At 44.4% G+C, this 72,089-nt stretch overlaps 2 protein-coding genes across 8 annotated transcripts in view; both read right to left on the reverse strand.

Moving 5' to 3' along the window:
• Nucleotides 1-322: 322 nt before the first annotated feature.
• On the reverse strand, nt 323-31,842 carry LOC137436436 (cytoplasmic polyadenylation element-binding protein 1-like). 2 transcript variants are annotated; one of them, XM_078786422.1, is made up of 13 exons: nt 31,733-31,842; nt 28,085-28,274; nt 27,001-27,152; nt 25,002-25,107; nt 20,636-20,790; nt 20,292-20,409; nt 17,138-17,248; nt 15,091-15,180; nt 11,610-11,743; nt 7,587-7,785; nt 6,452-6,546; nt 3,589-3,669; nt 323-699 (listed from the first exon to the last, which is right to left on the reverse strand). In XM_078786422.1, the coding sequence occupies exons 1-13, from the start codon at nt 31,829-31,831 to the stop codon at nt 589-591; spliced, it is 1,641 nt and encodes a 546-aa protein (XP_078642548.1). In that variant the 5' UTR covers nt 31,832-31,842; the 3' UTR covers nt 323-588. The 2 variants fall into 2 exon arrangements, with proteins under 2 accessions (XP_078642548.1, XP_078642547.1); XM_078786421.1 differs by having other exon boundaries at nt 451-699; nt 17,138-17,251.
• A 9,142-nt stretch (nt 31,843-40,984) lies between these two features.
• Nucleotides 40,985-72,089, reverse strand: part of LOC137436438 (arylsulfatase B) — a 128,596-nt gene continuing 97,491 nt past the window's right edge. For all 6 annotated transcript variants that reach the window (XM_078786424.1, XM_078786423.1, XM_078786427.1 and 3 more), the window contains 4 exons: nt 49,568-49,811; nt 49,171-49,238; nt 47,982-48,104; nt 40,985-43,214 (listed from right to left, as the gene is read on the reverse strand). In XM_078786424.1, the coding sequence (XP_078642550.1) occupies nt 42,940-43,214; nt 47,982-48,104; nt 49,171-49,238; nt 49,568-49,811 (710 nt within the window). In that variant the 3' untranslated portion in view covers nt 40,985-42,939. The remainder of the gene's footprint in view (nt 43,215-47,981; nt 48,105-49,170; nt 49,239-49,567; nt 49,812-72,089) is intronic.

Genomic DNA, 72,089 nt, shown 5'->3' on the forward strand with positions numbered 1-72,089 from the left:
TGAGCACATGAAGGTCAACATGATTTATGGAGTACAGTTGGGTTTCAAACTCACGAGTTGCTGAAAAGTCTATTTCTGCTTCCTTATGAGGATCCAAGTAAATTATGGATGTAAATATTCTCTGTCGGGGAACAGTTACTCTCATTTAATCAAAGGTTCTTACGAACAGTTGTGTGCTCCGCAATCTGCAGAGTTTAAAATGTGTGGATTGTCGTCCCTTTAAAATAAATAAACGGATGCAAGTCGATCGATAAGAAAATCCATATTTGGAGTAAACGATCTGTAATTTCGATATATCGATGCAAATCTTCCTGGAAGTAAATTCAAAATTGTAGCAAAACTTTTATTTCATAAATCGTTACAAAAAAGCAGCATTAACTGCAAGGAGCAAACATTTTTCACAACATTTTATATACAACAACAACATAACATGATTTATTTTAATGTGAGCTCAAATTTTTATTTAAATACAAATTCAAAATTTAATTTTTAAATATATAAAGTTTGGTTTAACCATATGAACTAGAAACTTGAACCATCAAAAACCTTCACATTTCCACAGACAAGCCACTTCCTGGTTATGCCATTTCATCTTCCAGTATTGCTGCGTGGTGTCCGTTCCAGAGGTTGGTGGCAACTAGCTTCAATTTTACAATGGTACAGCGTCCAGCACGTCTTGCAGAAATACCTAAAGCACACCTACAGGTGGAAGGATACAGGTACTGAAACAAAATGGTTGGAGGGCAAGAGTCCATACTTTACATAGAGAATCAGATGTTTTTTAGCTTGAATGAATGAATATGAATGAATGAATGAATGAATGAATGCTCGTTTTAAGGCCATTTTTCCCCGCTCGAGAAGGGTTCGCTTGAGAAACAAAATGATTGGAAGGCAAGAGTGCATACTTTACATAGAGCATCATAGATGTTTTTTTAGCTTGAATGAATGAATATGAATGAATGAATGAATGAATGAATGATCGTTTTAAGGCCATTTTTCCCCGCTCGAGCAGGGGTTCGCTTGAGAAACAAAATGATTGGAGGGCAAGAGTGCATACTTTACATGGAGCATCATAGATGTTTTTTTTAGCTTGAATGAATGAATATGAATGAATGAATGAATGATCGTTTTAAGGCCATTTTTCCCCGCTCGAGCAGGGGTTCGCTTGAGAAACAAAATGATTGGAGGGCAAGAGTGCATACTTTACATGGAGCATCATAGATGTTTTTTTTAGCTTGAATGAATGAATATGAATGAATGAATGAATGATCGTTTTAAGGCCATTTTTCCCCGCTCGAGCAGGGGTTCGCTTGAGAAACAAAATGATTGGAGGGCAAGAGTGCATACTTTACATAGAGCATCATAGATGTTTTTTTTTTTAGCTTGAATGAACGAATATGAATGAATGAATGATCGTTTTAAGGCCATTTTTCCCCGCTCGAGCAGGGGTTCGCTTGAGAAACAAAATGATTGGAGGGCAAGAGTGCATACTTTACATGGAGCATCATAGATGTTTTTTTTTTTAGCTTGAATGAACGAATATGAATGAATGAATGAATGATCGTTTTAAGGCCATTTTTCCCCGCTCGAGCAGGGGTTCGCTTGAGAAACAAAATGATTGGAGGGCAAGAGTGCATACTTTACATAGAGCATCATAGATGTTTTTTTTTAGCTTGAATGAATGAATATGAATGAATGAATGAATGAATGATCGTTTTAAGGCCATTTTTCCCCGCTCGAGCAGGGGTTCGCTTGAGAAACAAAATGGTTGGAAGGCAAGAGTGCATACTTTACATGGAGCATCATAGATGTTTTTTAGCTTGAATGAATGAATATGAATGAATGAATGAATGATCGTTTTAAGGCCATTTTTCCCCGCTCGAGCAGGAGTTCGCTTGAGAAACAAAATGGTTGGAAGGCAAGAGTGCATACTTTACATGGAGCATCATAGATGTTTTTTTAGCTTGAATGAATGAATATGAATGAATGAATGAATGATCGTTTTAAGGCCATTTTTCCCCGCTCGAGCAGGGGTTCGCTTGAGAAACAAAATGGTTGGAAGGCAAGAGTGCATACTTTACATGGAGCATCATAGATGTTTTTTTTAGCTTGAATGAATGAATATGAATGAATGAATGAATGATCGTTTTAAGGCCATTTTTCCCCGCTCGAGCAGGGGTTCGCTTGAGAAACAAAATGATTGGAGGGCAAGAGTGCATACTTTACATAGAGCATCATAGATGTTTTTTTTTTTTTAGCTTGAATGAATGAATATGAATGAATGAATGAATGATCGTTTTAAGGCCATTTTTCCCCGCTCGAGCAGGGGTTCGCTTGAGAAACAAAATGGTTGGAAGGCAAGAGTGCATACTTTACATGGAGCATCATAGATGTTTTTTTAGCTTGAATGAATGAATATGAATGAATGAATGAATGATCGTTTTAAGGCCATTTTTCCCCGCTCGAGCAGGGGTTCGCTTGAGAAACAAAATGGTTGGAAGGCAAGAGTGCATACTTTACATGGAGCATCATAGATGTTTTTTTTAGCTTGAATGAATGAATATGAATGAATGATCGTTTTAAGGCCATTTTTCCCCGCTCGAGCAGGGGTTCGCTTGAGAAACAAAATGATTGGAGGGCAAGAGTGCATACTTTACATAGAGCATCATAGAAGTTTTTTTTTAGCTTGAATGAATGAATATGAATGAATGAATGAATGATCGTTTTAAGGCCATTTTTCCCCGCTCGAGCAGGGGTTCGCTTGAGAAACAAAATGGTTGGAAGGCAAGAGTGCATACTTTACATGGAGCATCATAGATGTTTTTTTAGCTTGAATGAATGAATATGAATGAATGAATGAATGAATGATCGTTTTAAGGCCATTTTTCCCCGCTCGAGCAGGAGTTCGCTTGAGAAACAAAATGGTTGGAAGGCAAGAGTGCATACTTTACATGGAGCATCATATATGTTTTTTTAGCTTGAATGAATGAATATGAATGAATGAATGAATGATCGTTTTAAGGCCATTTTTCCCCGCTTGAGAAGGGTTCGCTTGAGAAACAAAATGATTGGAGGGCAAGAGTGCATACTTTACATAGAGCATCATAGATGTTTTTTTAGCTTGAATGAATGAATATGAATGAATGAATGAATGAATGATCGTTTTAAGGCCATTTTTCCCCGCTCGAGAAGGGTTCGCTTGAGAAACAAAATGATTGGAGGGCAAGAGTGCATACTTTACATGGAGCATCATAGATGTTTTTTTAGCTTGAATGAATGAATATGAATGAATGATCGTTTTAAGGCCATTTTTCCCCGCTCGAGAAACAAAAAACAAATTCCTTGTAATATATTATTTATTACAGAATGAATGAATGAATGAATGCAAATGAATACAAATAAAAGGAAATAGACGACTGGTGACACAAACAGGTTGTACACGATATTTTGCGTCTAACCACGCGCAATACTACAACGACCCGTGGCTGCCACCTCATTAGTATTTGGTGTTGATTGTTTTTTGTATTTGTATTTTGGATCCACCTCTGCAAGTGGTAGGTTGTGTTTTGGCAAAGTGTAGAGCATTACCATCTCACGACAAAATAAAGCACCAGGATTGGTGCTGCACATCGAGCAAAGCGCATCTTCCAAGTACGGGTCAATCTGGACCTGCATTCGAGGCACGGCAAGACAGGAGTTTTAAACACCGAGGTAGAGAGATCCAGGTTTAGTTTATAAATGATCACAAATTACTTGGTTTGCATTTTTCATCCATAATTACACCATTTCACCCCTAAAGTTTCACCCCAACACTAAAATAAAATAAATAAATATTTTAGTTTGTACATTGGGCATCAGGTCTACAACCTTGTAAAAATTCTGTACACCGGTATTCCTGCATTTTCTCAACAGATCAAATACAACCTGTTAATGATCTTTACAGTAAAACCATCCAAATGTCAAAAAGGGATTACTACGTCTGATTACCTTTTTACTTTACCTGTGAAATGTGACAATGTTGGCTTTGAGGAAGAAGGGAAATTTATGAATTACGTTTGAGAAAACACGTAGAGCTACCGATACCAAAAAGGAAGGATGAATGTCAACGGTTACGGTGAGATAGCTCGATATCTTTAGAGTCTTTGGCGATTATGTAATTTTACCTTTTGCTAGGTGGTCCGGAATTTCCCCATTGCCAGGAAATCACATAATTAACCACTACATGGTAACCACAGGTAACCACTACATGCTAGATTTAGCACTTAGAGACTGTGAAAGTCTTCCCGAGAGATACTGTGATGACATGAGACTTGTCTGGCCTCAGACATGCACCATGACATCAACAAAACCAACATTCAGTTGCAACCTTTTTCACTTAAGACGATAGAATTATTTATTTTTTTTGGTATTTTTAACTAGATTAAACTTTCCAACCTTAAATTTATTTCGTAAAAGTCATTTCAGATGACTCTTTTTATTGCTTCATTTTTAACCTCATGTCACCCAAGGTTGCCCTAAGAGCATGAAGAGTCAGTCAAACTGTCGACCATCACAAGTTGTACGTACACTAGACAAGGCAGAACACCCACTCATGCAATTGTCAATTGTTTTAGCCATTAAATGAACAATCTGACAACACGTCGATTCTCCTTACACAAGGTCAGTTTATAGAATCTGACAACTCAAATATATTCTGCTGCCAATTTGAGCCAATAGAACCTTTGGGGTACAAGGTCCACCACCATATACAGTCGTGGCCAAAAATATTGGCACCCTTGCACCTTTTTCAAATAATGCACCATTTCTTCCAGAAAATTGTTGGAATTGAAAAATATTTTGGTATCCACATTTGTATTTCTTTGTTTTGCAGTGAAACAAAACAAAAAAAAAGCTGAAAAAATTCCTAAATCTTAGCTTATTCCACACAGAAATCCTAAAATGGCCCAGACGTTATAATTGGCACCTTTTAGAAGTTGTTAGAAATAATTAGATTTCAAGCAGGTGATTCTCCTTTACTTTGGAATTGAACTCACCTGTGGTGAGTTGCAGGTCCCTGCAATATAAAAATCACTCATTCAACCTGTTTCAATAGAGAAAAGGAGTCATTCTGCTGTTTTGTGTCACTGTGTGCACCAGAATGAGCATGGAGAAAAGAAAGAAAGCCAGAGAATTGTCTGAGGTCAGACACAAGATTGTAGCTGAGCATGGACAATCTCAAGGCTGCAGATCCATCTCCAGAGACCTCGATGTTCCTGTGTCCACCGTATGCAATGTTATCAGGAAGTTTCAGGCCCATTGCACTGTAGCCAACCTACCTGGATGTGGCCGCAAGAGAAAACTTGATCAAAGATTGCAACGAAGGATTGTTCAAATGGTGGAGAATGCACCTCAATCAACTGCCAAACAGATTCAAGCTGACCTTCAGACAAAAGGTATGACAGTTTCAACTCACACCATCCGTCGCCAACTCCATGAAAGGGGGTTATATGGTCGGAGACCCAGGAGGACCCCACTGCTAAGAGAAAGGCATAACAAAGCCCGACTGAAGTTTGCCAAAACACACCTGAACAAGCCAAAATCCTTGTGGACAGATGACCAAATTAGAGCTTTTCAGTGAAGCACATCATCTCTATGTTTACAGAAAACAAAATGAAGCCTTCAAAGAAAAGAACACCTTCCCTACAGTCAAACATGGAGGTGGTTCAGTGATGTTTTGGAGTTGCTGTGCTGCCTCTGGCACTAGGTGCCTTGAATGTGTGCATCACATCATGAAATCAGGAGATTACCAACGAATTCTGGAGCGCAATGTTCAACCTAGTGTCAGAAAGCTGGGTCTCCGTCGAAGGTCAGGGTCTTGCAGCAGGACAATGACCCCAAAAACACTTCAAAAAGCACCCAGGAATGGTTCAAGACAAAACGCTGGACTGTTCTGAAGTCGCCAGCAAAGAGTCCAGATCTAAATCCCATTGATCACTTGTGGGTAGATCTGAAAACAGCAGTTGGGAGAAGACACCCTTCAAATCTGGGAGAACTGGAGCAGTTTGCACAAGAAGAGTGGGTCAAACTACCAGTAGAGAGGTGTAGGAAGCTCATTCAAGGCTATAGGAAGTGCTTGACTGCAGTTATTTTGTCCAAAGTCTGTGCTACCAAATATTTAGTGTCGTATTTGTCATTATTTATTTAATATTTGATTTGTCATCCATCATTATTAATATTTGTCAATAATTTTGTCAATGCCATGTATTTTTATTTTATGATTGTATAGGATATATTAAGTTCTGACTCAAAAACAAAGGTTTTGTGATGTTAACGGTGAAATAAAGAATTGTGGAGACAAAATACTTTCGTCAATTTCAACTTTGATAAAATCGTGAGTTATTTGAAAAAAGTGCAAGGGTGCCATTATTTTTGGCCACGACTAGCTGCACAACAACCTTTTGGATTTGCATACCTTCTTAGAAAACCTCTTGGTCTTTATTTCAACAAAGGCTGCAGTTACAGCCTCCATGTAACTCTCACGGTTGCCGAATGTCACACGTCCCGAGCCTGACCAAGCAAGAAACAGATCAATGGTACATTTTGCAAAAGGTTAATCGACATGAATGGGCGTTTTGATTTTCTAATCATGTGATGCATCCACAACCTCATCTCGTCATTTATCAAGATTGCACTCTGATCAGGTTTCGTGGTTAATACTTCAAGTCTGATACTAAAAGTTAAAAGCAATAAATACAACAAGAAGACGTCATGCAGAGCACGACACGTGCAAAATCCACACCTCTTCCCCAAAAAAAACGTTGCCATTGATTCATCAAATTGACCATTTCATCAAGATTAAAACTGACGATCTTAATCAAACCTCAGGTTAATCGGATTAAAATCGATTATTTTTCAGATGAAAATTGATATTAGAATTTTGACCTCGAGTTGACCATTTGACCTCAAAAATAGTTGGTTTCCCAATTCAGTGACTAAATATGCAAATGCTGTTCAATTTAAGTCAATCAGATGAAAATACAATTTTAGAAATATGACCTCAAGATGACCTTTGACCTCAATCAATAGGCTTCTTCCTTCTGACCAACTCAACCATCTGTTGAAGTTTCGTGAAGATCGGTTTAAAATTTTAACCTGTCGGCGATTGAAAAAGAAACACAGAAAGACAAACAAACAAACAGACAGACAAAAAAAACAAAAATCAAAGACCGACAAACAAAGACCGACAAATAACGGACAGACAAACAAACAGACAAACAAGACAAACAGACAAGCAAACAGACAGACAGACAAACAAACAAAGACAAAAAAAACAAAAATCAAAGACCGACAAACAAAGACCGACAAATAACGGACAGACAAACAAACAGACAGACAAACAAACAGACAGACAGACAAAGACAAAAACAAAGACAGACAAACAAAGACAAACTAACAAGACAAACTAACAAGACAAACTAACAAGACAAACTAACAAGACAAACTAACAAGACAAACAAACAAGACAAACCAATATACTTGAATGAATGAAAGATCTTCGATTTTGCAAGTAATAAACTGAAATTTTAAATAATTAAATATACTCTCACCAATGGGATACTTGTGCTTGTCAATGTCAATTCCAACACTAATGACTCCACCGAACAGGTCGTTCATGATGCTGGACAGGTGACATGCGGTGATCAGGCCGTGCAATGCTCCCACAAACACCATGCGCTTCTCCTTAAGTTGGGTAGCACCATCCAGCTCCCATTTGTTGTCTGCCAACACCCAAGGAATTACCTCCACCTGATAGGATACAGTAGTACAACAACAATGAACATTTTTCCCATTCGAGGAGGAAAGGGGCAGAACAACCTTTGATAAAGATACAAACAATAAGCTGAGACAATCATGGGGGGCCGCACACTCACTCACGACCACCTTAAAAGTTTGAAAAATCAACGATATACTTTCTTACATCTTCAATGAAGGCACTTGGCCCAGCAGGGCCTGTGCTGTATCCACAGCCCATCCATCATTTGTTGGTCCTTGGATAAATGGAGTCAAAGTTCCGTAAATCATCCTTTACGCCACTTGTCAGAGCAAATGGCTCCATTTCCGATGATTCAAGGTCCATAGTTCACGTATTCGTCACCAACTTCTCTCTCGGCTAAACTGTCGTTTATACTGGCAAGCCCCCTCCAAGCTATCCTGCTGCTGCTCCGAGCATGTCACACACCCTTCACCACCAGAAATGGGTGTTGCACCTTTTTGGCACCTGACATCAAGTGCACCTGTGGAGTTGTGACAATCTTGAAAAGTGTGCCCCAAAACTTGTCAGACTACCCTCATCATCGACCCTATCGATCACCTCGCTCGATAGCTTTCGCTGGGCACTCCATCTTTGTGTGCATGGATGAAGCACTTCTAAAGGTCTCCCGACGTACTCAGGTGTCGATGAAAAATCAGTCATCTCACCAACTTTGTTCCTGCTCGACTGGACTTGGACAACCTGGTTTCTTTCAAACAAAAATGCAGGCCCGTCTAAACTCCAGCAAGACAATGTTCCTCGTCTCCACATGTCCGGCAAACGGGTTGACCGATCCTCGGACATCGGAATGGTTCATGTCGAGGTTGTTGGCTGCTCTTTCATGGAAACCTCACCACCATTGCTGGAAAGGCTTCTCGGAAACTCGTCTTCCTTTCTCGAGCCAGGAAGTATTTTACATATCAGCTCCTGATGACGTCATAAAACACGGCTCAATCAGCCAATGGGATCAGTGCTCGGAGTCACATCACCTATTGTCCGATACTACAGGGAAAATAGTCGGACTACTCAAAGATAGATTGGCCACAGAAGATGAAACTGACTTTTTTTAATTTGTGGGAAAAAATATTTCTGCAATTCCAACTTCCTACAGGGAATCGAGGCCTGGAAGGCGAATTAGCTTTGCAGTGCCCACCGCGCAGGTTTATTATTTATTTCTGTAAACTTATAAACAAGTAAACAAACCGATCATCCTCCTGTCTTCTATTATACGCAAATCTTCCTCATTGACACTTATGGCCAAACATGTGATGCCGTCACGTCGTCACAAGACGACACGACGGAACCGTGCGTGGCCACAAGTGGAAATGAGGAAGTCGCCAAATCATTTGTCCCAGATTTCCATTCCACAGCACATACAATTAAACTTAGAGTAAAGCTTTAACACGATCTTCTCCTACATCTGGTTTGAGGCCTATGGAAGAATAAACTACAAAAGAATCTCAGCAACACAACATTGTATTCACCTCCTTCCTGGACAAATATCCACTCAACTCTGCTGTTCAAAACACTTTTCTGCCTCACCAAGGGCCATGACCTTTCCTGGGCGGACCAAGCAGCAAAGCTGACCTCCAAAGCCAGCCGCAGGTGAGCATCCTCAGTCGATATGAGCCTTTCTTTGGAAAATCACAACCACTCGCAGCCTAAGGCCTTTGTCCAGGGTTCAATATAGAGTATTGCTCTCCACTGTGTTCTGGCACCCCAGCATCACCTCCATCTCTCCGAGCATCTCCCATGTTGAAGGCAAAGCACAAGGCCTGTTCTCACATCACTGTTTTCTAAAGTCTATTTTCTGACATCGCTCCCTCTGCTCTGTCCTCTGACCCCCCCCCCCCCCCTATCCCAGGATGCACGCATTCTTCCAGTAACCCCATCCTGATTGTACACTTCTACTTTATTCCTTGCTTCTCCAGTTGATGGAAGCATCTTCCAGAGGCCATTCTGTGTCGCTTCCCTCAACGGCTTCCAGCAGGTAGTGTCCTCAAGGGGTTCCACCACCATGTGTCATCCACAATTATTACCCCCATTAACCTCTACTAGCCCAACCACCTTACTTTTTTTTTTGTATAAAAGATCGAGGCTCGTGGAAGAGCTAACATCACAAAAAAAAAAACCTGACATAAAACATATAATAAAGGGAGCGGGAGACAAGATGGGGTGAGAGAGAGGGAAGCACACAAGTATAACAGTAGATAACAGGGACAACGGGAGATCTGTGGGAGGGAGAGGGCTTGGGGGGAGGAGGCACGGGAAGGGGGTGGGAGAGGTATAACACACATGGACACTGCTAGGACTTAAGGAAAGAAGTCGGTATTTCAAAAAAGTGGATTTGGGGTGAATTAGCGGGGGTAGAAAAGATCAAGGTTTTCGATGGGGGAAGATAAGAGATGGTGGTGAACAGCTGTTTTAAAGACCTGGAGGGAGGAGTGGGATTGAAGAGAGTGAGGGAGTTTGTTCCAGAGGCGGGAGAAAAGAGGAATGAAAGAGTGAAGGTGAGCAGAGAGTCTTGATTTTATTGCTTATGAAATTATTTACTATACTTGCTTATTTTAGGGTTTCCTCCCTCTCCCCATTTGTTTATTCCTTTGCTGGTTATGTCCAATTGTTTTCCATTACCCCATTGCTCTTCAATGAGCCTCTCTTGGAGAAAAAAAAAAACAATTATATACATACCAGTGGGCGTGGGGTATGTTTACACATCACCGACCACCTCCTGCTACATAATCAATCGAGGTTTTGTTTGTTTTTTTATTGGGTTTTTTTTTTTAACGGATACACTTTTACGGGGGGTTTTTTTTTTTTAAGTAAATTTTTATTTACGGATGGTTTCTGGCGGTTGTAATTGTTCCCAGTGTATTGGCTTTGATGGCCGTTGGCATGCAAAATTTCAGCTTTCGACATCACCCGGAATGTTCCAAACATTAATATCAGTCAGACTGGCTATATATAAACTGATTTAAAAATAAAATCAACAAAACACCAAACAAATCACAGATTACCGAAAAGTAATTATTTCCATAGCAGATCATGTGAAACTAGAACGGCACTCGGTAGAGCGCACACCTCCACCAGGCTGAACAGTTTACGTTATGTATCCCACCGATAGGCCGGGATCTGGATCAGGACCTGAACCTGAACCAAAATCTGATCGGCTTGTTCTCGTCACCAAACCGACTCATCCATAACTTTTTTAATATCATGTTATATAATCACTTTTTGCCCAATAGGATCACTCAATCACGAGGATCACTCAACCCGAAGCAGACAGGATCACTCAGCGGTGAAGAATTCCTTAAAAATTAAATAATTCTCATCTCCGAATCCATATTCAGATCTTTTCCAAAATCGAATGAATAGTCCTTGTCAGACACCCAACCGGTCCACCAAATTTCGGCCAAATCCGTCCACAATTTTTTGAGATATCCTGCTATGTATCGTTTTTGGCCCGATCACTCGATGGTGAAGAATCACTTTAAAAATTCTAGTAGCCGGATCCGGATCCGGATCTTCACCAAAATCTAATCATTTCGTCCTTGTCACATACGCTACATCTCCGCCAAATTTCGTCCATAACTTTTTCAGATCTCTTGTTCACAAACGGACAGGAGTGAAAACAATTCTTCCATCTTCCAAAACAAAACTTCCATCTTCGGTGGTGGAGGTAATAAATCAGTTGTCAGTTTTATCATGGATGGGCCTGCATTCATGGTGGTTGGTTCATCACACAACTACTACCATAGATTAGGAAATGCCCTCAATGATCGCTTTGATGGATTTTGTTGAACATACACGAGGCACACACCTGTTTCAGGTAACCACTTGCCAACATGAGCTTGTAAAGGAAGCGTTTTTGGCCGAGTGAATCTTCCTTACAAGAGCACGCATTCAGCAGCATCCACACACCACTCTCCGACCTAAACACCATGTACGCATAACCTGCAGGAGAGGATGCAGCAAGCAGCAGTATCGGTTACATGTGGACACGAGCTTCATGGGATCTGATGGATGGAAAATTAGGGCACAAATCCACAATGGAAAACTCAAAATAAAATGAAGAACATGAGGAACGAAGCTTTACATTTATTTATATAGCGAGCATCTCACCTGAAACATTAATTTTTTTAAATGCTACCTGAGGCAATTCTTTCCATAGCAAATCATACCGACTGCCGGTAGAGAACTGCACAACAAAATTATTCAGAAAGAATTTGTGAAAGCCATCGATCATGTGTATTGATCATCATTTTTATTCTATCTGAAGATTTTCAAGTGTAAAATTTAATGCTTTTTTTATCCATTTCACATCCGAATGTCTCTAAGCGAATCAGAATCAGCTTTGTGGGAGACGGCACTGCACTTGACAGTAGCGTATTTGGTCAGGGTTTGTTCACATTTTGTACCACTATTTCCATGCCATCACGAGTTCTAAAAAAAAAAAATAATCCAAAAAAAATAACAAATTTATGAGAGCATGGAGAACAATGATTAATTATTGGGTCAAAATGTCAAAGCGCCAAAAATCACTGAGTATAAATAGGCCTGAGCAGCCCTTCCATGAGATGGCGATGTTTTATTTATTTATTAAATAAATCACTTCCATGTTTCTCTATTTACTACTAGCAGAAGTACCCGGCATTGCCGGGCGGGGGGAGGGGAGGGGGAAGGGAGGGGGAAGGGGAGGGGGAGGGGGGGAGGGGGAGGGGGGGGGCAAAGGGAGGGGGGAGGTGGCAAAGGGGGGAGGGAGGGGGGAGGGGGCAAAGGGAGGGGGGAGGAGATTGGGGAGGGGGAGGGGAGGGGGAGGGGAAGGGGAGGACGGAGGGGGGAGGGGAGGAAGGGGAGGGCCAGTCAACAATGACGTTGCAGTTCTCATGGGAGGAGAGCAGCACAACAATCGCGACATCATCCTGCATCTTCGCAACAGCACGAAGCGGGTTTTGGAGACTCACCGATCCTGTGACGCCCTCCAGTACCGGCGTTGCCGGGCGGGGGAAGGCAGACCCCCGTACATTCCCAACCCGTACATTCGCCCTCTCGACTCAAGCTCACTCGGACAAAAGCCTCGCACAAATTACACCGCGAAGGCCCAATGGCCATGTCTATGCCACAAATCAAGTACGTGAGCGAGTCTGGCGCACTGAATTGAAAATATATAGAACGCTCATACTCCGTGAAAAGTGAAGCCGCCGTGTCGCCATCTTGGTTAACACGACTCGACCGGCTCGCTTCGCGGATCTCATTTGATTTGAACGTGTCCCAGATTTTAAAAGCCAGACAACTGTTAAAATGCCTTTTTGTGCGGCAATAAACTGCTGCAATCGGTTACGGAAGGGTTGTGGAAAGACGCTTCACAGCTGTTGCAAAGACGTTTAATTCATATCGCACAAAATCGACAAAAATCGACACAAAACACGATCGCACAAAAGGTGAAAAAACGCAATCGCTTTTCGCTCTGAATTACGTGCAAACGTGTGACGGAAATCACCATCGCCCAGCATCGAGTGCCAACCAAGATGGCGCCCGGTAGCTGCATCTCCACCTATGTGGTGTGAATGGCAATGGTCATTCTATATATTTTCCGTTCAGTGGTCTGGCAGCGAGGATGGAACATCACGTGATCGCTCTGAGCGAATCAGCGAGCTGCTCTGGCACCGGCTGAGATTCCGTGTATAATGTTCCTCGCTGAAATGCGCTGAGGTAAATATGAATAAAAAAATATGGATCTCGTCGAATATTTTGAGGTAGGCCATGTCCTTCCCAGGCTCAATGCCCATGTCTATGTCTATGGCAAATATCAAGTACGTGAGCCTATCCGTTTAGAAGTCGATCGGTAACATATATATACACACACACACACACACACACACACACACACACACACACACACACACACACACACACACACACACACACACACACACACACACACACACACACACACACACACAGTTTTATTTATATAGATAGATTGAGCATTAGTGTGTCTATCCAGGCCACAACGTTTTTCAACCATTAGTTTTTGTCATATTTTCAAGAAAGCTCTTTTAGAAGAATATGGAGACCACCAAATAATTAATAAATAAAAATATATAATATATATATATATATATATATATTTTTTTTTTTTTGCTGGCGTTTTTGTCAAGTTTAGATAAAGTACAAAGTAGATGGGCTTTGCATTTTATGATGGTTTCTAGTTTACATTTTTGGTGAAAGTATAGGCGGAAAAAAGATTGTTGAGAACTAATTATTTATAAAGCACTGGCGGGGATCCACGGAACATCGAGACATTGTAAAATGCGACTAAGTACTCAACTCTCCCGCCTCAAACCCCAAATCCTCAACCTCCCAACCCCAAGTAATCACCCTCCTAAGACATCAATCCCCTCCCCACTCCATGCCTTCACCCCTCCCCCCCCATCCCGCTCAACTTACACCTACCACCCTTGCCCCCTCCCAACACCAACTTTATCATCCCCCCACCTTCCTAAAAGCAAACGGGAATTCCCACATCGGTCGTTCCATATTTCCTCCTTACCTCATCAATACCGGAATATTTAACGCTCCCCCCTCCCCGATCATGCTATCACCAACTTCACAGAAGTCGCAATCAAAACAGCTCCTACACGTCTGTCCAACTAAATACCACAGTATGCGGAAACCCCACAGAATTGCAACACTCACGTGATCAAGACCAGCCCAATTGTGCCAATAAATGACCCAAAACCAATAATAATCTTCTTCCTGATTAATTTAGACACATCGTTAAAAGTAAATAATGACATGTTTTATTTCACAATGCCGAGAGTCACAGAAGTCCTCGGACAAAGACCTTTATAATGACATGGGTTTTATGGGATAACAAGGCCCCACGTAACCTCCTAGGCCAAGGCCCTGCTTGAGAGAATCCACATTTATTTTGATTGTGTATCGACAGACCACCGAGGTCTCTACGCACCGTGATTGATCACAAGGCCCATAACACCTATCGGCTTCAACCTCATGTTATTCATCCTTTTAACCTCGTCCCTTTGGTCGTTTTACATTGAAGGGAAAACTTATAGGGAGGGCATGGTGATTGTGAATATGACAGCTCCAAAGACATTTTTAGCTTTCCTTACACAAACATGGTGGCCATAGGATTTTTCAGGTTGAAATTGTGGGTGGAGTCAGGCGAACTACATCCAATGGGTGGAACGGAATGTTACACACAGACGGACAAGCATATTATACAGATGATGGATTGCTTTGGGTACCAAAAAAAAACATTCTTCATAGACACTCACCTCGAGAGATATTGGATCCACGAGACTTGTCTTTGTTTGGCCATTCCACAGTCAGTGACCCAAACTTGTGAAGTTTGTTTAAAAGTTGTGCTAAAAATAAATACAAAATCAAGCACATTAAAAATAAGTTACTCTAAAATAAAATAAACCCAAACTACAACCATGTTCACTGTTGCTCAAAACCAAATTGCGAACAAAAGAGTTTGGTAAAATCCAGGTAATGTTTGCATCCCAACGAGGTAATGTGGTATGGGTCGGTCCAGTCAAAATTAGTTAAACAACAAAGTACGTACTTCAGTATTGATGACGAGCGAGTAAGAATTTCAGGTGAAGTGTACATCCGATTTGGGATTGTTAAGGAGGTGCAATAGTTGAGGTAGACTCGTTTGGCCCATGACTTGCCGTCACTTCTATAAACTGGTCGACTATTTCATCAACTATGGTCACAATCCCGAGGCCTCCTGTTGCATAACTCCTCTCTTTATTCATAAATCCATTCCCTCAATTCACATTCGCCAGTATGGAGGGATGTTTGGCAAAGTATTTGCAAGAAAACATCTTGCCGCCTTCACCTGAAAGGGCTACCCACGAGCGACGGAACCGCAGTCAGTCCACAAGTCTTATCGCAGTTCATGTTTGTCGTCCGAAGACCCCTGTAACATTTGTGGTCGCTCCCCCCTCCTCCACACCCCAACCCAAGTGCAGAGTCAGTTGTACAGAGATACCTGCATGGGCACTGGCAAGGAAAGAAAGAAACAAGTATTTAATGTGCGGTGGACCAGTCTCCCGTCCTCCCCGTGCCCAGGCCTCCACCACCGAGTGTTGTTCCTAATCTTTTAATCAAGGATCTTTGATCCAAAATCGATAATCATTGAGAGATGGGGCCAAAATCGATAGTCATTGAGAGATGGGGCCAAAATCGATAATCATGTAGATGGGGCCAAAATCGATAATCATTGAGAGATGGGGCCAAAATCGATAGTCATTGAGAGATGGGGCCAAAATCGATAATCATGGAGATGGGGCCAAAATCGATAATCATTGAGAGATGGGGCCAAAATCGATAATCATTGAGAGATGGGGCCAAAATCGATAATCATTGAGAGATGGGGCCAAAATCGATAATCATTGAGAGATGGGGCGAAAATCGATAATCATTGAGATAGGGCCAAAATCGATAATCATTGAGAGATGGGACCAAAATCGATAATCATTGAGATGGGACCAAAATCGATAATCATCGAGAGATGGGGCCAAAATCGATAATCATTGAGATGGGGCCAAAATCGATAATCATTGAGATGGGGCCAAAATCGATAATCATTGAGAGATGGGGCCAAAATCGATCATCATTGAGAGATCGGGCCAAAATCGATAATCATTGAGAGATGGGGCCAAAATCGATAATCATTGAGAGATGGGACCAAAATCGATAATCATTGAGAGATGGGGCCAAAATCGATAATCAGAGATGGGGCCAAAATCGATAATCATTGAGAGATGGGGCCAAAAACGTTCATCATTGAGAGATGGGGCCAAAATCGATATGCGGCACGACATGTAAAAAGTTGTGGATGGATTATGACAATACTTGGTGGATGAGTTGGGTAAGTGACAAGAAGAAGCCCATTAGACTTTGTTTCCGCTTCGGATGCAGATCCGGCCTATCAGTGGGATACAAAATCTGTTCAGCCTGATGGAGGGAGGTACCGTACTCGTATTGCTGTGAAGATCTTCAGGGCCCTGAATGGTGTTTGGGAGAAAATGAGAATGGCTATTTTATTGTGACACGTGGCTTTGATTTATTTAACTCTGGCGGTTCTGGGACTTCGTTTTTCTCGGAGGAAATTCACGAATATTAAAATGTTTCGACTTGGAATCTTTTAGTATTTGCAGCATTGGTAACCTACATGATTAGTCTAACGGTAATGGAGAGGAGGACTTATTAAATTGTAAACAAGTGTTTTGTTTATTGAACAACCTCCTCATAACCTTTAACCTCTTCTCCAAACATCACACGGACCTGTACCGTTCCACTTGGACTCACCTTCCGTTATGGTCCACGGGATACCACCGATGAACACCTTGCACGAGTACACACAGTAAGCATGTGGATAGAAGGATAAGTTTCCTTTCCATTTCAACGTAGTCTTCCTGTCTGCTGGAACAGAGACGAATGAGCAGCATTAGCACGATTTCCTTTCTGTAAAGCACAATTCATCCGAGGGACAATTGTCTGAAACAATTTATTTTGACATCTCCAGGGCACAAGCAGGACAAGACCTGGAAGTTACATTTTACATCTAGGTAGCGGTACAACAGGTGCTCGGTTAGCCATGTGGTCAGTTGTTTGACCAACATAATTGGCCACATAAGGCGGGGGTCGGGGGGTCCAGTCTCTGCACACAGAGCAACGAGTGTAAACGTTAAGGAATTTGGGCCTTTATTGGACTCGTTACTTTTTCCTGCAGTTGTAAACAGCAATCTTCTTGATGTTTTAGTAAAGTCAAAATAAGGCATTCTTGATTGACCCAATGTGGACATGTATGTGTACACACATGTACATGGAATGCATTGGAATGCCAATAAATTCCACTTGAATAATTGTCTAGGATTCGCAAGGATTAGTCACCACCATGGGGCCTGCTGGAAAGTTAGTCCTCACTACAGCACGAGTATGCATTTGTACTTGTACATCCTTATCTACAGGCTAGCCGAGGATAGGTCAGAGCCGAGGAGTTGTCCATTGTCTAGCCTGGGTTCAAATCTCAACCCAACTAGAAACCGTCATCCTGGTGGTTCACACACATCCTGGTGGACGTTGAACCCATGGTGTCCTTGATGCACAGTAGGGGTTATCACACTGGCACCCTTAACAAATTATATTAACCCAGACACTTCCTGCCGCAACTGCTGGGAAGGGAATGGCAAACTAACCAGAATAACCCATGCCATGGGACTGCTTCAGCAGCATCAATAATATCAATATTTACAAGGACGAAGAAAAGAAGAAGAAGAAAATAAGATTTAAGAACCGCCTTCAGAGGCCACAAACATGACAGCCCCATGACAATCTTCTCCATTTTGCCCTATTTTCTGCATCTCCCCTTGTTAACCCCCTTGCCCGCATTTCTTCTTCGACCATCTTTAGCAAAGTCTTTCTCGGTCTTCCCCGTCCGCTACTTCCTTCTACATTCATTTCCATCACTCTTCTCAACCAGTCACTTTCATCCTTCCTCAACGCATGACCAAACCATCTCAACAGCATCCATCACAGGCTCTATTCCCATCATCTTTCACAATTCACCATTTGTCTTCCTCTCTCTCAACGACTCCGCACATCCACCGAACCATTCGCATTTCCACCCTTTCCAGCCTTCGTTGTTGCTCTACGTTCATTACCCATGTGTGACACTGGAAGACATCTCAAAGAATGGCTGGGAAGTGCTCCCCCCGCCCCCATACAGCCCGGACTTCGGGCCCCTTAGGACCTGTTTGGGCCCTTGAAAGATCATGAGAAGCCAGCACCAAGAGGAGGCAGTCTAGGTAGGCATGTGTATCTGGTTGAGAAGTCTTGGAATGTACCTCTATCCCAATGGGATTTTAAAGCTCGTACAGCACTGGCAGAAATACTGGAGATTTTGTAGAAAGTAATGTGGTGTATCCTGTTACTCTTGCCCAGAATCAGTTTTCTACCTGCACTTTTCTTTTACTGTGCAATAAACATGCTCATGACTTGCAGTACGACCCTCATACATCAATTCTACACAATATCAGCACCAAATCAAAGTACTGTCATTTAAAATCATTATGTGCTCATTTGGATGACTTTATGCACTTGGTTGCTTAGCACCTTTTGTTGAAGCAATAGTTTTCTTTGTCACCAAAAAAACAAGCATTCCGAGTATTGCGCTGCAATACATGTCCCGTACCAAAGTTCAAAGTGCCATAACTTTGTTAAAAATGATCGAAAATGCAAATTTATGCTCGGATGCTGGTTTTCAAACTTGATCTGAGGTATGCTGAGACATGTGTGTCACGCCTCGCCTCGTTGATAAGCCCGCAAGGTCGCTCCGTGGAGCGGCCTGCACGTACTGCACTGTGTGAATTATATAATTACCAACTCACAGTCTGAGGTACTAGCGATTCAAGAGATATCCATTTTTTAAATATTTTCGTTTAATTAACGATATCTGCCAAACCACGTGCCCTATCGCAAATTCCAAAAGGACATTTTAGTAGACCGACATGCTGAACAGATCTGTGAAGTTTCCCCTCGATTGGATCAAAAATGACGGAGGAGCTCGGTTTTAAAGGTTCATGCTTAAAAACGTCATAACTCTGAAACCATGTGACGCATGACGTCATGCTGGCTGACTTTTTTTGTTCGTCATGGGAATGCGATTCTGCCTGCAAAGTTTGGCCTCGATCTGTTCAGCCGTTGCAGAGAAAAAGGGGTTTTCGTGTTTTCACTAAAAACAATATCGTGCCGAACCACGTGACCTGTGACGTCATAATTACCATTAAAATATTCTACCGACTGAGTCCCCCCTGCGGTGAAAATTTGATCTCAATCGGTCCAATGATTGCAGAGAAAATCTCTTTTAAAGGAAATTAAAACTTAAAATGGCACCGAGTTGAGGATCATCAGAATTCCCAAAGTTCAATGTGCCATAACTTTGTCAAAAATGATCGAAACGTCGTGAAGTTCGAACTTTACCTGTAACTTATCATGAGGAAACCATGTGCCAAGTTTGAAATCATTAGCATTAAGCGTTTAGAAAAAAAGTCCGGAAAACTGTTTTTTGCCGGACTGACTGACGGACTGACAGACACACAGACACAGACTGACAGACGGCGTGCAAACCTATAGTCCCCTCCGGTGTACACCGGTAGGGGACTAATAAGAATACCTGTACTACAATAAGCAACAAATATTAAATATTCATGATGAACACTCCTTTTCCACAATTGCATGCCATCCAATAACGACGTCCGATTTTTAATAAATAAAAACAAAGGTACCACTCAAAAACCTGGCATTATAAATGTTCAAACTGAGCTTTGGGAAACATACCTTGTACAACAGGTACCTATTTACTAGATAAATAAATCAATTCGGTGATCCTATAAAGCAACATCAGCTGCCCATCGGAGGCCGAGGGCTTTAAGCTTTACGCTCGAGATTTCCGCATTGTCACCTGCTATTGGAGCTGCAGACGAACAACTCGAGTGCTCGACAGGTACAGGTTCCTTCACCTCATCCTCGTTGATATCACAAGGCACAATACCTGGATAGGCAGTATTCTCTGTACCCGACTGCAAACGCATGAGGTTAGGACACATTCTCACAGTTTGTAAGCAAACCCCCATTTAATAGCTTGTTGACAAACAATGCAAATATCTCTTGTTGATAAGAGGTGGTGGAGGAACGGAGGGAGAGTTTGCAAAACAGCACAACTTGAAATTCAAAGTAAGCAATTGCAGCCGTTCGAACATTTCTATAAATCGAGGGAAACGTGTGAACTCGGACTTCGCAAGTTACCCGCTCCAGCACTTCGGAAGATATCTGAACACCGTACGACTCTTCCTCGTCACCGTAGGTGAACGTCCGTGTGAGCAGGTTGCTCACATCAGCAAACAACAGGGTTTCCCTGTGAACCAGTCTCATTCCAGAATCTTTCATGCTGCTTCTCCGCACTGTTGGAAAAATAAATAAATAAATAATGGCATTTAGGTGCAAAGTATCCACATTGGGGTTATGACAAAACCTTTGCACATTCAAAGGTTTGATGCGCAGGGTATTTAAGATTTTGTTTGATGCGCTGATGCGTTGCTGCGCAGCGTTGCACTGACCGTAGCGCACTGACGCGCAGCGTTGCTGCTGATGCGTTGATGCGCAGGGTATTTAAGATTTTGCACAGTCAGGTATCAATGGGAAGGACTCATTACACAAACATACAAGGAGTTGGAGCTTCAAGATAGGCTGTTAAGTTGTGGAGTGAAAGGCAACAAGCAAAAGCTGGTAAAACGCTGTTCTGGGAATGCTGGAGAATCAATTCAAAAGTTGTTGGCAAAGTCAACATTTTAAAAGCCATCAGGTATGGGTGAAGCCCCTTTTAGAGAACACGCCATTGGTAGCATGCTCATCAGGAAGCAAACGGACAAAATGGTCCTGCTCTATTCATTCCTCATACTCTTCTCCAAAACTGTACGGATGAGTGCAGGGTAAAAATAACACGAGGAAAATATTAGGGCCTATTCATAAAGTGCAAGCTCGACAGTCACTCACCTTGGGAAATGAGCACTGCACCACTACCTTGGAATAATTATCAATTTCCAATTTAGTAAAAGACAAGCAGATAACCCGGTTCGACCAGGGTGTTACAAGGGAATTAGTTCCCAATAGAATGTGGAATGTTTATGGAGTTTGCTAGGAATGTCCTTTGACAGCATAATGGCAGGGATCCACAGAAATTCCACATAATGTAAAATGCGACTTCAAGTACTCAACCCAGGACTCCCACATAGCATTGTCAGGACGTTCTTTTGTACAGCTCATGTGCATGAAACAAAAGAGGAAGCATTAGTATCGAGTCCCAAGTTCCGTTTGTAGCCCAGTTCCAGGCTTCATTCACAATGAATGAATGAATGAATGATCGTTTAAAGGCCATTTTCCCCGCTAGAGCAGGGGTTAGCCTTGCGGGCCCCATGACAATCATGGTTCCCTGTTTGACGCAATGTTTTTTATGGCCGGATGCCCTTCCTGGCACCAACCCTTGGTCGCCTCTTACGATGCGCAGGGATACGGTGTACCTATTCTAAACCGGGGTACACACCGGGATCATTCATCCCAACAAGCTGGTACTCAATTTGCCGACCTCAGAAGGATGACAGGCTGAGTCAACCCCCCTGGCGTTAATTCAGCGATCGACAGGGATTCGAACCCAGGATCTGAGGATCCCAAGCCGGCACCCTAACCGCTAAGCCAACACCAGGCTAATCGCTAAGCCAACATAGGTGTGGAATATATTTATGGAGTTTGCTATGAATGTCCTTTGACAGCATAATAAATAGTAACTGTCAAGACAGCTAAGGCTTCTCAGGAAAGTGTAAAAGTATAAATTAAACTTCAAAAAAAAAAAAAAGTCACGTTAAATAAATGCTGCGCTAACAATTAAATAACTGCTGTCTTGCAGCTCTGGCTCCAAATAATGAATGTTGTGTTGCTGCCGAGTTGACATTGTAGATTGTCAACATCCCCTGCTGCAGCTGTACAATTGGGGAGAAAGGCCCGAGTTTCCTAGGAAAACAAAGGCAGTGCCTGCCAGATTGTTAAAACCAGTTAATTTAAGGTTTGATGCGCTTAACTCTTAAAAGTTTTGCTTTGAGAAACACCTGTTTGTGCAAAAAGGTTTGTTCACAAAAGCATGCCTCAAGGTGAAAGTATTGCTCAACTCCCCTGTTGGCATAAGACGACGACATCCCCTGCTTGAAAATTAAATACATGACGCTCTGGGTTGGACAGCAAGAGAGACATTAATTGTATTGCTTCTTTATATCGCGTGTACTGCATTCAATGCATTTCTCCCATGCGCATGAATAAATGTTTCAAACTCTCTGGACCTGCAGAATTATTTTTTTTCAACAAAAATAAATTGACAGAAAAGGAAATTATACGTTGACGGATTGACTGAATAGTTTGTGGTTTTATATATGTATGTTAATATATATGAATTTTTTTTTTTAAACCAACGACTGAGCCTTTACACCACCAGTGTGTGCAACAAAAATGCAGATAACTCAGAATTGCATGAATATCAGTGTTTGTGTTGATAAATGTGTTTGTGTGTACAATAGGTTCGATCCCCATTTGTAATTCTCCCCCCACAATCAATCCCTTCTTATCCCTCTCTCCACCCCCCCCTTAACTCTTTCCCCGCACTTTCCAACAACGAAACAATGTGCACATTACAGTCATTACAAAACACACATTCAAAGCCATTTCAGCCTTATCTGCATTATCCACACTGCACCAGTTCTGCGCTACCAGTTAGGGAACCCGTGAAGGAAGCAGGGAACAGGATGAGCTGCGGTCAATAAAAAAAAATTTTTTTAAGGATACATGGCGGCTGGGCAGACATTGCACGGCCAACCCTCTGAAGAGCTATGTACAAGTAAAGGGCCGTGCGCAAATGAGAAAGAGGCACTCGAGGGTCAAAGGATGCGACTATAACCTTTGCTCCCAAAAGACAGGCCCTGCCCGAGAGGAATACAAGCCAGAGATCTCTAGACATCTGGGCCGCTTCCCATTTGAGGAATAAAAGGAGTTGATCTGCGCCACCAGAACGAGCCTCGAGTCGAGCAGTCTGGTTCTGATACGGACAAAGTGGATTGACAGCACAATTTATTTGGACGCATCGGCCAGACATACCGATTCACACAAACTTTTCATGCTATCCCTAATTTCTAATTTATCTACTTGAGATGTACAAGAGCTCAACCTTTGCCTTGTGACCAGTTATGGTACAGAGCATCAACAATCTCTTATCAATATTTTCTACCCCCATTAATTCACCCCAGATCCACTTTTTTTGAAACGCCGACTTCTTTCCTGGAAGTCCTAGCGGTTTCCATTTGTTTTATACCTCTGCCACGCCCCCATTCCCATGCCTCCTCCCCCCCCCAGCCCTCTCTCAATGTCAAATGTTGTACTTGTGTGCTTCCCTCTCCCTATCTTGTCTCCCACTCCCTTTATCTTATGTTTTATGTGTCAGTTTGTCTTTTTGTGATAAGGTAGCTCTTACACGAGCCTCGATCTTGTATACAAAAAAAACCAAAAAAAAACGATTATCTCTTGCCCATCTGGGAGGGGTTATTGACTCATCCTCACAGTTTACCCTTATGGATGCATTACACATGTGCACTGCCCCCAACACACTGCACCACATCACCCTCCCTTTCGTACCCTTCATATTGGGACCCACATGGCCCTGACGGTGCATTTGCAGGTGAGCAAGGGGTCTAAAATACACAACTTCTTCCTCCCCATTGTCTAATTTTCCCGGTTGAATGAGCCGTGCCTGTGATGTGTCAATGCCAAATGTTGAAGAGGTTCTTTACATGCTAGCGGCTAAGACTGCTTTTGGGACACTATTGGAAATACTTCACTGTATACGTGCCTTTGTTTAAAAGAATAGACTTTCCAAACCTGCTTGCTCTTCCATTTTCCCCATTGGTTGGACAGTGTGTAATAAATAGATGAGAGGTTGTGCCCCACTAACCTAGCTGACATCCTACTTACGGTTCCGCTCAGCCATATGTAATTAATAGATAAAACGTGTGATGTCGAGAGCGTGGTTCCCCATCCGGGATAACTAAATCACCAGGAATATAACATGAGATTTGGATGCAGGCACCCTACCAGATTTAGTTGTTTTGTACAATGCAAGTGGTTGCTTAACCCTTCACCTTTTTGTGCTGCTCCGCTGTTGTGCTGCGGAGTTATACGTGGCTCATCGCCTTCAAGGTAAAAGGTCGGGAGGCAGGTCCGAGAGGCCACGCGTGACACGGCCGGCAAGCCCGTAACAGTCATCGCTGCAAAAAGTGCTTCCACCAAGTACTTACCGCAGGGGCTCAATACTTTTACAAGTGAATTTTGATTTGTACATGTTTTTTGTAGGTATTCCTGACATGTGACCTCCTTTAACTATAAGTGTTTAGTTTGATCTCTTCAGTTATGAATAAATAAATAAAAGTTCTTGGAAAAAATTGTTTCTACATAATTAATAATTCATCTAAATGTGGCATTATTGATAGGGGGTGAATACTTTTTCAGGTCATTGTATCGATATAGATTTTTTTTTTAATCTGAATCTAATTTCGATAACATATTTTAGAATAAGCTTCACCAGTTGGCCGATGCAGTCGTATGATGTCAAGCTCAGCAGCAGGGGTTGTTTCAGTGTTATTCATTGCCTGAGTGGTAGCGTAACAGGAAGTGTTCTCCATAAAGGTCTGCAAATCACATGGAAGATCACCACGACGTAAGCACACAACTGGTAACCAAACCTCAAACAGCTGCATCTTCATCCAAAGAGTAAATGCCAAAGAGTAAATACAGGTGTCAAGATTAATAAAGCATAACAAGGAAACTAGACACAGGAGGCCATTCAGTACATCATGTCTGCACCACACCAATACCAGATCTAATAAATCCGTTAAAACGACTTTATTTAATTATGGAAATGAGTGTAATAGTGGAGATAATAATGTGACAATGTGACATGCTCAGATATGCCAAGGATACCAAAAATAAGAATGTGGAAATAGTATATATATATATATATATATATATATATATATATATATATATATATATATATATATATATATATAATCATGTCAAACACCCATTGTTTGTCCAAGTCTCCCTCTATCTTGGCCTTCAACTCTGCTGTTGGTTTGTCCCTTCTCTACCATTCCTTTTGTGCCCTGATCCGTTCATCATACTAATACTAGCTATTTGACGAGCCTCAACCATGTTTACAAAACTTTATATTACATTTCAAAACGATAATAGTATTTTATATATATAGAACTAGTCGAAAGCACCCGGCGTTGCCCGGGTTATTTTTGAATGAATTTACTACTATAATTCAGCTTTTACTCGCGGCCGTAGAAGATTGACTACTATAATTCAGCTCAGCTTTTAATTGCGAAATGGGCCCAGCCCGGCCGAGGCGGCCTCGTCCGGCCTCGCCACCTCGCCTATAACCTTCCCGGGGCCTGTCACGACATTTTTTGTATTAGAGGTTTCCTCCTGTCTTTCACCATTCAGGAGATTAGCGCGTGCAGACAAACAAACAAACAAACTTTCTTTTATAATATAGAGAGATTATAGGGAGGGGTAAGGGGGTTGGATGAAGGCGGTTTTTGGTCGGAAAACAAACGAAACACCAACCACACACTATCCCTTTCCGAGACCATCAGACATGACACTGCACAGATGAACACAATCAGCCAACCACTACTTGAGCTACCTAAACATCCTGCCAATATCCCTATACCCTTCTATCTCCAATGCTTCGAGGTACCTATCTGATTCTAAATTAAACGTATCTACTGTTTTCTGCCACCACTACCTTACCAGGGAGACCATTCCATGCATCAACTACCTTGAGTGAAAGATCCCCACCTTACCTCTATTCTACTCTCGGGCTACGACCCTTCGTCCTATCACTTTCTATTCTGCACATATTTTGTATTTACCCTTCATTATGTTAAACATCCCCATCAGATCCCCTCGTAACTAGCTCCTCTCTAATGTATAAAGCCCTGTCGCCTTCAGCCACTCATAGCCGAGTCTAGCTAGGCCCGGAATCAATCATCCCTACACTGAACCCTCTCCATGACAGCCGTTTCCTTCCTGAACTGTGAGCAGAACTGCACCCAATATTCTAGATGAAGCCTAAATTAATTCCTTGTGTTAAAACCACCTTTTCATTCATAACTTATCCTCCTGCAACTACAACCTAAAACCCTGATCGATTTACCGACAGCGACATGGCAAAAACTGGAAAAAACCTACAGTAAATGTGGAAAACCTACACTTCACCCCGCTATCCAAATCGTTGATGTAAATTATGAGCACCAACGTGAAAAAGATCGTCATGGACCCCGTGGTTTTAGTAATTTTGCTGTACGGAGTTTAAAGGAGGGCAGTCGGCCATCTTCGGTCGGATTACAAAAAAAAAAAAAGAAAAAAGCTTCTGCATATCTGCACCCATCGTCACAAGTGACGGGGACATATTGATCGATTGAGACACGTTATATATATCCAAGCATACAGATGGAGAGGCTTGAACAACATGGAGAGAGAAACAGGTGTTCCTCCAACATGAAACTCACCTGAGCAATCTTGTATGGAAGGTTTTGATGCGTTTTGGACTCGCACGACTTGCTTTCTAACAAAAGCTTTTGTGCAAGGAGTGCACCCAAATGAGCTACAACAGGGGGCTCACCCCGAGTCGGTCTTGGTTCTCTTCCACCGCCGCGCCGTTCTATGGGTTTAGAGATATCCATTGGTGAAACATCTGGTAAATATTGTGGAATTTTGTGATGGAATTTGGGAGTGGAAGCATCTGAAGCACCTGACTTTGGAAGCATCTAAATAAGGTTAAAATCTTCACCCCAAAAGTCAATGCAATGTAATATATTATAAGGAGCACCCGGAGTTGTGGGGGGAGGAGAGGTGATGGAAGGGGAAGGAGGATGTGAGGGAAGGGGGAGGTGAGGGGAGGAGGATGTGAGGGAAGGGGGAGGTGAGGGGAGGAGGATGTGAGGGAAGGAGGATGTGAGGGAAGGAGGATGTGAGGGAAGGAGGATGTGAGGGAAGGGGGATGTGAGGTAAGGGGGAGGTGAGGGAAGGGGGAGGTGAGGGAAGGGGGAGGTGAGGGGAGGAGGATGTGAGGGAAGGGGGAGGTGAGGGGAGGAGGATGTGAAGGAAGGGGGAGGTGAGGGAAGGAGGATGTGAGGGAAGGAGGATGTGAGGGAAGGAGGATGTGAGGGAAGGAGGATGTGAGGGAAGGAGGATGTGAGGGTAGAGAGAGGGGAAATATATACTACATATACATGTTTTTGGGGGGGCGGAGGAGGCTCCGACAGGCCTCTCCGTTTTGGGGGAGGGAGGGGTGAGGGTTTTGGGGTGAACCCCCCCCCCTAACCCCGCCCGGCTAGTAGTAGATAAATAAACAGTGCAATGCATACATGATGTATACCCACTAGAAAAAAGAAAAAAAAATCTAATTTCATGGAACCTAACATACAAACAAGACAATGACACGACGTCGCCATTATGTCCTCACGAAAGCCAAAGATGAACCAGTTTATATTTCTAGGCCTTTGCTCAAACGGAAACCCGACAAGGCACGCACAACCCAAAAACAAAATGGAGATCTTGGTTGTACTCACACATTCAATTGGATTTGCTCACCAGGAGTACGTCTCGCCGGGGGAGTGAGGCACACTCCATGTAGGTCGAGTGTGTTTCCAAGCAGAGTGTTCATTCTGCGGAACACGTTTGCACTGCGGCAGGAGCAGAGGGCAGCGGGCAATGCGAGAAGGGAATCGTGGTCCTTGGTTGTGCCTTCGAGACCTCCAAGTTTGCAGCAGATCTCAAACTCCTGAACAAATCGGTTAAAGCGAATTATTATAAAATTAAAACAATAAAAAAAGATTTTTGGATATAAAAAAAATCCAGGCTCATTGAGGAGGCAGAAGGGTGGAAGCAATAAGCAAGAAAATTAGGACAAAAGGTGGAGGGCAAACTTGAAATGGTGTGCGTTGGGGAGTAAATATCACAGGTTGGGATGGGGGATCATTTGAGCTGGTGGTGCACCACTTGATTGAATAGACCTCGAGGGGCGAAGAGCGCATGGGGGATCATTTGAGCTGGTAGTGCACCACCTGATTGAATAGACCTTGAGGGGGAAGAATGCGTGGGGGATCAGTTGAGCTGGTGGTGCACTGCCTGATTGAATAGACCTTGAGGGGGAAGAGCGCATGGGGGATCATTTGAGCTGGTGGTGCACCACCTGATTGAATAGACCTTGAGGGGGGAAGAATGCGTGGGGGATCATTTGAGCTGGTGTTGCACCACCTGATTGACTAGACCTTGAGGGGGGAAGAGCGCATGGGGGATCATTTGAGCCTGTGGTGCACCACCTGATTGAATAGACCTTGAGGAGGGAAGAGTGCAATTGACCGAAGGTTGACGGATGTTACATTTTCACCCATCTGTGAGCATAATATCTCAAAAAGTTGTGAGAAGACTGACTCGGACAAAATTTGTTGGTGAATGGGTACGTGACAAGGATGACTTCATTAAACTTTGGTGAAGATCCAGATCTAGATTCTGGAATTTAAATGATTCTTCACCATTGACAGATGGTGCCAAAAACGATATATAGGACGATCTCAAAAGGTTATTGGTGGATTATGACAACACTTGGTGGAGGAATGGGTTATGTGACGAGGATCAGCCGATTCGATTTTGGTTCAGGTCCGAATCCAGATCTGGTCTACCAGTGGGATACAAAACAAACTGTTCAGCCTGGCGAGATATCGTACCACTCACCTCAATTACCGGAGGAAAATGCTCCACCTACCACTAGCTCTTCCACCATATTGGGGTCGTTACTTTAAAGGAGGTCTAACACTGCACTCACCTCGTGGGCTTACATCTACGAGGACAGAATTAAAACACAAAACGTACAGTCCATCCCTCCTTACTGTGTTCCTCCACACGACCCGATCTGTAATGTCCTCCATGTCCCTCCTTGCCGTGTCCCTCCTCACCGAGACCAAATCTGGAATGACCTCCATGTCCCTCCTTACATTGCCCCGCCGCACAACCTGATCTGGAATGACCTCCATGTCCCTCCTTACCGAGACGAAATCTGGAATGACCTCCATGTCCCTCCTTACCGTGTCCCACCGCACAAACCAATCTGGAATGTCGTCCATGTCCCTCCTTACCATGTCCCTCTGCAAGACCCGATCTGAAATGTCCTCCATGTCCCTCCTTACCGTGTTCCTTCACACGACCCGATCTGGAATGTCCTCCATGTCCCTCATTACCGTGTCCCTCCTTAGGGTCCCTCTACATGACCCAATCTGGAATGTCCTCCATGTCCCTCCTTACGATGTCCCTCCGCAAGACCCGATCTGAAATGTCCTCCATGTCTCCCCTTACCGTGTTCCTCCACACGTCCCAATCTGGAATGGCCTCCATGTCCTTCCTTACCATGTCCCTCCGCACAACCCAATCTGGAATTGCCTCCATGTCCCACCGCACGACCCGATCTGGAATTGCCTCCATGTCACTCCTTACCATGTCCCTCCACACGACCCGATCTGGAATGGCCTCCATGTCCCTCCTTAACGTGTCCCTCCACACAACCCAATCTGAAATGTCGTCCATGTCCCTCCGCAAGACTCGATCTGAAATGTCCTCCATGTCCTTCCTTACCGTGTTCCTTCACACGACCTGATCTGAAATGTCCTCCATGTTCCTCCTTAACATGTCCCTCCACATGACCCAATGTGGAATGTCCTCCATGTCCCGCCTGACCATGTCCCACCGCACGACCCGATCTGGAATTGCCTCCATGTCCCTCCTTACCATGTCCCTCCACACGACCCGATCTGAAATGTCCTCCATGTTCCTCCTTACCATGTCGCTCCACACAACCCAATCTGGAATGGCCTCCATGTCCCTCCTTACCATGTCCCACCACACGACCCGATCTGGAATTGCATCCATGTCCCTCCTTACCATGTCCCTCCTTAGTGTCCCAATCTGGAATTGCCTCCATGTCCCTCCTTACCATGTCCCTCTGCAAGACCCGATCTGAAATGTCCTCCATGTCCCTCCTTACCATGTCCCTCCACACGACCCGATCTGAAATGTCCTCCATGTCCTTCCTTACCCTGTTCCTTCACACGACCTGATCTGAAATGTCCTCCATGTTCCTCCTTAACATGTCCCTCCACATGACCCAATGTGGAATGTCCTCCATGTCCCGCCTGACCATGTCCCACCGCACGACCCGATCTGGAATTTCCTCCATGTCCCTCCTTACCATGTCCCTCCACACAACCCAATCTGGAATGGCCTCCATGTCCCTCCTTACCATGTCCCACCGCACGACACGATCTGGAATTGCCTCCATGTCCCTCCTTACCATGTCGCTCCACACAACCCAATCTGGAATGGCCTCCATGTCCCTCCTTACCATGTCCCACCACACGACCCGATCTGGAATTGCCTCCATGTCCCTCCTTACCATGTCCCTCCTTAGTGTCCCTCCTTAGTGTCCCAATCTGGAATATCCTCCATGTCCTTCTTTACCATGTCCCTCTGCAAGACCCGATCTGAAATGTCCTCCATGTCCCTCCTTACCATGTCCCTCCACACAACCCAATCTGGAATGGCCTCCATGTCCCTCCTTACCATGTCCCACCACACGACCCGATCTGGAATTGCCTCCATGTCCCTCCTTACCATGTCCCTCCACATGACCCGAACTGGAATGGCCTCCATGTCCCTCCTTAACGTGTCCCTCCACACAACCCAATCTGAAATGTCGTCCATGTCCCTCCTTCCCATGTCCCTCCACAAGACTCGATCTGAAATGTCCTCCATGTCCTTCCTTACCCTGTTCCTTCACACGACCTGATCTGAAATGTCCTCCATGTTCCTCCTTAACATGTCCCTCCACATGACCCAATGTGGAATGTCCTCCATGTCCCGCCTGACCATGTCCCACCGCACGACCCGATCTGGAATTTCCTCCATGTCCCTCCTTACCATGTCCCTCCACACAACCCAATCTGGAATGGCCTCCATGTCCCTCCTTACCATGTCCCACCGCACGACACGATCTGGAATTGCCTCCATGTCCCTCCTTACCATGTCCCTCCGCACAACCCAATCTGGAATGGCCTCCATGTCCCTCCTTACCATGTCCCTCCTTACCATGTCCCTCCACAAGACCCGATCTGGAATGTGCCCCATGTCCCACCTCACCGTGTCCCTCCACAAGACCCGATCTGGAATGTGCCCCATGTCCCACCTCACCGTGTTCCTCCTCACGATCCGATCTGGAATGTCTTCCATGTCCCGACACATAAAATTCCCGATTTCGGGACCTTGTTTGATTATTATTAAACTTTCCATCCACTACAAGCTTTTTCTGCCACTGTTGCCGCCGCACTTCCAACTACGAACCTCCCAATGGAGAGAAAATGATCACGTGTGATAATTAATTAAACAGACTTTATTTACCGCCTTCCTCGCTCGCCTCGATAATTAATTTAATCAGCGCCTTGTGTTAATTAGCTTGAACACGTGTCACCCGATGCATCCTAATTAATGATCCCAAAGAGTAATATCTGTGATGATGATGATGATGATGATGATTATGATGACGATATTGATAGAACTACTTTGGTAGGATGAATATACGTACCTGTGTACACTCACCTGCGGGTCGGCTAACCTGGGTTCAAATCCCGACCCAGCTATAAACTCTCACCCTGGTGCTCCACAGGCCCATGGTGGTTCATCCATGTGTCATGTGTGTAACGACCCTCGGACAGTTTTCCGCGCTTCAGGTCGGTGTTCGTCAATGTAAGAATCCAATGTGTAAAACTTGTGAACCGGCAGCAGCACCTGGGTGTGTTCAGCCAGCCCGCAGCTTGCTATCGCTTGCCAAGCTAGCCGTTCCGTAGCAACAGCTTTTCGAGCCGCTCGGTAAGCGGAGCAAACCATTATAAGGGGCGAAAATAGATTTCATGCGAACATAATCGATTCGTTTGGGGCTGTTGTCACAAGAACATCGAGTAAAACTGAATATTACGGCCCAGACAGCATTTATTCGAGGACCCATACCCCACTGAGCTCTCTCTATAAATGGGAAGAACTACCGGCCGATGAGAGTCCGTTTACTGATGAGGCCACGCGGCCGCCATATTGGGACTCCCTACCAGGCGAATGAGGCCACGCGGCCGCCATATTGGGACTCACGACCGGCCGATGAGAGCCCGTTTACTGATAAGGCCACGCGGCCGCCATATTTGGACTCCCAACCGGCCTATGAGAGTCCGTTTACTGATGAGGCCACGTGGCCGCCATATTGGGACTCCCTACCGGCCGATGAGAGCCAGTTTACTGATGAGGCCATGCGGCCGCCATATTGGGACTCCCTACGGGCCGATGAGAGTGCGTTTACTGATGAGGCCACGCGGCTGCCATGTTTGGACTCCATACTGGCCGATGAGAGTGCGTTTACCAATGAGGCCACGCGGCCGCCATACTTGGACTCCCTAATGGAAACGAAAGTTCTATAGTGAACGTGGAAAATAATCATAGATTAGCAAGTTTTTAAATAAACTGATCCGAACTGATCGGATGTTACATTTTCAAATGCGAACACAGTCGTGATAAAAGAAGTCGATGCTCTTTGCCCTTATCGTTTTTTTCCCTTGAAGAATCACTTACAAAATATCGCATCCAGATCTTCAGCAAAATCGAATCAATTCAGACTTGTAACACACCGAACCTGTCTACCAATGTTTGCCCGAATCTGTCATAACTTTTGGAGATATCCTGCTCACAAACAGCGGTAAAAACACAACGTCCACCATAAACGTCCACCTTTCCTTCTAAAAATTTATGGTGGATTTAGCTACCTTACACCCTTTAGAAAAAAAAAGCTCCTATACACCTCCCCCCCCAAAAAAAGCTCCCAAAAATGTCAGCTAAATCTACCAAAAAATTCAGTTAAAATTAACATACAGGTAATGGACAAAAAATGGAAACACCTGGGTAAATGAGGGACACCAAGCAACAGCTTTCACTGGTGTAGCCCTTGTGTTAATTAAGAAAAGAACATCCCAGTATGCTTAGGGTCATGTATAAAAATGCTGCACAGGCCTGGTTGTCTATAATTATGGGTAGTATGGCTGCAAGAGGAGGCCCCCCCAATGCCCACATCCACATAGCACGTGTGGTCACCCAATGGTTTGATGAGCATGATACTGATGTTATCCATATGTCACGGTCTTCTTAGTCACCAGATCTGAACCCAATCGAGAATTTATGGGATATTCTGGAAAGACGCCTGAGACAGCGTTTTCCACCTCCATCAAACAGGTGTGAGTTGATAAACTTTATCATGGAAGAATAGTGCCGCATCCCTCCTGTAGAATTCCTTACCCTGATATCCTCCATGCCACAGTCGTTCTGGTTTTATGTGGCACCTAACGCTCTATTAAGTGACTTTACATTGATATTGGTGTTTCCATTTTTTTGTCCACAATGTGTACGCTGTCGTTCAGGTAGATATCCATGAATGGACATGCCACAACACCATTGACAGCAGGTTACTCAAGGAATTTTGGTTTAAATGTCATGGGAGCAGGTGATGAATAATTGGGACTAGTGTAATTGTGAACGTACAACAGGGCCCAAGATCATTTTGTTGGATATACAATGCTTAATATAAGCTGGCACTTTTTATAGCAAAATTAAAAATAAATATTAAATGTCCGGGGGGGGGGGGGGGGAGAAATACACATGGACACTGCAAGGACTTCCAGGAAAGAAAGAAGATGGTATTTCAAAAAAGTGTATCTGGGGTGAATTAATGGGAGTAGAAAAGATCAAGGTTTTGGATGGCAGAAGATAAGAGATGGTGGTGAACAGATGTTTTAAAGACCTGGAGGGAGGATTGGGATTGAATGGAGTGGGGGAGTTTGTTCCAGAGGCGGGAGAAAAGAGGAATGAAAGAGTGAAGGTGAGCAGAGAGTCTTGATTTTGGCAGTTTAACCAGAAGAGGGTTGCTGGCAGATCTTGTGCGACCTGAAGGAATATTTGGGGGACAGAGCACAGACATTGCTGGGGGAGCAAGGCCAGAGAGGAGTCGGTAAAAGACAGAAAGACCACCTACCTGCCTGCGGTGAGTGAGTGAAAGGCCCTCAGACTTAACTTCATCGTGGGAGATTCCAATGATTTTGAAAGCTTTGGATTCAACAGCGTGAAGCCGAGCTAGGTGTGAGGCAGGAGCACCAGCCCAGAGGGGAGAGCAGTATTCCATTGAGCTGCGGATGAAAGCTTTGTATGTGGTGAGGAGCTCAGGTGTGCCAAGGAAGGACTTCGTAGACGGAGGATGCCCAGTCGGCGACTGGCTTTGGAGGCCAGATTGGAAATGTGGTTTTCCAAAGAAAGAACATGGCAGATAGTGAGACCCAAAAGCTTGAGTGACAGAACCTTTTTGGAGAAGATGTTTGAGAAAGTAGATGGGAAGGTTGTCCAGTCGGTCTTTTCTGAGAGACATAGTGAGAGTGTGATATTTGTCAGGATTGAAAGACATGTTCCAATTGTTTGATCAGTCTGTGATGTTGTCCAGGTCTGCAGAGAGTAAAGAGGCTGCAGCCTGCCGATATGAGGGATGAGGTATGGAGCGGCCGAGAGTGGAGTCATCAGCAAAGAGATAGAGGATTTTCCAGAGAGTCAGAGAGATCATTGATGCATACCAGAAAAAGCACGGGGCCCAGAACACTGCCTTGGGGAACTCCAGCCTGAACAGGAAGGGGAGATGAGAGAAATCCATTCAGGGCCACACGTTGACTACAACCAGCGAGGAAGTCCGAGGAAGTCCGAAATTTCCATGGATACCATAGGAGGAGAGTTCGGTGAGCAGAGCGGGGTGCCAGACCGTATCAAAGGCATGAGATATGTCAAGCGAGACAGCTCTGATTTCCTGTTTGGCATTGAGGACCTCCATCCATTGTTGAGACCGCAGAAGCAACATGTCCAGAGTCGAGTGACCTGGTCTGAAACCAAATTGATGATCAGAGATCAAGCCATTGGAGAAGAGGAAGGATTTGATATCCGAAGCAATGATGGATTCCATGACTTTGCTGATTATTGGGCGCAGGCTGATTGGTCTGTAGTTGCAAGGATCTGTTTTTGCACATTTTGTGTAAAGCAGTGATGTTTGCTGATTTCCAAGCAGATGATCTTGAGCAAATGAGAGGGTGAATATAATGGAGAGAGGGTGTGATAGAGCGCAGAGCAGGATTTTAGGACCCATGGGCTGATGCCGTCTGGTCCAGCTGCAGAATCAGAATCGAGGTTTGACAAAAACTCCTCCACCTTGTCAGGAGAGAAGGACACAGAGTCCAGGAGTACCTGGGTTCGACTGGGTAAGGTGGGTACAGAGAGAGATGGGTTCGGAACACAAGATTTTGAAGCAAACACAGAGTTGAGTCTATTTGAACGTAAGGCCTTTGTCAGAACTACTATCGGTATACTACTACGACTACGACTACGACTAATTTAACGACCATTTTCCCACATTGTAGATCAGTCGGCTAACGGCTCCTCTTCATTTAGTTGTCAAAAGCATCTACCAACATTAACCCCAACAACCGCAAGTCTCCACTGATCGCATCCTTCCAGACTACCACTTCATCTTTTTACCTCAACTACCAAACCAGACTTACTTCACAGGATAATCTTCTCTCCACATGCCCAAACGTCGTCGTCGTCCTTCCGTATCCTTTCATATATTTTTCTATTGCTGCAAGAAGTATTACTATACATACAGTGCTTTCAGAAAGTATTCACACCACATGACTTTTTCACATTTTGTTGTTATAGCCTGAAATTGAAATGGATTAAATTGAGATTTTTGGTCACTGATCTCCACATAATAATACCCCATTATGTCAAAGTGGATGTTTTTTGTTTTTTAGAAATCTTTACAAAATAATTAAAAATGAAATACAGAAATATCAAATTTACCTGTGTTCAACCGCAGCAATTACAGCTCCGAGCCTTCTTGGGCATGTCTGTATCAGCTTTGCACATCTGGATTTGGGGAGTTTATCACATTCTTTCTTGCAGATTTGCTCAAGCTCTGTCAAGTTGAATGGGGAACATCAGTGAACAGAGATCTTCAAGTCTTTCCTCAGATTCTCAATGGGATTCAAGCCTGGGCTTTGGCTGGGCCACTCAAGAACTTTCACATTCTTGCTCTGAAGCCATTCCAGTGTTGCTTTGGTTGTATGCTTGGGGTCATCGTCCTGTTGGAACGTAAATCTTCACCGCAGTCTAAGGTCTCTTGCACTCTGAAGCAGGTTCTCGTCAAGGATTTGCCTGTATTTCACTCCATTAATGTTTCCCTCTATCATCAAGTCTCCCAGTCCTTGCCGCTGAAAAGCATCCCCACAGCATAATTCTGCCACCACCATTCTTCACAGTAGGGATGGTGTGTTAGATGGGTGATGAGCTGTGCTCGGTTTCCGCAAGACGTAGCGCTTTGTATTCAGGCCAGAGTTAATAAATAAATAATTAATTTCATATTAACTTCGTAAAAAAAAATTGTATTTTAAAAATGCACTCTGACATTAATAGGGTATTATGTGTAGATCAGTGACAAAATTTCATTTTAATCCATTTTAATTTCAGGCTGTAACAACAAAATGTGAAAAAAGTCAAGGGGTGTGAATACTGTTACGTTTATGGGGGGTAGGCAATGGATTACCTGAGGGCCAGGTAGGATTGTATAGGGTAGTGTGCTCCGTATGTCGTGTGGCCACCTTGATGTACATAAGTCAGGCCGGATGTCGTATCTTCGTCCCCATGGCGAGGGGTGGGGTTATGTTAAGTAGTTAGGGGGCAATGCTGTCGTAGCCAAGGGTAGTAAAGGTCACCTGAGGAGGCGGATCCACATACTTGCCCGGATAAAAGGAAATTGATAGGACCATCGTCCTGTTGGAACATCGTCCTGTTGGAACGGCCCCTCTTCTTCATCGTGAAGCCAGCACAATGCCAGCACAATTTGACCATGGGACAAATTTAGGAATTCGGTAGGGTGGATGGCACTCTTGGACCTGACCAACCTGCAACTACCTGCACTTGAGGTAAGTGCCTTGATGTATACTGTCCCAGGTTTCAGTACTTGCTCATAAATTGGGACATGAGTAATTTGGAATGGGGCGGGTGAGAGTGATGGCATGGTCGGTGAAGGGATTGGAATGTGTGCCACAAAGTGTCTTGTGGGTGGCATTTGTTTATGTGTGGAGGTTTTGTGTTTTTGTGTGGTCATGAGAATGGAAATGTGGTTGTATTTGGAATGTGAATATGGGAAATTCACATGTATGCAGGCCATGGAAGTTTTTTTTAATTGAAATATGTGTTGAGAATTGAATGGCAGCGGGGGAGGAAATGTTATTGTAGATTTTGTGGGTGGGGGAGGTGTGTGTGTCCGCAGGTACAGATCAAGCTCTGGAGAAGCGGTGACTGCGGCCCCCCTGAGGTAATTTGCCCCGGCAGCCAGTGGGGTCTGGAAATTGGGAGCCCATCGGCGGGGGGTCTGGTTGGGCGCCCAGCGGTATGGAGACCCCTGGCGACCCGTGAGGCTGTGTGAGCCTGGTGTGGAGACCTTCCCAGCGGGACGACAGCTAAGGAGCTTGTTTAGCTGTCACGGGGCCAATAATTGAAGGGGGTGGGCGGGGGGGGGGGGGGTGAAGAAGTCGCAAGTCGGGCACTTGCTTTTGGGACTGCGGGCACCACAGCCTGAAGCGCCCCCACCATCTTGCTTGTACGGTACCTCCCCACTACCTAATTGAGGATCGTATGTGTGTAATGACATCTAAGCCATGGTCTTGCAGGGGGGTGAAATAAGTGTTTTGATGATTATTGCAATGTGTTTGAATGGTTATGGGATTTGTGTGGGTGAATGGGGGAAAAATCCACCGAGCTATGTCACTCACCTGCAACACCTGGACAGGGCCCATAGAAATTTGGGTACATTGGGATGGCTCCGCAGGTAACGTTGGGTATTGTGGCATTCACCGAGGGGGGGGGGGGGGCACGTGGTCTTTGGAGGGATCCAGGGTTTGTACAAGTGTTTTGAATTTTTGCATTTGATTAATGTTTTTGTGGTTAAGAAAGTTTTTTTTTGTGTTGACATTTTTCTTCCTGCCCCAGGAGTTAGGAGCGAGGATTTCAAGTTTTGTAAATATGTGAATTGTTGCTTAAGGGGTGAAGAACGGTAAGGAGGATAGGTAAGTTAGCTACGGCTCCTTCCCAAAGCCCCTCCTAATTTATTTCATAGGCTAATTAAGTGTGAGTTGGTAAGTGTTAAGGCTGGAACTGTAACGCCTGCAGTGACCCTTGCGGGAGCTACGGTTCCAATGGGGGTGGGAGGGGGGCACTGTTACGTTTATGGGGCAATGGATTACCTTTGGGCCAGGTAGGATTGTATAGGGTAGTGTGCTCCGTATGTCGTGTAGCCACCTTGATGTACATGTCAGGCCGGATGTCGTGCAAGGTAGTATCTTTGTCCCCATGTCGAGTGGTGGGGGAATGTTAATTAGTTAGGGGTTAGGGTAAATCCCCTGTATGTAAATTGCCTCCGTGATTTCTCCTCTGATCCTTATGACATGCACTCCACCCCTAAAATAAACACCAAATAAAAGTACCCGGGAAACAGGGCATTGAGCACCACCAATGATACCACCGACCAGATCATCACATAGGCCGGCAAGTGGCCAAGAGGCCACGCCCTGAAGAACAATTGGTTAGGACGGCCATAGAGCGATGAGATGTCACTCGCTGATGGGAGCGTGCGCGGACGTCATCGAATGACGTAAGAGCCCGGGGAATAAAAGAACGGTGTCCGAGCATTTTCTTTCTCTTGGGTCCTGGCTTTAGTGACTGGCAGACGCATTCTTTTCTCTTGGTTCGGGGTTTGAAAGCGAACAGTCATGGGTTTATCGTCTTGGTGTCCCGAGTTACTGCAGACTGTCACGGCTCGTGTTCTCGTTCTTTTGGTCCGGGCGATTGGTGCGAGCGGACGCAATGTCTTTCCATGGTTCGTTGGTGCTGACTGCGTGGCGGCTGGGTGCACCTGAGAGACCGTTGGTGCTGTGTGGAGCAGACAACAAGGACGAGCTCGGCCTGCTCACTTCGTGCTCGGTGGCTGGAGTGAACGAACTGCGTGCCAAGGCGTGTTTTCCCACGCATGGACTAGGGGACCTGTGCTACGGCTGGCGGGTGAACGGACTGAGCGCCAAAGCATGTTTTCCCACGCGGGGACGCAGGGCCTGTGACGATCCCGGACTGTCAAGGGGACCAGAGCTGAGTGCACACATTTATTACTTTATTTTTCCCCTTGTGTTGAAAACGGGTCCGTATTGGAGTGCTCCATTTAGGATTTTGTTTACCGTGCATTTGTTTGTTTCCTGGCATTATTTTCATTAAACCCGGTATTGTTGCATTTTAATTCCTCGCGCTGTCCCGTTTATCTGTCGGTGATTCTGAAAACCAACTGTGCCGTGTACGCCGTGCAGGTAAGCCTCGTCACTCTCCACTACTCCTCGCGTGTATAAAGACGTTCCACCATAGTTGACTGAACGCCTCGGAGTTTAAGCTCGATCGGCTAATCGTCTTCAGGGGTGTTCACCCGGGAACACGACAATACTTTCTGAAGGCAATGTATAGTGGAATTACCACTCACATAAAATATAGTTTACCAGATGCCTAGCAAATGAAACCACCAATTCTGGAGGGATCAGAATAATCCCATCAACGTAATGACTGCCTGATTCAGTCATCATCTCGATCATTCTGACTGCAACTAACTTCAATCCCACTCCACCCTCCAGGTCTTTAAAACAGCTGTTCACCACCATCTCTTATCTTCCCCCATCCAAAACCTTGATCTTTTCTACCCCCGCTAATTTCACCCCAAATCCACTTTTTTGAAATACCAACTTCTGTCCTGGAAGTCCTTGGTGTCCTTGTGTTTTATGCTTCTCCCACCCCCCCCCCCCCCTTCCCACGCCTCCTTCCCCCAAGCCCTCTCCCTCCCACACATCTCCCTGCTCTCAAGTGTTGTGTGCTTCCCCTTCTCTCCCCATCTTGTATTCCGCTCCCTCTTTTTATATATTTTGTTTGTCTGTTTGATTTGTTTGTGAAATAAATGTTAGCTCTTTCACGAGCCTCGATTCTGTATACAAAAAAAACCAAAAAAAAAATCAGCTGGAAACAGTCCATCGTTGAGGTTTCGACCCTTCGATCCCAGATCCTCTCGAAACGACGGGTCCACAACATTAGTTGCATCCAAAGGTCCACCCAATCAGGTAGCGAGACGGACATGAGAGGAGAGGGAGAGAGGTGGGATAAAAGCGGAACAAATGTCGCGGATTTACCACTAAATTCACCATCGAGAGTAAGTGACAATTCATTAAATGTGAACCAAAGATAAAAGATGTACTCAAACTCAAGATTGAACAAATTTCGATAGGTTACATAAAATATCTTATTTCCAACTTTATTTCAAAGAAATTTAATCATGACATCAGCATCAAGTTGGTCGTGTTTTAAACTCATTTCAAAAGAAAATAATTCTTATTGTACAAAAATGATCGCCCAGGCGCTGGGCAATTCCTTCCCTCCAGGTCATGAGCAAGTGACCTCCCTCGATAGGCATCGGTCTCATGGAGCCAAATATGGCTCTATGGATGGGAAACAGATGCCTCGGGGCATCTATATCTGGGGGACTATTTGCCTGGTTGACCTCTGGATTCGAAGGCTCTTAAGATCAAAGGAGTTTTTAGCTTTATAACCGAGAGAGCAACTGGTTGAAGAGTGTGGAACTGGTACAGTGTGGAACTGTACGTGCATATGTGGCCTCTTTTTAAAGCAACAGCAGGTGAGAAAAGCAATTACCTTTGATTCGGACAAGATTAGTGTTTACATTTGAATCACATTATAGAATAACTTAACAATATGAGGAGTTAAAGGGTGACGAAATAAAAAGACAAACAAGAGAGTTCATACAACACATGACGTCGCGCTGTCTTGACAAACAGGGGCATGGACGGGGTCGACAAGCGGCAAATTTGATTGGTTTAAATGATGTGGAATGCTGGTAATATTGTGTCCAAGTACTGCTAAACCGAAGGGCTTTCAAAGTGCAAAAAGGAGATTTGTGTTCTCCATATTCAAGGATATAATTCAATTGAAATACGAGAACGGCACTCGGTAGAGCGAATACCTCCGCAAGGCTGAACAGTTTTACATTTTGCATCCCACTGAAAGGCCAGATCTGGATTCGGATCTGCAACAAATTCTAATCGGCTTGTTCTTGTCACCAAACCAACTGATCCACCAAGTTTTGGCATAACTCGTCCACAACTTTTTGAGATAACCTGTTACATATTGTTTTTGGCCCAATCACTCAATGGTGAAGAATCACGAAAAAATTTTTTAAAATTTCTCTGATCCAGATCCAGATTCTAATCCACGAAAATCGAATCGATTCGTCCTCGTCTCACACCCAATTTGTCCACCATGTTTCGTCTGAATCCGTCAACAACTTTTTGCGATATCTTGATTTTTATCGTTTTTGGCCCCATCTCTCAGTCGTGAAGAATCACCTTAAAATTCTCAGATCCAGATTTGAATCTTCACCAAAATCTAATCATTGCGTCCTTGTCACATGCCCGACCTCTCCACCAAATTCCATCCACAACTTTTTGAGATATCTTGTTCACAGACAAACAACCAACCAACCAGACAGACAGATAGACAGACAGGGGTGAAAACATAAACGCCATTTTGAAGGTTGTAGAAATACATTTTTCGGACGTCAACCGCTGTTCGTATAAACACGTTACATTAATTGTTCGTGCCTGTTATTTGTGTCCTTTATGAAGTCCTTAAATCAGTAAGTTTCTTGTTTGGAATGATTTTCAATTTTGTTTGACTGCCAGGCAGACAGAGGAAAAAAATGATCTCACTCCTCTCTGCATGCGAGATAGGGACAAATTCCGAGACAAGGTACTGCTAGGCTACAGGTTCATGGTCCGATTCATGTTCAAAATATAACTAAACATATAATTTAAGTTGTTCCTCAATCATAAATTGACGTAGACAGAAGGACAGACAGAGACAGTGAACCAATTGCCCAAACCCCGCTTTTTCCTTCGCATGCGCGGGGTAAAAATGAGAGAACTACAGCCCACATTGTACATACAGTATTTGTAAAACTCTAAATAGAAGTGTGCACCGTGTACCATCGATTGTGAAAACTGAGCAATTGCCTTTGTTAAAAAAGAAAAATCAATAATTGTCCCTCGAGGAGAAACACCGCAGAGTTGTAGAGCAAATGAAGAGTAGCTGCAGAAACAGCTATGGTGTCCAAGCATGCTAATGATCGGTATGCAAGTGATACAAATAATAGTAAATGCATTGCTTATCCAGCTAGGTTATTTACGCCAGGGACCCCAGGCACCTCCTTTGCCAGGGTCACAGCGAGGGTCTTCACGTGGGTAGGAGGGGGTCTTCGCACCACGCTGATACTGCTGGAGCTTCTTGAGAAGCTCGGAAACCACGTCCGGATGGTCTCGCGCCACATCATGACGCTCTTCGGGATCCTTCTCTATATCAAACAGCTGCACCATTGGTGGGTTGTTGCTGAGTACCTCTTCTGGTCCTTTGGGACGACTGCCAATATCTGGTGGAGGAAACCACTTTCCACAGCCTAGACCAGAGGAATAAAAAAGTACATAAAATGGTGCACCACTGTGGGTATTTGTTTCAAAGTCAATGGGGATGCAAGAATTTATGCACCAGAGAATTCCACCAAACCTTAAACATACCAAACTAGAACGGCACGATGTAGAGCGCATATGTCCGCCAAGATGAACAGTTTACGTTTTGTATCCCAATGTTAGGCCGGATCTGGATTCGGACCTGAACCAAAATTTAATCGGCTTGTTCTTGTTGCCGAACCAACTCATCCACCTAATTTTGTCATAACTTTCTCCAACTTTTATAAATATCATGCTATGTATTGTTTTTAGCTCGATCTCCCAATGGTGAAAAATCATTTTAAAAATTAAATAATTCTCATTTCCAGATCCGTATTCGAATCTTCACTAAAATGTAATCAATTCGTCCTTGTTACACACCCAACCGGTCCACCAAGTTTTGTCCAACTCCGTCCACAACTTTCTGAGATACCCTACTATATATCGTTTTGGCCCTATCTCCCAATGGTGAAGATCCCTTAAAAAATTATCGTAGCCGGATTGGGATCCTGATGTTCACCAACAATCTAATCACATACCCAACCTCTCGACCAAATTTCGTCCGAATCCATCCACAACTTTTTGAGATATATTGTTCAAAAATAAAGACAGGGGTGAAAACATAACCTCCTCCCACCTTTGGTGGTGGAGGTAATGACCCCCCTTGCTAACTGTGACTGGAGTTATGCTTCAGAAATTCATTAAAAATAAGAATCCAAATAGAACAACAACAACAACAACAGGCATTTTAAGGCCATTTTCCCTGCTAGAGCGGGGGTTAGCCTTGCGAGCCCCATGACAATCTTCTCCATTTTGCCCTATTTTCTGCATCTCCCCTTGTTAACCCCCTTGGCCGCATTTCTTCTTCCACCATCTTTAGCCAAGTCTTTCTCGGTCTTCCCAGTCCTCTACTTCCTTCGACATTCATTTCCATCACTCTTCTCAACCAGTCACTTTCATCCTTCCTCAACACATGACCAAACCATCTCAACCTGTTCCACTTCACAGCATCCATCACAGGCTCTATTCCCATCATCTTTTGCAATTCACCATTTGTCTTCCTCTCTCTCAACGATACTCCGCACATCCACCGAACCATTCGCATTTCCACCCTTTCCAGACTTCGTTGCTGCTCTACGTTCATTACCCATGTCTCGCTCCCATAAATCATAACACTTCTCACACATGCAGCATACACCTTCACCTTCAGCTTTAACGACATTCCCCTCCTCGTCAGCATGCCACTCAGTTCCGGAAACTTCTTCCATGCACATCTCACTCCAGCAACCGTTGCCGAGTCTGATCCACCTTCTCCATTCAGCATATCTCCTTGGTCGCAAAATGTTTTCACACCTTCCAGCTTCACGCCATCTCCAAGATCCAACTCAACATTTCCTCCATCTGCAGCTCCCTCTGTGCACACCTTACACTTGAATGTAGCTGCCACACTGGTTAATGACCCTGTCAAACCACTACATTTTTGATGAACCCACTCAGCGCACATTGTACATTGAATGGAGTTCACTCCGACACCCTTCCTGCACACAGCACACGGCCACTTTCCAGTTCTTTCGACCTCACCACATGCTTTACCACTTGCCATCACCTTCGTCTTTCCGATATTCACCTTCAGACTTTTTGTCTCCATACATTCCTTCCACTCGTTCATCTTCTCCTTCAGTCCATCCATACTTTCTGCAATCAACACCAGATCATCTGAAAAAAACAACTCCCACGGCAAACCCTCCTTTACGTTCTGAGCCAGCACCTCCATATACAGGATCGAGGCTCATGAAAGAGCTAACATTTATCACACAAAAAAATCAAACAGACACACAAAACATATAATAAGGGTAGCGGTAGACAAGATGGGGGAGAGAAGGGGAAGCACACAAACACAACATTTGAGAACAGGGACATCGGGAGATTTGTGGGAGGGCTTGGGGGGAGGAAGCGTGGGAGAGGGGGGAGGGGTGGGAGAAGTATAAAACACAAGGACACTGCAAGGACTTCCAGGAAGGAAGTTGGTATTTCAAAACAGTGAATCTGGGGTGAAATTAGCGGGGATAGAATCGATCAAGGTTTTGGATGGGGGAAGATAAGAGATGGTGGTGAACAGCTGTTTTAAAGACCTTGAGGGAGGAGTGGGATTGAAGAGAGTGGGGGAGTTTGTTCCAGAGGCAGGAGAACAGAGAAATGAAGGAGTGAAGGTGAGCAGAGAGTCTTGATTTTGGCGGTTTAACCATAAGAGGGTTGCAGGCAGATCTTGTACAACCTGTAGGAATATTAGGGGGACAGAGCGCAGAGAGAGCTGGGGGAGCAAGGCCGGAGAGGAGTTGGTAGAAGACAGAAAGCCCACCAACCTGCGTGCGGTGAGTAAGTGAAAGGCCCTCGGAGTTAGCTTCATCGCGGGAGATTCCAATGATTCTGAAAGCTTTGGTTTCAACAGCGTGAAGCCGAGCTAGGTGTGAGGCAGGAGCACCGGCCCAGGGGGCAGAACAGTATTCCATTGAGCTGCGGATGAAAGCCTTGTATGTGGTGAGGAGCTCAGGTGTGCCAAGGAAGGACTTCACACGACGGAGGATGCCCAGTCAGCGACTGACTTTGGAGGCCAGATTTGAAATGTGGTTTTCCTAGGAAAGATCATGGCAGATAGTGAGACCCAAAAGCTTAAGTGACAGAACTTCTTGCAGAGGATTATTCAGAAAGTGGATGGGAGGGTTGTCCAGTCAGTCTTTTCGGAGAGACAGAGTAAGAGTGTGAGATTTGTCAGGATTGAAAGACATGTTCCACTTGTTTGACCGGTCTGTGATTTTGTCCAGGTCTGCAGAGAGTGAGGAGGCTGCAGACTGCCGATCTGAGGGATGAGGAATGGAGCGGCAGAGAGTGGAGTCATCAACAAAGAGATAGAGAGGATTTTCAAGAGAGTCAGAGATCATTGATGAAGACCAGAAAAAGCACAGGGCCCAGAACACTGCCTTGGGGAACTCCAGCCTGAACAGGAAGGGGAGAGGAGAGAAACCCATTCAGGGCCACACGTTGACTACGACTAGAGAGGAAGTCCACAAGCCAAGATCCCCGCCAAGATCAACCTCCCCACCTTCACTTTCTTCCTTATCCTCCTCTCCAACACCCTTTCCAATACCTTCATTCCATGCTCCAATAACTTTATCGCTCGATACGAGCCACAGTCCAGAGGGTTACCTTTCCCCTTGTATAGAGGGACGAGGTTACTCAGTTCCCAATCCACTGGAATGCGGCCTTCTTCACCACCAGATTACAGATCTCTGTCATTCTCTTCACACCCCAACTTCCTGCTGCCTTCAACATATCTCCCACAACTCCCATCGGCCCTCCCGCTTTTCTTCTCTTCATTGCTTTTATCGCTTCCTCAACTTCCTTCTAAGTTATCTTCTCTGCCGGTCCTAAAACTGGGTTGCTCTTTATGTTGCCATCCCATTCATTCTCTGCATTAAACAGCATTTCCATATATCTCTTCCATCTTCCTTTAATTCCATCTGGGTCCACAACGATTTGTCCCCCTTCATCCTTCAAGCAACTCACCCCCATCACGTCGCACCTCTCTTTCGCTATCTGCTATGCAATCCTGAATACCGCTCTCTGACCCTCTTCCGAATCAAAGCGTTCTCCGAACATTTTCCTACATGCCTCCAGCGCCTTTGCTACCTCTTTCTTTGCAGCCTTCTTGGCTGCCTTATAACTTTCATGCTCTGCCTTTTCTGCCCCCGTACGCTTCGCCCTCTGCCACTCCTTCAACTTCTTCCTCTTCTCGTCATTCCTCTTTCCAACTTCATCATTCCACCACGATGTTTCCGAGTGCCTCGGTGGTCCTTTTGTCCATCCACATACCTCACCAACGGCTCCCAACAGACCATCTTTCATTGACATCCAACCACTTTCAAGCTCAACCACACCATCCTCTCCCATACTCAGCCTCTATTTTAATGCCTCCCTCACTGTCACCTCTTTCAACCTCCCCCACCTTCATTCTCGGTAGGTACTTCACCCGCCGAGCTCTCCTTGCACCTTTCACCCTTATCTCAGACAACCAAATGGTGCTGTGAAACAGCCTCCTCCCCCGGGATCACCTTTGTGTCCCAGAGGTGCCCCCTATCTTGCCTACGCACCATCAGGTAGTCCACAGTTGTCGTCGACCCACCTGACGTGTATGTAACAAGCTTATTTTCCTCTTTATGGAACTGAGTATTACAAATCAACAAATCAGCTCCATCAGGAAACTCCAAAATCCTTTCACCTTCTCCATTCCTCACACGATATCCGTAACGCCCATGAACTCACTCAAAACCGTCCATACTCCTTCCCACGTGTCCATTTAGGTCTCCTCCTACCACAACAACTTCCTCATCTTTCACGTTTTCCATCAGCTTCTCTATTGCACACCAGAACTTGTCCTTCTCTTCATCGCTCCGACCGACCTGCGGAGCATATCCCGAGATGACGTTCACCAAGAGCTTTCCAATCATCATTTACACCATCATCAACCTTTCACTCACTCTAATCACACTCACCACACTGTCTACAAACTCCTCAGAAAACAGGACACCAACACCATGCACGCCTTCTGGGCACCCTTGCCAGACAAACTTGTATTTCTGTCCCTGCCTGCCCTTCACCTTCACTTCAAAAATAAGAATCCAAATCCAAAACTAAATTGCTTATCTTAATGTTGCACATGCCTGGGTTCCCAGTGAGGATCTTCCAGTTCTGGAAACGGAGTGCGGCATGCATAGAAATGTTGAATTCCATGGGAGTCAATGAGGTGAAGGCAAAAGGGTTCTCGTCTTCATCATTACTCATGCCTGCCAGAAAAGAGGGTCATCAAGTGAATGTTTTGATTCAAAGAGATTCCGCAGAAGTCCTTCAGCCAGCTATTCGGACAACGGACGGCCATGGGACTGGCCCAGAGGACGGTCGTGCTCTGATCCCCGGCCCGAAACCCAAACCTTCCTGCAACCAGGCCCGAGAGACCCACTTCGGCCCGCTGTGTATAGGGAAACGGCAGTCTGCACGTCAGACCAAAACTAGCCTGCAGCACTTAATAAACCCAAATGGTGGGCCGACAACACCTGCAGCACCTTAATCGTCCAACCCACCCGTTCATCATTTCCAACCTTTCCGTTGCACTATTTGCGTACTCGACAGTGATAACGCTTAGTTATAAGATTAGGCAAATGTCCGAGGGAAGGGAATTTGACCAAGTGTGTTCGTTGTGTTTGGGATTTATTTATTTACTTTTAGCTCAACCCTCTCTATATTTCTTTACTTATTTCCTGTGAATAAATGTGTTTGAATTGTTGCTAAGTCTGACTCTAGTCATGTGGGCAAATTTGAGCTAATCTGGCTAATATAAATGTCGGATTGTGTTTCTGTCATTGTTGAAACGTTACTGATCACAGTAATTAACAATTAACATAAATATCACTTCCTCAATTGTCAAGATCGCCGAGGCAGTGTGACACACATTTGCCCAATTTGGTTACTCCGAGTATTCCAAATTTATACGGCTTTGTGCTGCACTACAGTAACCTGGAAATAAGAGATAAGACTATCGTATATTGTTACGGCCCGGGGTTCGGGTCGACTACGAGGGGGTTGGCCTCCGTTCCCTCCCGAACTTACAGGACCTGCAGATGCCGCGCACTAATAACTTTGTACTTCGGCAGGTTGCGAACCAGCAACTACGAATGCCAATTGGTCAGTCGTGATAGTAGCTAACCTGTACCACGTGACGGTCCCAATCGGGAAACGTACCTTCATACCTTCCCTCCGGCGGTGTGTATATCTGTACAGTGGATCAATGTTAGGTGTATTCACATACAGTGTGTATATTTGTACAGTGGATCAATGTTAGGTGTATTCACATACAGTGTGTATATCTGTACAGTGGGTCAATGTTGTGAAGAATTTCTTTTCGAGGTGATGGGGCTCCGTGGCTGCAAAACAGAACAAGGGCACATTATGTGAACCAATTTGACCTCCTGGTGAAGAACATCTCCTTACGGACAGGTTAATCATCCCACCGTTATCATTTATGGCGTAATACTGACTCACACCAGGTGGCGCTGTATGATACACATTTACAGAGAGAGCTGGGTCTTCTCTCCACCCTGAACCCCAGGGACTACTGTACGTATTGATATTTTTACGACCTATAATGGAATGGTGAAAGAATAAGAGGGCCTGAAGATGAGTTTAACAAAAACCTCACAGCCTCCAATTATCAGTCTGTTATTTTGCATGATGGCCTCAAGACACCACTCACCTTAACGTTTCCCATACGTTGTAGCCATCCAAAGGAAAGGTCCCTGTTGTATTGCCGCCAGCAATCGTCACCAGTGTTGGGAACCAATCGGAGATGTGCAACAAGTCACGTGATACTCCTCTCCGCTGGGGGATGGCAGGACCAGCCACAAAGCCCACACCTCGTACTCCACCTTCCCAGAGCGTCGCCTTTCGTCCCCGCAATGGCCAATTGTTTCCTCCTGCCAAAGTCTGCCCACCATTATCTATGCCAGAGGTAAACATTCACACAAACAAATTATAAATCATTATTAATTAGCTGTGAGAATTATTTTATTGCAGGACAATCCGTGAAATCCATGAAATGTGAGTCACACCAAACGACTTGTGTCATCACTATCTTATCTCAACTACAGCACAATAGTGAACCACAACACAACAAAAAACATCACTATTTTAGCTCAATCACAGCACAGCAATAAAACATAGGGGCAATACTCCTGGCGCTCACCTGGTAGAATAAAACAGTATGCTGCACTGACTAGAGGTATTTGAAACCAATTTCAATGGTTTCTAGAAGACAGGGCAGCATTTAGAATCATGATGACATAATCATAAGATTTTAAACAAATAAACAAAAAAGTCGATGTCACTATGATCGTGATGATCGTGACCGTATTCGAATTTGGTGTGTGGGTGCAACCCACGTCAAAATCCAAGATGGCCGCCGCCATGTATGTCTGATGCCATGTATGTCTGAACCTTGTGAGCGGAATATCTTGAAAAATAAGCGAAGTACCAACTTCTAATCTGGTGTCTGGGTGTATCTAAGCACAAGGAAGAACGCTATTGAAAATTGGGTCGCCACGTCAAAATCCAAGATGGCCACCGCCATGTATGTCTGAACCTTGTGAGCTGAATATCTTGAAAAATAAGCGACGTACCAACTTCTAATCTGGTGTCTGGGTGTATCTAAGCACAAGGAAGAACGCTATTGAAAATTGGGTCGCCACGTCAAAATCCAAGATGGCCGCCGCCATGTATGTCTGAACCTTGTGAGCTGAATATCTTGAAAAATAAGCGACGTACCAACTTCTAATCTGGTGTGTGGGTGTATCTAGGCACACGGAAGAAGGCTATTGAAAATTGGGTCGCCACGTCAAAATCCAAGATGGCCGCCACCATATATATATGTCTGAACCTTGTGAGCAAAATATCTTGAAAAATAAGCGAAGTACCAACTTCTAATCTGGTGTGTGGGTGTATCTAGGCATAAGGAAGAACCCTATTGAAATTTGGTCGCCACATCAAAATCCAAGATGGCCACCGCCATGTATGTCTGAACCTTGTGAGCGGAATATCTTGAAAAATAAGCGAAGCACCAACTTCTAATCTGGTGTGTGGTTGTATCTAGGCATAATGAAGAACGCCATTGAAAATTGGGTCGCCATGTCAAAATCCAAGATGGCCACCACCATATATATGTCTGAACCTTGTGAACGAAATATCTTGAAAAATAAACGAACTACTAACTTCTAATCTGGTGTGTTGGTGTATCTACGCATAAGGAAGAACACTATTGAAAATTGGGTCGCCACGTCAAAATCCAAGATGGCCGCCGCCATGTATGTCTGAACCTTGTGAGCGGAATATCTTGAAAAATAAGCGAAGTACCAACTTCTAATCTGGTGTGTGGGTGTATCTAGGCATATGGAAGGACGCTATTGAAAATTGGGTCGCCACGTCAAAATCCAAGATGGCCGCCTCCATGTATGTCTGAACCTTGTGAGCGAAATATCATATCATATCATAGCATGTTTTCTGCGTCTTCCACTTTGTCAACTCACATCACTTCCCCGACGGGGGACCTAGGCGTAATGCTTGTTATACTGTTATGTCGGTGGGGTAGCAATATGTAGAGCCAGATAGATCTGTGTAGGTAACGTGCTTCGTCTGTCACGGTAAGGAATCTGCCCTGTAATAAGTTTCCTGTGTGGGCGTTTGGTCGGTTAAGAATATACCTGTGAGCATACCAGGATGTTCGACTGATAAGTAGCGTAGGGATTAAAGAGTAGCGCCCCTGTGTGTCACACCTGGTAGCTAAACCGTTGTCCCTTATGGCAATGCACACCAACATAGACATGTAGTTAGGTCCCTAGTGCAACACTAAATAATTCCCTTCCCTGACATGACTGAAAAACGAACAGGCAAGGAACCCAGGCCGGGGCACCGGCGTTGATGGCCGCCGCCAATTACACCTCCGACAGGCCTAGCCACATCGAGTGCCACGCGCTATGACCACGGAACAGGGAACGAGTGAAGGGGTAGCGCGGTAGGCACGGACCTCCAGCTGGCGAGTCGGTGGAGGGCACTGATTGGGTGGCGCGCCAGGGCTGACGTCACCACCGCGGGAAGGTTATTTAAGGGCGCGCCGAAGGACATTTGCTTGCTTGCGGTTCGTGCTCTTGGAGATTCCTGGCCCTGGCAGTCCCGGTGCGATCTTGAGTGGAGAGAGTCCTGTCCCTGGTTGCGTTGGCTCGCAGTCTTGGCCCTGGTTGAGTTGGCTTGAGAGTTGGCTTATCAATCGTGTGTGAAGATCGACCTTGTGGTGCTTGGAGCGGTGCTTGTGCGGGAGCGAGGCTCGGTGCTGTGAACGGGCCGAGCGACGCGTGCGAGGCGGGCGGAGGATTCCTCCACGCCGGAGATTGAAGACGACAAGACAGATAAGACCGAGCTCCGCGTTCCCAATTACATAACGGACGTGTTATTTTGGTTGTTCACTCCCCCCGTCTGTATTTGACGTCAGTGTGTGGGATCCCAATCTAGGAACTTTATATAATATCGCGTTTTCCAGTCCCTACGTTTCTTTGCAATAAACCCTTGTATTATTTTCCATTCCCTGTCAAACCTGTGCCCCTGTCGAGTTAATTTCCCCTACAGGATCGGAGTGTCCGTTGGAGTTCGATCGCCGTCCACAGTTAAGCGCTTACGCAGCTTCCATTTTCCTTCTTCCTCCCGCGCGACCATAGTAAAATCCGTATTGGTTGTCGCCTCAAATAAATCCGTTCAGGCCTATCCGCGGTCTCTGGTGTTAACCGGAGTCGCACGCCAATACTTTTAATGAAGGAGACTGTCTCAAGCCCCAGTCCCCATTACGGATGGGGCTCAGCGGTTTACCCGAGCCTGACGGCGAAGGGCAAGGTACACGCTGGCCCGTCCAGTGTAGCGCGCGTGCGGCCCCGGACTTCGAAGGGCATTAAACGTTCATTAAACATTAAACGTTCATTAAAGGATTAGGAAACGAAAAACATTACGAAATTACGTTCACACCTTCACGTCAAACACTGCCGTGAACACATACATCGTCACAATGAGAACATCGTCACAATGAACGTTATGCGAACGTGAATGTTATGTGGGAGTCCAAACCTGAGAATACTGGAGACCAAAGCTGAAATTGGAAAAACGAAATAGCCTATTTTACTCCTGGAGATCCCAGGATTACCCACAGAAAATATCGTTTTGATCAGTTCAGACGTTTTTGCGGTACCTTCGAACAGACGGACAGACATTTGGTGAATTATAGTAAGATATAATAATCATTATATTATCGTATATATACAATTTATAGATTATTATTATTATTATTAATATATTAATTAATTATTATCTACTATATAAGAGAGATGTCTGTCTGTGTGTGTCTGTGTGTCACCATTTTTCTCAGAGATGGATGAACGGATCTTCGTCAAACTTTCAGAGGTTCATCAGTGAGTGACTGGGAGTGTTTTAGGCAAAAAAAAAAAAAAAGTATCACTCGATAGTGCCTAATCTTTTTAAAATTCATAACAGTTATATACAAGTACACATTCGCATTAATAAAAACAAAACAATCACCAGACATTTGAACACAAATAAATCAAACAATTCCGGAAGTGTACGAATTTGGTAGTATGGCTTCTACGTCTTCCTGATCGGCATCACACTTACCTCAGAAACGTGAGCCACATTCACCCACCAGCATATATCTGAACCCCTTCCTCTCCTGCCCCCCCCTTCCCCCTCCAACCCCCTCCCCCGACCCCACCCCGACCCGGCAACGCCGGGTGCTTCTGCTAGTAGTCAATATTAATGCCACATCGTTTTTTGTTTTTTTCTAGGTCAGTCTTCAGGATGTCCAAAATACGAAGGTGGAATGATGACTATGTTCAATATGGCTTCACCTGTATTACGGAGAAGGATGGTACACAACACCCACAGTGCTTCCTGTGCAGTGTCATGTTCTCAAACTCAAATTTGAAACCATCAAAGCTCAATGAACATTTCCAGAGCAAACATGGCGGCAGGGATGCAGGGAACGACATCACAACATTAAAGCCAAAGGAGCTAGGTTTGATCATGCTGGCACTTTGCCAACGTATAAAGCCGTGTGCCCTTGAAATGGCAAAGATTATTCTCGGCAAAGAGGCAGAAAAAAAACTGCAACAAGTACCTTTATCAAATGATGTGATACATAACCGAATCATCGACATGAGTCAAGACATTCTGGAACAGATTGTCGCAGATATTAAGGCTAGTCCAGTGAAGATTAGCCTCCAGGTGGATGAAACAACAGATGTGTCAAACTGCTGTCAGCTACTGGTAGTGGTTCGGTACGTAAAGGACAAAGAAGTTGAAGAAAATTTTCTCTTCTGTCAGTCACTGAAAGCAACTAGGCAAGCTGTAGATGTGTTTAATATGATAAAAGAATTCTTCACAAAACACCAACTCAATCTCAACATGATTGGTTCGATATGTACTGATGGAGCACCAGTCATGTTGGGCAACCGTTCAGGCTTTGCTGCACGAATCAGAAAAGAAATTCCAGACGTGAAGATCACCCACTGCTTTCTTCACCGGCATGCACTTGCAGCAAAAGCATTGCCTCCAAACCTGAGGAAGACTTTGGATGTTTGTGTGAACATAGTGAACATGATTCGTGGTCGAGCTTTGAATCATCGACTGTTTCAGTTGTTTTGCGAAGAAATGGCTCAAGAACCTACCGTGCTTTTGTATCACACAGAAGTGAGATGGTTATCACGTGGTCGTGTATTATCCCGTGTGTTTGAATTGCGAGAGGAAATTCGGCAGTTTCTCCGTGAACAGCGACAAGACATAGCTGAATATTTTGATTCTCCTGAGTTTGTTCAGATGCTTGCCTATTTGGCTGATGTGTTCACAGCACTCAATGAGCTCAATCGCTCTCTGCAGGGAAAGGGGCTCACCGTTGTGACTGCAAGCGAGAAGCTGGTTGCATTCAAAGAAAAACTTGTTTTATGGATTAGGCGTGTCACGAAGGGAAATTTGGTGAATTTTCCATCCCTTGAAGGAACAGTCACTGAGGATGCTTCCTTGCAACCTGGCTTTGTTTCAACTATTATTGAACATCTTCAAATGCTGCAAACTTCATTCCATGGCTACTTCTCGTGTGCAGAGCTACAAGCGTGTGATAACTGGACTAGGCACCCTTTCCGGATAAATTTGGAGGATATTGATGATGACAGTGACGTCAAAGAAGATCTCATCGATTCGAGAAGCAACCACGGAATCCAAATGGAGTTCACCGAGGGTCATCTGGAGCACTTTTGGGCGTCTCAGCTGGAAACATTTCCCGTACTAGATAGGAAGGCTCTCGCTGTGCTAGTGCCTTTTGCGACCACGTATCTGTGTGAAACTGGATTTTCGTGTCTGCTTCAGAGCAAAACCAAGTGCAGAAATCGGTTGGATGCTCAGCACGATATGCGAATAGCACTCAGCTCCAAGACACCGAGGTTCCATACCATCATAGAGAACAAACAGCAGCAACTAAGTCACTGAACTTGGTGCACAAGCACAATTTCTTGCAACACACCATGCAAAGTACGAGCAAATGGAATAAAAATCTTTACTAATTTGAAGTTACTTGGTATTGTAATGAATCATTCAGTTGCCAAATATGTAAATTTGTAAAATATAAATAAATTTAAAACCATGATGAATCTGTTATTGATAGCCATGATAATTACCTTCGCAAAAGCGGAAGGTTATGTTTTGATCGCTGTGTATTTATTTGTATGTCTGTGTGTGTGTGTGTGTGTATGTTATTCGCATAACTCAAAAAGTATTCAACCGAATTGCATGAAATTTGGTGGGATGATTGGTTATTATACGGGACACATTTGATTAGATTTTGGGAGCAATCGGGTCAAAGGTCAAGGTGAAGGTCACGAAAAGGTCAAAATCGTATTTTTGTTGTTCTGTTCCCTACACTCCCATGCCAAGTACAGAACAGTAGTTCCGGCGAAGGTATGCGCTCTACCGAGTGCCCGTTCTAGTTTTATTATTCTTTCATGACAGTGGGGACAGGGGTGTGAGAACTACTTGGTGCTTTGCAAGGGGTGCAAGTAAGGAAAAAGGTTAAGAACCCCTGCTCTAAAGCGACGCCAGATTCCCCCCCCCCCCCCCCCCCCCCACAGGCTACAGTCACATGAAATATGTAAGTACACCCCATGTAAAGTTTTGACTTTTTCAACATATTTCAACATACAGCTATTTGATCTTCATTTCAACAATATTGATAGATAAAGGTGATATAATATAACAAATATCATGAAACATTTACATTTTGTAGTCCATTGTATAATTTAAATAAACATAAATGCAAATTTCGCATGTGGAAAAAGTAAGTACACCCCTACATTTATCACTACTTCAAATACGTAAAATTAGAATCAGGTGCACCAGCTCAGGTGCAAATGATTAGAACGTCGTTAGAGAGGATCTTGGAGGAACCTGTCTTATTTAAACCTCAGACATTGTTTGGTTTGCTCTTTGTTGTTGAAGTGTGCGGCGTCACCATGCCTAGATCAAAAGAGCTCTCTGAGGCCTTCAGAAAGAAGGTTATAGATGCCTACGAGTCTGGGAAGGGATTTAAAAAGATCTCCAAACAATTTGAAATCAATCATTCGACTGTCCGGAAGATCATCTACAAGTGGAGAAGATTCCAAACAACTGCCAACTTGTTCAGGCCAGGCCGCCCCAGCAAGTTCAGCCCGAGAGCAGACCACAAGATGCTGAAAGAAGTCTCTAAGAACCCCAGAATGTCATCACAGGACCTACAGGTAGCTCTTGTCACTGTTGATGTCAAAGTGCACGAGTCTACCATTAGAAAGAGGCTGCACAAATTTGATCTACATGGGACGTGTGCCAGGAGGAAACCTTTGCTGTCCAGAAAGAACATCAGGGCAAGACGAAAGTTTGCCAATAAACACCTAGGCAAAGACCAGCACTTCTGGAACAATGTGCTCTGGACAGATGAGTCAAAGGTAGAGCTATTTGGCCACAGTACCAGAAGACATGTTTGGCAAAAGCCAAAGACAGCATTTGACCACAAGAACCTGATACCAACTGTAAAGCATGGTGGTGGAAATATTATGGTTTGCGGCAGCTTTGCTGCATCAGGGCCTGGGCAGCTCACCATCATAGAATCCACTATGAATTCTTCATTGTACCAGAGGGTGCTTGAGGATAATGTGAGGCCATCTGTCGGAAAGTTGAAGCTCAACCGAAGGTGGACCTTGCAACATGACAATGACCCTAAACACACCAGTAAATCCAACAAGGAATGGCTGAAAAGAAAGAAATGGAGGGTTCTGGAATGGCCAAGTCAAAGCCCGGATCTAAATCCCATCGAGATGTTGTGGGGGGATTTGAAACGAGCTGTGCATGCAAGAAACCCCTCAAACATCGCACAGCTGAAATAATTCTGCATGGAGGAGTGGGCAAAAATTTCTCCCAGTCGATGTCAGAGACTGGTAGACAGTTATAAGAAACGCCTACTTGAGGTTGTTTCTGCCAAAGGGGGCAATACCACCTATTAGAACCAATGGATTCTCGAACCTTCTCGAAGCTCCACACGGTCTCCACGTTTTCAAAGTTAAGTCTGTTCACAATTGTATTTTGTCGAAACTGTATTTATCTTTCGGTGTGTGAAGATATAGTGTGCACCTTGGAAGTTTCTCGGTGTTTATCTTTCATAAATTAATCGTCTGTTTGCCGCGTCGCGAGCAAGGCCTTTGCCGCGTCGCGAGCGATTTGAAATCGAAGTTAAGTAATTGTTCCCATTTGTATTTTCGTTATAACTGTATTTATTTTATGGTGTGTGTACGTATATTGTGTCCCGAGGAAGATTTTCGGTGCAAATCTTTCATACCTGTATTGAAAATCGTGTTAATTCGTGTCGTGTCTTGAGGCCTTGTACAGTGTACAACCTTGAGGCTTTGTTTTTCTCTCAGCGGTCTGTCGTTTGTGATCCAATAACTTTCGTTCTCTGTTTTCCCAGTCTTTTCACCCCATAGCCTACTTCCTTGTGTAAATTCCTCAAACTTCCTCAAACCTTCCTCAAACATCCGGGGCCTTCGTTCAAACTTAACTGATCTCTCCATACAGGTTGCTTCTGTCAAACCAGACGTGATCTGCTTAACAGAAACTTTCCTCCTTTATGATGTCTCTGATTCCATAGTATCTCTCCCGGGCTACTCCCTCCTCCGGTATGATAGACCTGAGCCTCGTCCTGGAGGCGGGGTTGCTATCTTTATCAAAAACTCTCTTCCACACTCGCCCTGCACTGCACTCTCTCCACCTCACCCCCAGGAATACCTCTGGCTACGGCTTCCCCTTCGCTCCCACCTCTTGTTCATATGTGTGTTGTACCGTCCACCAAACAGTGATGACTCCATCTACATCTCGCTGTCTGATGATATGGACCAACTTCTATCTACTCATCCCAACTCTCTCTTCCTCATATGTGGTGATTTCAATTGTCACCATGCCAGTTGGCTGGGTGTGGGTACCTCTCTCACCAGCCATGGCTCTTCAGCAAAGGACTTCTGCGACTCACTGGGACTGACACAATCTGTCAATTTCCCGACCCGGATCTCAGTCAACGGAACATCTTCTCTTCTGGACTTGGTTATGACTAACTTCCCTGAAAATGTCTGCTGCTCTTCTTCTGCTCCGATCGGATCATCTGATCATGTCCTTGTTAAAGTGGACATCTCTCTGACCATCCTCAGGGAGCCTGCTCAGCGTCGACGAGTCTGGCATTTCACTCAGGCCAACTGGCACGGTCTTCAAGCAGCCATCAATCATCTGGACTGGTCTCCCATCTCTACCACCTCTGACATCAACTCATCCTGGGAATTCTTCCAAAGTAAATTGCTCTCTCTCATGCACAGATTTATCCCATCTCGTCTTCAGTTGTCATACCCTTCCTCCCGTCCATGGTACACGGAATCTTGTGGTGAGGCTGTTGCCCAGAAACAACTTGCCTTCGTCTCCTGGAAAGCAAATCCAACGGAAGGAAATCTCATTTCCTTTCACAAAGCCCGAAACAAGTGTGTGTCCACCCTCAGGAGAGCCAGGAAACAATATCTCTCCGTTCTCAAGACCGAACTCTCTTATCTGTCTCCCTCTTCCAAATCCTGGTGGCGTCTGGTCAAATCTGTCTCTGGTGTTTGTTCCCCCTCCATCCCCTCCCTTACCTCAAACGGCTACACAGCTGACTCCGCACGTGAAAAAGCTGAATGCCTCAACTCTGTGTTTGCCTCTAAATCTTGTGTCCCAAACCCATCCCTCTCTGTACCCACCATACCCAGTCGTACCCTGCTGCTCCTGGACTCCGTGTCCTTTCCTCCTGACAAGGTGGAAAAGTTTCTGTCAACCCTCGACTCTGATTCTGCAACTGGACCCGACGGCATCATCCCACGGGTCCTAAAATCCTGCTCTGCTGCTCTATCTCACCCTCTCTCTGTTCTCTTCACCCTCTCTTTTGCTCAAGGTCAACTGCCATCTGCTTGGAAATCAGCCAACATCACCGCTTTGCACAAAAAAGGTGCAAAAACAGATCCTAGCAACTACAGACCAATCAGCCTTCTCCCAATTATCAGCAAAGTCATGGAATCCATCATTGCTTCGGATATGAAATCTTTCCTCTTCTCCAATGGCTTGATCTCTGATCATCAATTTGGTTTCAGACCAGGTCACTCTACTCTGGACATGCTGCTTCTGCTGTCTCAACAATGGATGGAGGTCCTCAATGCCAAACAGGAAATTAGAGCTGTCTCCCTCGACATATCACGTGCCTTCGACACGGTCTGGCACCACGCTCTGCTCACCAAACTCTCCTCCTTTGGTATCCATGGAAATCTCCACGCATGGCTGGCGGACTTCCTCTCTAGTCGTCGTCAACGTGTGGCCCTGAATGGGTTTCTCTCATCTCCTCTTCCTGTTCAGGCTGGAGTTCCCCAAGGCAGTGTTCTGGGCCCCGTGCTTTTTCTGGTCTTCATCAATGATCTCTCTGACTCTCTCGAAAATCCTCTCTATCTCTTTGCTGATGACTCCACTCTCTGCCGCTCCATTCCTCTTCCCTCAGATCGGCAGTCTGCTGCCTCCTCACTCTCTGAAGACCTGGACAAAATCACAGACTGGTCAAACAAGTGGAACATGTCTTTCAATCCTGACAAATCTCACACTCTTACTATGTCTCTCCGAAAAGATCGACTGGACAACCCTCCCATCTACTTTCTCAACAATCCTCTCCAAGAAGTTCTGTCGCTCAAGATTTTGGGTCTCACTATCTGCCATGATTTTTCTTGGGAAAACCACATTTCCAAGCTGGCCTCCAAAGCCAGTCGCCGACTGGGCATCCTCCGTCGTGCGAAGTCCTTCCTCGGCACACCTGAGCTCCTCACCACATACAAGGCTTTCATCCGCAGCTCAATGGAATACTGTTCTCCCCTATGGGCCGGTGCTCCTGCCTCACACCTAGCTCGGCTTCACGCTGTTGAAACCAAAGCTTTCAGAATTATTGGAATCTCCCGCGATGAAGCTATCTCTGAGGGCCTTTCACTCACTCACCGCAGGCAGGTAGGTGGTCTTTCTGTCTTCTACCGACTCCTCTCCGGCCTTGCACCCCCAGCTCTCTCTGTGCTCTGTCCCCCAAATATTCCTACAGGTCGCACAAGATCTGCCAGCAACCCTCTGATGGTTAAACTGCCGAAATCTCGGCTCTCTGCTCACCTTCACTCTTTCATTCCTCTTTTCTCCCGCCTCTGGAACAAACTCCCTCACTCCCTTCAATCCCACTCCTCCCTCCAGGTCTTTAAAACAGCTGTTCACCACCATCTCTTATCTTCCCCCATCCAAAACCTTGATCTTTTCTACCCCCGCTAATTCACCCCAGATCCACCTTGTTTGAAATTCCAACTTCTTTCCTGGAAGTCCTGGCAGTGTCCATATGTTTTATACCTCTCCCACCGCCCCCTTCCCATGCCCCCCCCCCCCAAAGCCCTCGCCCTCTCTCAGATCTCTCGATGTCTCCATGTCTCTCGGTCCCTGCTCTCAAATGTTGTGTTTGTGTCCTTCCCCCTCTCTCCCCATCTTGTCTACCGCTCCCGATGTTATATGTTTTATGTGTCGGTTTGTCTTTCTGTGTGATTAATGTTCGCTCTTTCACGAGCCTCGATCTTGTATACCAAAAAAAAAAAAAAAAAAAAAAAAAAATCTCAACTCAAAAAAAAAAAAAAAAAAAAAAAAAAAAAAAAAAACCTTTCCTTCTCTGTTCTTATTCTTTGTTCTCATTCGTTTATTCATTCTTATTCGTTCGTTCGTTCTTCGACCACGTGTTTCTCCACCATTTCCCCAGATAGTTTTCACTGTGATTAACCTTCAATGTTTACACTTTCCCCTCAAGTTCTGTATTTCGTCATATTATAACACCTTTTTCTTCTTCTTCTTCTTCTTTAAAAGGCTGCTTTCGACTTGCTCACCAAATCTATTCATCCCAAAAAAAAAATCCATCTCCTATAGTGCCTTTTTTCTACATTCCCTAAACTCTCCTGCACTCCATCCTCCATCCAGCGTCCTTAAACGTATTTTTAACTCGAAGGTCACAAGAAACTCATTTTGCAATAACTGTTCGTTTCCCATTAATCGTACACTTTCTAAAATCCAATCTCACCCCTCCCCTCCAAATCTTCCCCATAACCCCTCCCCTCCAAATCTTCCCCATCACCCCTCCCCTCCAAATCTTCCCCATCACCCATCCCTTTCAAATCTTCCCCCTTTCCCCTCCCCTCCTAATCCTCCCCATCACCCATCCCTTTCAAATCTCCCCCCTTGCCCCCTCCCTCCTAAACTACCCCCTCACCCCGGCCCTCTCCTCCAAGACTCCCCCTTGCCCCTCCCCTCCTAGACTCCTCCCTCACCCCTCCCCTCCAAATCTCCCCCATATCCCATCCCTTTCAAATCCCTCCCCTTGTCCCTTCCCTCCCAAACTCCCCCCTCGCCCCTCCCATTCAAATCTCCCCACCCTCATTTCTTCTCAATTTCCCCCCTCTCACTCCCCTCCTCAAAGCATCCTCCCCGCTTCTTCCCCCTTCCAACTCTCACCTCCATCTCCCCCAACCTTCTGCCTCGCTCTTCCCCCTCCTCAAATAACACCTCATTGTGCCTCACCCAATCACCATCAAACCTTTTGTCCGCCCCATCCTTCCCTTTCTCCGAGCTATTCTGAAATCTCTGACACACCTTCAACAGCTCTCCCTACCTCTTCCACCTCTTCCACATCTTACCCTACCCCTCCTCCCCCCTGTTCTGTATCCGATGCTCCCCCTTCCTCTTCATTAACGGTATGGACCTCAAACATCCGGGGCCTTCGTTCAAACTTAACTGATCTCTCCATACAGGTTGCTTCTGTCAAACCAGACGTGATCTGCTTAACAGAAACTTTCCTCCTTCATGATGTCTCTGATTCCTTAGTATCTCTCCCGGGTTACTCCCTCCTCCGGTATGATAGACCTGAGCCTCGTCCTGGAGGTGGGGTTGCTATCTTTATCAAAAACTCTCTTCCTCACTCGCCCTGCACTGCACTCTCTCCACCTCACCCCCAGGAATACCTCTGGCTACGGATTCCCCTTCGCTCCCACCTCTTGTTCATATGTGTGTTGTACCGTCCACCAAACAGTGATGACTCCATCTACATCTCGCTGTCTGATAATATGGACCAACTTCTATCTACTCATCCCAACTCTCTCTTCCTCATATGTGGTGATTTCAATTGTCACCATGCCAGTTGGCTGGGTGTGGGTACCTCTCTCACCAGCCATGGCTCCTCAGCAAAGGACTTCTGCGACTCACTGGGACTGACACAATCTGTCAATTTCCCGACCCGTATCTCAGTCAACGGAGCATCTTCTCTTCTGGACTTGGTTATGACTAACTTCCTTGAAAATGTCTGCTGCTCTTCTTCTGCTTCAATCGGATCATCTGATCATGTCCTTGTTAAAGTGGACATCTCTCTGACCATTCTCAGGGAGCCTGCTCAGCGTCGACGAGTCTGGCATTTCACTCAGGCCAACTGGCACGGTCTTCAAGCAGCCATCAATCATCTGGACTGGTCTCCCATCTCTACCACCTCTGACATCAACTCATCCTGGGAATTCTTCCAAAGTAAATTGCTCTCTCTCATGCACAGATTTATCCCATCTCGTCTTCAGTTGTCATACCCTTCCTCCCGTCCATGGTACACGGCATCTTGTTGTGAGGCTGTTGCCCAGAAACAACTTGCCTTCCTCTCCTGGAAAGCAAATCCAACGGAAGGAAATCTCATTTCCTTTCACAAAGCCCGATACAAGTGTGTGTCCACCCTCAGGAGAGCCAGGAAACAATATCTCTCCGTTCTCAAGACCGAACTCTCTTATCTGTCTCCCTCTTCCAAATCCTGGTGGCGTCTGGTCAAATCTGTTTCTGGTGTTTGTTCCCCCTCCATCCCCTCCCTTACCTCAAATGGCTACACAGCTGACTCCGCACGTGAAAAAGCTGTATGCCTCAACTCTGTGTTTGCCTCCAAATCTTGTGTCCCAAACCCATCCCTCTCTGTACCCACCATACCCAGTCGTACCCAGCTGCTCCTGGACTCCGTGTCCTTTCCTCCTGACAAGGTGGAAAAGTTTCTGTCAACCCTCGACTCTGATTCTGCAACTGGACCTGACGACATCAGCCCACGGGTCCTAAAATCCTGTTCTTCCGCTCTTTCACTCCCTCTCTCTGTTCTCTTCACCCTCTCTTTTGCTCAAGGTCAACTGCCATCTGCTTGGAAATCAGCCAACATCTCCGCTTTGAACAAAAAAGGTGCAAAAACAGATCCTAGCAACTACAGACCAATCAGCCTTCTCCCAATTATCAGCAAAGTCATGGAATCCATCATTGTTTCGGATATGAAATCTTTCCTCTTCTCCAATGGCTTGATCTCTGATCATCAATTTGGTTTCAGACCAGGTCACTTTACTCTGGACATGCTGCTTCTGCTGTCTCAACAATGGATGGAGGTCCTCAATGCCAAACAGGAAATTAGAGCTGTCTCCCTCGACATATCACGTGCCTTCGATACGGTCTGGCACCCCGCTCTGCTCACCAAACTCTCCTCCTTTGGTATCCATGGAAATCTCCACGCATGGCTGGCGGACTTCCTCTCTAGTCGTCGTCAACGTGTGGCCCTGAATGGGTTTCTCTCATCTCCTCTTCCTGTTCAGGCTGGAGTTCCCCAAGGCAGTGTTCTGGGCCCTGTGCTTATTCTGGTCTTCATCAATGATCTCTCTGACTCTCTTGAAAATCCTCTCTATCTCTTTGCTGATGACTCCACTCTCTGCCGCTCCATCCCTCATCCCTCAGATCGGCAGTCTGCAGCCTCCTCACTCTCTGCAGACCTGGACAAAATCACAGACTGGGCAAACAAGTGGAACATGTCTTTCAATCCTGACAAATCTCACACTCTTACGATGTCTCTCCGAAAAGACAACCCTCCCATCTACTTTCTGAATAATCCTCTCCAAGAAGTTCTGTCACTCAAGCTTTTGAAGCTTTTGGGTCTCACTATCTGCCATGATCTTTCCTGGGAAAACCACATTTCCAAGCTGGCCTCCAAAGCCAGTCGCCGACTGGGCATCCTCCGTCGTGCGAAGTCCTTCCTTGGCACACCTGAGCTCCTCACCACATACAAGGCTTTCATCCGCAGCTCAATGGAGTACTGCTCTCCCCTCTGGGCTGGTGCTCCTGCCTCACACCTAGCTCGTCTTCACGCTGTTGAAACCAAAGCGTTCAGAATCATTGGAATCTCCCGCGATGACGCTATCTCCGAGGGCCTTTCACTTAATCACCGCAGGCAGGTTGGTGGTCTTTCCGTCTTCTACCGTCTCCTTTCCGGCCTTGCTCCCCCAGCTCTCTCTGGGCTCTGTCCCCCAAATATTCCTGCAGGTCGCACAAGATCTGCCTGCAACCCTCTTATGGTTAAACTGCCAAAATCAAGACTCTCTGCTCACCTTCACTCCTTCATTCCTCTTTTCTCCCACCTCTGGAACAAACTCCCCCACTCTCTTCAATCCCACTCCTCCCTCCAGGTCTTTAAAACGGCTGTTCACCACCATCTCTTATCTTCCCCAATCCAAAACCTTGATCTTTTCTACCCCCGCTAATTTCACCCCAAATCCACTTTTTTGAGGTGACTTTTGACTTCTTTCCTGGAAGTCCTTGGTGTCCTTGCGTTTTATACCTATCCTGCCTCCCCCCAGGCCCTCTCCCTCCAAAAACATCTCCCGATTTCCCTGCTCTCAAATGTTGTGTTTGTGTGCTTCCTCCCCTTCTCTCCCCATCTTGTCGACCGCTCCCCTTTTTATATACTTTGTTTGCTTGTTTGTTTGATTTGTTTGTTTGATAAAAGTTAGCTCTTTCACGAGCCTCGACTCTGCATACAAAAAAAAAAAAAAAAAAAAAAAGTGTACTTACTTTTTCCACATGCGAAATTTGCATTTATGTTTATTTAAGTTATACAATGGACTACAAAATGTAAATGTTTTTTGATATTTGTTATATTATATCACCTTTATCTATCAATATTGTTGAAATGAAGATCAAATAGCTGTATGTTGAAATATGTTGAAAAAGTCAAAACTTTACATGGGGTGTACTTACTTTTTCACGTGACTGTATGTGGGTGTGTGGAGATAAAGCATACCCTTATTTACTAGATCAGTGGGGAGGGCGTTGCTACCTGGCCACAGTAACACCTGAATTGGAAATGGCAAAAGAGGTCCAGGACTTACACCCTTTGTCGAGTCAATACAAGAGCCAGGTGTTGCAGACCATACCATCTCGAGGCCGCCATAAGAGACACACCATTTGGGACGAGGACGGGCAGACCACGCTGCATGGCCACGGTTGGGAGAAGGTAGTGGGCTTCTTCTGCCCCTTTTGTGGTACGGTAATGAACAGCTACCACTTGGATAAATTGTTCTTGGCTCTAGAAAATGTGGCGACCCAAACGGCGCGGGTTCATCAGGAACTATGAAACGCAGTAACTGAAATGAGGACCATGGTGATGCAAAACCGGGTAGCCTTAGACATGTTATTGGCTGAGAGGGGAGGTGTATGTGGGATCATAGAAGGGAAATGTTGCACTTGGATTCCGGACCCAAGGGAGGGCGTTCAGGCGGCTATTGATGAAATTAAGAAGGTGGGCTTCGGCCTGACCAGAGATAGGCTAGACCGCGAGGACTTAGGGATAACCGCTTGGTTTCAATCCTGGGGTGGGAAAATAGTAAGGTGAGTAGATGATAAATGTTGTTCCTGGGACAAACCCATTTAACATGGGAAATCCCTATCTAATGTCGTTTACCCCCGTCTTTTCCCACTTTTGGAAAACACCCCTATTAATCCAAAAGACTCTATGAGCCTTTTGGCCTTTTGAACCATGAGCTTATTGGCCTTATGAGCCAATTAATCTACTTGGGCTAATACATAATGAAGATATTTTAATTGACCTAGGGCTGAATGGTAAACCCATCTTGATGTACCAGGCTGAACACTAACAGCTTGGAACCAATCCTTCATTGAACTTCCAAATCTCCATTCACTTACATGTAAATTTTCCTCTCACCATCACTTTTCTTCATTTCCCCTTAACACCTCTATTCCTTCCCCCCTTGGTCTTATAGGCCTTTTACTCTTACTATCAATGATCATTGTTGTTTAGTAGACCACTGAAACAATGATCCTACAAATATTTGTTTATGCGTAGGAAATAATTTAATTCTCCTACAACTCTCTTCACCATCTAATACGTTAACAAAGTATATGTTTGAGTTTGGTTCTTTATCAAGATATTTTAACTGAGATAAAATAAAATGATAAACCTCCCTCAATGTCCTTGTCTGAGCGCCTCCTGTGCCACACACTTTTTGGTAGGCTCTGCCCACTTTTTTTTCAGCTCCATCCACTTTTTGGTAAGCCCCACCCACTTTTTGTTAAGCCACGCCCACTTTTGCTAAGCTCCGCCCACTTTTGCTAACCCCCACCCACTTTGTTAAGTCCCACCCACTTTATAAACTCTTCAGCATTGTATCATTTCCAGGTAATACATTACATCATTTTCAGGGAATTTCCATCACATCATTTCCAGTTAAGACATGCCCAGGTTTGCCCAGGGAATTTCCACAGGAAATGACACACCCAGCCCTTCTTATAAAAGGCACCGACCACACAGGCTTTTTCAAACACGCTTTCTGCTTCACTTGAGAATGGACTACTATGCCGAAATGGATTGGGATAACTTTGGTATCCCTTGGAGTCCTACTACCTGTGAAGCGCTCAACCTGCAGATTGATGAACTGGACTCGAACCTCTTATCAATGGAGGTATGTTTGTTTATTTATTTATTTATTTATTTAATTAATTGTTTATTTATTTAATTATTTATTTTACTTTTTTTTATTATTTTTTTTAGATAAGACTCATGTAAGAGTTAACAAAGTTTATTTTAATATTCATAGAGCTTGATTTATACAAATAAAAATATTGTATTAAATTAATACATTGTTATTTTCTTTCACAGGAAATTGTATCTGAGATACGAAATGAAAATTCTGCTTTTAACACAACTTGGGATGAAGTTATTTTTTTGTTTGAAGACATTTTGAACAACCAAGACCCCCAGAACGAGTTCTACCTTGATGACCCAGCCAAAGAGTTATACCTTGGAGATCCACAAAATCCTGAAAAAGAGTTTTACCATGATGATACTTGTTGTGAGTTATCAAAACAAAACCCACTGAACAAGTTCTACCTTGATGAGCCAGAATACAAGTCATACATTGGAGACCCACAAATTTCTGAAAATTGGGAAAGGGGAGTTCTCCCTGATGGTCCACAGTTATACTATGTGAGACACATCATAGAAACCCTAAAAAATTGTGAAACGGGAATTCTCCCTGATGGTCCGCAGTTATACTATGTGAGACACATCATAGAAACCCTAAAAAATTGGGAAAGGGAAGTTTTCCCTGATGGTCCGCAGTTATACTATGTGAGACTTATCACGGAAACCCCCAATATTTCTGAAAATTGTGGTTCTACCTTGGAGACTTGGAAAGATGGTTATATTTTTGGAGAATCGGAATGGGGGTTTTGTTTTGATGACTCGGAATGTGATACCTATCTTGGAGGCTCAACAGGTAAGTGGTTATACCGTGGGAACTTGGAAAGTTGGTTTTATTACACTAACACAAGTGCAAAAAGTGGTTTTTCAACACTAACACAAGTGCGAAAAGTGGTTTTTCCACACAAATACAAGTGCGAAAAGTGGTTTCCTTCACTAATACAAGTGCAAAAGTGGTTTCCTGCACCAACACAAGTGCGAAAAGTGGTTTTTCAACACTAACACAAGTGCAAAAAGTGTTTTTTCAACACTATCACAAGTGCAAAAAGTGTTTTTTCCACACTAATACAAGTGCAAAAGTGGTTTCCTGCACCAACACAAGTGCGAAAAGTGGTTTTTCAACACTAACACAAGTGCGAAAAGTGGTTTTTCAACACTAACACAAGTGCGAAAAGTGGTTTCCTTCACTAATAAAAGTGCAAAAGTGGTTTCCTGCACCAACACAAGTGCGAAAAGTGGTTTTTCAACACTAACACAAGTGCGAAAAGTGGTTTTTCAACACTAACACAAGTGTGAAAAGTGGTTTCCTTCACCAACACCAGTGCGAAAAGTGGTTTTTCAACACTAACACAAGTGCGAAAAGTGGTTTTTCAACACTAACACAAGTGCGAAAAGTGGTTTTTCAACACTAATACAAGTGCAAAAGTGGTTTCCTGCACCAACACAAGTGCGAAAAGTGGTTTTTCAACACTAACACAAGTGCGAAATGTGGTTTTTCAACACTAACACAAGTGCGAAAAGTGGTTTTTCAACACTATCACAAGTGCAAAAAGTGTTTTTTCCACACTAATACAAGTGCAAAAGTGGTTTCCTGCACCAACACAAGTGCGAAAAGTGGTTTTTCAACACTAACACAAGTGCGAAAAGTGGTTTTTCAACACTAACACAAGTGCGAAAAGTGGTTTTTCCACACTAATACAAGTGCAAAAGTGGTTTCCTGCACCAACACAAGTGCGAAAAGTGGTTTTTCAACACTAACACAAGTGCGAAAAGTGGTTTTTCAACACTATCACAAGTGCAAAAAGTGTTTTTTCCACACTAATACAAGTGCAAAAGTGGTTTCCTGCACCAACACAAGTGCGAAAAGTGGTTTTTCAACACTAACACAAGTGCGAAAAGTGGTTTTTCAACACTAACACAAGTGCGAAAAGTGGTTTTCCACACTAATACAAGTGCAAAAGTGGTTTCCTGCACCAACACAAGTGCGAAAAGTGGTTTTACAACACTAACACAAGTGCGAAAAGTGGTTTTTCAACACTAACATAAGTGTGAAAAGTGGTTTCCTTCACCAACACCAGTGCGAAAAGTGGTTTTTCAACACTAACACAAGTGCGAAAAGTGGTTTTTCAACACTAACACAAGTGCGAAAAGTGGTTTTTCAACACTAATACAAGTGCAAAAGTGGTTTCCTGCACCAACACAAGTGCGAAAAGTGGTTTTTCAACACTAACACAAGTGCGAAAGGTGGTTTTTCAACACTAACACAAGTGCGAAAAGTGGTTTTTCCACACTAATACAAGTGCAAAAGTGGTTTCCTGCACCAACACAAGTGCGAAAAGTGGTTTTTCAACACTAACACAAGTGCGAAAAGTGGTTTCCTTCACCAACACCAGTGCGAAAAGTGGTTTTTCAACACTAACACAAGTGCGAAAAGTGGTTTTTCCACACTAATAGAAGTGCAAAAGTGGTTTCCTGCACCAACACAAGTGCGAAAAGTGGTTTTTCAACACTAACACAAGTGCGAAAAGTGATTTTTCAACACTATCACAGGTGCAAAAAGTGTTTTTTCCACACTAATACAAGTGCAAAAGTGGTTTCCTGCACCAACACAAGTGCGAAAAGTGGTTTTTCAACACTAACACAAGTGCGAAAAGTGGGTTTTCAACACTAACACAAGTGCGAAAAGTGGTTTTTCAACACTATCACAAGTGCAAAAAATGTTTTTTCCACACTAATCCAAGTGCAAAAGTGGTTTCCTGCACCAACACAAGTGCGAAAAGTGGTTTTTCAACACTAACACAAGTGCAAAAAGTGGTTTTTCAACACTAACACAAGTGCGAAAAGTGGTTTTTCCACACTAATACAAGTGCAAAAGTGGTTTCCTGCACCAACACAAGTGCGAAAAGTGGTTTTTCAACACTAACACAAGTGCGAAAAGTGGTTTTTCAACACTATCACAAGTGCAAAAAGTGTTTTTTCCACACTAATACAAGTGCAAAAGTGGTTTCCTGCACCAACACAAGTGCGAAAAGTGGTTTTTCAACACTAACACAAGTGCGAAAAGTGGTTTTTCAACACTAACACAAGTGTGAAAAGTGGTTTCCTTCACCAACACCAGTGCGAAAAGTGGTTTTTCAACACTAACACAAGTGCGAAAAGTGGTTTTTCAACACTAACACAAGTGCGAAAAGTGGTTTTTCCACACTAATACAAGTGCAAAAGTGGTTTCCTGCACCAACACAAGTGCGAAAAGTGGTTTTTCAACACTAACACAAGTGCAAAAAGTGGTTTTTCAACACTAACACAAGTGCAAAAAGTGTTTTTTCCACACTAATACAAGTGCAAAAGTGGTTTCCTGCACCAACACAAGTGCGAAAAGTGGTTTTTCAACACTAACACAAGTGCGAAAAGTGGTTTTTCCACACTAATACAAGTGCAAAAGTGGTTTCCTGCACCAACACAAGTGCGAAAAGTGGTTTTTCAACACTAACACAAGTGCGAAAAGTGGTTTTTCAACACTATCACAAGTGCAAAAAGTGTTTTTTCCACACTAATACAAGTGCAAAAGTGGTTTCCTGCACCAACACAAGTGCGAAAAGTGGTTTTTCAACACTAACACAAGTGCGAAAAGTGGGTTTTCAACACTAACACAAGTGCGAAAAGTGGTTTCCTTCACCAACACAAGTGCAAAAAGTGGTTTTTCAACACTAACACAAGTGCGAAAAGTGGTTTTTCAACACTATCACAAGTGCAAAAAGTGTTTTTTCCACACTAATACAAGTGCAAAAGTGGTTTCCTGCACCAACACAAGTGCGAAAAGTGGTTTTTCAACACTAACACAAGTGCGAAAAGTGGTTTTTCAACACTATCACAAGTGCAAAAAGTGTTTTTTCCACACTAATACAAGTGCAAAAGTGGTTTCCTGCACCAACACAAGTGCGAAAAGTGGTTTTTCAACACTAACACAAGTGCGAAAAGTAGGTTTTCAACACTAACACAAGTGCGAAAAGTGGTTTCCTTCACCAACACAAGTGCAAAAAGTGGTTTTTCAACACTAACACAAGTGCGAAAAGTGGTTTTTCAACACTATCACAAGTGCAAAAAGTGTTTTTTCCACACTAATACAAGTGCAAAAGTGGTTTCCTGCACCAACACAAGTGCGAAAAGTGGTTTTTCAACACTAACACAAGTGCAAAAAGTGGTTTTTCAACACTAACACAAGTGCGAAAAGTGGTTTTTCCACACTAATACAAGTGCAAAAGTGGTTTCCTGCACCAACACAAGTGCGAAAAGTGGTTTTTCAACACTAACACAAGTGCGAAAAGTGGTTTTTCAACACTATCACAAGTGCAAAAAGTGTTTTTTCCACACTAATACAAGTGCAAAAGTGGTTTCCTGCACCAACACAAGTGCGAAAAGTGGTTTTTCAACACTAACACAAGTGCGAAATGTGGTTTTTCAACACTAACACAAGTGCGAAAAGTGGTTTTTCAACACTATCACAAGTGCAAAAAGTGTTTTTTCCACACTAATACAAGTGCAAAAGTGGTTTCCTGCACCAACACAAGTGCGAAAAGTGGTTTTTCAACACTAACACAAGTGCGAAAAGTGGTTTTTCAACACTAACACAAGTGCGAAAAGTGGTTTTTCAACACTAACACAAGTGCGAAAAGTGTTTTTTCCACACTAATACAAGTGCAAAAGTGGTTTCCTGCACCAACACAAGTGCGAAAAGTGGTTTTTCAACACTAACACAAGT

Source organism: Myxine glutinosa, chromosome 11 (assembly GCF_964187855.1).
Source record: "Myxine glutinosa chromosome 11, kmMyxGlut1.1, whole genome shotgun sequence".
NCBI classification, from domain to species: Eukaryota; Metazoa; Chordata; class Myxini; order Myxiniformes; family Myxinidae; genus Myxine; species Myxine glutinosa.

What these genes read in the sequence shown, in the direction of transcription:
- LOC137436436 (XM_078786421.1), bottom strand. Translation starts at nt 31,831, where the DNA reads ATGGAAAGTTTAATAATAATCAAACAAGGTCCCGAAATCGGGAATTTT. An exon ending in CCCGTGGACCATAACGGAAG is followed by an intron (nt 15,181 to 17,137) that starts GTGAGTCCAAGT and finishes ATTTATTTTTAG; the next exon opens with CACAACTTTTAAACAAACTT. An exon ending in CCAAGAGGTTTTCTAAGAAG is followed by an intron (nt 3,670 to 6,451) that starts GTATGCAAATCC and finishes CCTCGAATGCAG; the next exon opens with GTCCAGATTGACCCGTACTT.